The sequence below is a fragment of the Passer montanus genome, unplaced genomic scaffold, assembly GCF_014805655.1.
Source record: "Passer montanus isolate IOZ18808 unplaced genomic scaffold, ASM1480565v1 scaffold26, whole genome shotgun sequence".
Classification (NCBI taxonomy): domain Eukaryota; kingdom Metazoa; phylum Chordata; class Aves; order Passeriformes; family Passeridae; genus Passer; species Passer montanus.
In genome coordinates, this window is record NW_024367261.1 from 5718452 (window position 1) to 5776740 (window position 58289).

The following is a 58289-nucleotide window of genomic DNA, read 5'->3' on the forward strand; positions in this document are numbered from 1 at the left end:
CAAGCAATGGTTTAAAATATGCATTTCTTCCCAAGGTAAAGGAAAAAAAATGCTCTGGAGAAAACATATTTTCCTTTTACAAAAGACAGAGTCTACAAGTTCATCCCCTATTTTAGCATATTCATGTTCTATTGCTTCCTTCAATTATCACTTCATTTTCCATGTTCCAAAGTCTCTAATTTCCAAAAGGACTGCTAGCCTATAGACACAGAAAAATGGTTTTGCACTGTCTCCTGTCAGAACAATTATTACAATTATTACATTATTTAAAATTTGTATTACACATATCTAAAAGGCTGCAATTAAATTAGGTCCCACTGCACTTGCCACTACCCAAATGTGTAACTAATGGCATTTCAGGCCCTCAGGAAAAACATTTAATTCTAAGGTAAACTCCTCAGGGCAGAAATTACCAACATTTTTGTTCTGTGGGAAAACAATGCCTGGTGTTGCTGCAGCCTAGAGGCTGCAACACAATCCTAATAATAATAGTAATGATAATCAATATTGGTATGAAATGTTGTTACCTCAGTTTTATAACAGCTTACTCCTATCTTTTGTTTACATATAATATGATAAGAATGTGTTTCATTCCTTCAGCTGAAGAATTCTTTATGCAAGGTTCTGGTTAAGGATACTTTGCTCTTCTTCCAGGGAACAAATAGGCCAATAGAATTAAGTGGTGGGATGAATGGTGTTCAGAGTGAGGACAAATGGTGAAAGAGAGGGAACACCGCCAAAAGCTGCTCTGCTCCACATGAGTATTACCACTTGTTCAGTGTCCCACAATGAAATCCTTCAGTACACCGAGTTACTGGGAAAAATCCGCTGCACTGAGAAAGACGCACACGTCCCTGCTGAGTCAGAAGATGGCCGTGGTCATATCAGCACACATTCTTTTCAGTGTTTCTTTTTGGGATGTTTATCACCCTACCCCAAAGTAGATGCTTCTTAAAAATTGCTGCCAGAAAGCATTCCAGATGTAGATTTTAAACACATTATCCTTAAGCCAAACTGGGAGATATAGGGACAAAATATCAAAGTGCAAAGGCAAGATAGCTTAGCGTTAAAATGTTACAAACTGCAATTGCTGATTTAGTACTGATTTATTACTGCAATGCAAGGTTTAATATTTGTATGTTTCATTCCCCTCTCCATAAGGGTAGAATTATAGTGACTGCCAAGCAACAACTTGGCATGGTTGCAGTTAGTGCCCTACTCTGTAAATGCTGGTGCAAAAGTTAGGTTCCAAATGACATTTAGCCAGTTGAAAATTCAAGCAGAGTTTAAAAAAAATGCAAAAAAAAACCCCCCAAAAAACAACCACACAGTAAAACACTTTACAAGCACCAGAACAGTGACCTGGCTAAAGCTTTGTCCTAAAGATACAGGTGGTATCCATCTACAAAAATGGCTTATCTCTGTGAGTAAAATATCATTGCAACCTCAATTGGAAAAGTAATCTAGAAGGCATGGATATCTGCACATTGCAAAGACATGCCCAATTGAGTTTTCTTGTAAATCCTTTAAAATATCACCCAATTGTCTCAACTGCCCCTTCTGGAAATTCTATTCTTTACCTTCAGCCTGGAGAGAGAAGTGTTTAAAAGCCTGTGTGTAAAACTGCACTGATGATTAAAAGCCCCAAGGAACACATAAAAGGGTGTCAGTACTCAGGTGTTTTGTATTAGTGAAGACCAGATAGTAAGCATGCCTTTCCTATAATTTTTCTGTCCCTTCCTGCGTTTCAACCTGATAAAAAGCGCTATGAATTTATTTTGAAAGAAAAATGAATAGGCATTATAGCAACAGCATTGCTTTCTTGATATCAAAATAATGACCATTTCTTCAAGCAACATTTTCATTGCTCAGCTTTCTTTTCTAAATGCATCTTAAGTTAAAAAGCATTCTACACTCTTCCAGAATATTTTAGATTATGGAATGCTTTCCAGTTTTGAGAGGGGTTTTGGGTTTTGAGTTTTTTTTTAATTAAATCTATTATGAATATTGACTTTCCATTTGATTAAAAGGATGTGAGCATCCTTTTACATCAGGTAAAATAGGCAGAATTTCTCCTATGCTATGAGATCCAGGATACTGCAGATCTTTCACTTCTCTAATGTTACTCTTTCCTCCTCAAAGCAAGCAAATTCACTGTAAGGTAGAACAAACAATCAAAAAAAAAAATAAGCTCTGCTATGCTCTGACTGTATTTATATTACTTCTTTTTCTTCTTTTTTTAAATTCTTGAATTGGTATTTAGCATGCAAATTAGGTAGACAACTGTGTGGTGAGCTCCTGTCTTTCATACCCAACGTCCTCTCCCCCTCATTTGTGCCACCATTGTCGTTTGGCTGTGTGATGGCCTGCCAGCAGCTCTGCTGTAAGCTGGGCTGCTTTGTGAAGAGCTCCTGTGGGGGTCTTTCTTGTCTTTGGCAAACTCTTCATAAAGAGTATTTTCTGCAGTGTGCCAGCAGCTCTTGGCACAGATTCATCAGCTCACAGTGACTTGCAGTGAGGATACTTAATAGTCATCCCCTGTAGCTTGGCAGTAGCCGAGATGGATAATGCAGCCTCCAAGCTGCTCCTTGCATGTTAGGTTTCTTCTGTGTGGCAAACTCCAAAAAAGTCCAATTTAATCAATATAAACCACAAAAAGAGAAAAGGGGAGATCCGTCTTGCACTTTGATGGATGTTTTATCAACTTTACTACTATTGAGAGAATAAGAATGTTTCAGGCAGAGAAATTAGAAGAGGATAGATCCAACAGGGAGATACTGCTGAGCCTTCAGTGCAGGAGGAGGAAAGGAAGAACGGAGGAACTGCCTCAGCTTTTGTCAGTCACGTCAAGCAGGGAGAAGGATGTGAAGATGGGCATCCCTGACACACCATAGGCTGTTGCTGTAGGAAAACATGCCACTCCCCAGACTCAGGATAACCCTAAATCTCAAACATGTCAGGACACAACGATATCCCCCGCATGCCTGGCTGCTTTACCCTAATCCATTTTCAGTCTTTCCCTCCTCTTCCTTCCAATCACCCATGCTTCCCTTTCTGTTTACTGCACACAGGACAAGTGCTTCAGCTCCTCAACCCTTAGGACCTGCTCCATAGTACTAAGTCCTCTGCACAAAAACCCCATGGTACCCTTGGATCATGAGCTACTGTCCAGAGGGGCTCCAGCAGCAAGTTCCCATGCAAAAGCAGTTCATCCCCTGAGGATGTGGAGCTAAACCACTTTCACAAAATGCAAAACTGTTGTTAAAAATTTGGTCCTGGCTTTGTGGGGTTTTTGTGGTGATGTTCTGGGACCAAACAAGCTGCAAATGCAGTAGGGCAGCAGCGAGAGTGCAGGTGAGCTCCCGTGGTTATTTCATGTCATGGGTGCTCCCTGGGTCCCTGCTGCCCTAGGATCCCTTCTCGGAGTGCGAGCGCACCTCTGCGTGTGTTCTGGGGACAAGTCTCCCTGAGGAGGCGGCAGGGCTGGGACGGGGATGCTCTGAGCCGAGAGACCGCATCCTAGTCCGAGGATGCAGCCGAGGTGAGGGCGGCGAGGCGATCTCCCAACCTCCGGCCGGGCTGGGCGGTGCCGGGGGCCGGCTGCAGGCGGAGGAGGAGGAAAAGGCCAGGATATTCCTGAATGAACGGCTCGCTCCTCACCCCACACCTCCGCCCGGCTCCCGCCTCCCTCCCGCCACTCGCCGGTGTCTCTCCGAGGCGCAGCCAGTTTCTATAGCGACGGCGCTCGCTGAGCCGCGGCTCTTCCGAGTAGTAACAAAGCCGGCCGCCCGCCGCCGCGCCGGGGCTGCGGGGGGCAGCGGCTGCCTCTGCCGAGGACACCCCGACAGGTACGGAGCCAGGGGACGCCCGGCCCGCCCCCGGCGGGCGCGGCTGCGGGAGGGGCAGGGGCTCCCCGCGGGTCCGGCGGCGGCCGCGGGGAAAGGGGACGACGTCCGTCCGTCCGCCCGCCCGTCCGTCCTTCCGTGCAGCCGAGGGACAGCGGGAGGGCTGCGGGAGGGCTGCCGCAGGTGCCGCTTCCCGACGGGCGCCCGGCGCGGCCGCGGGCACCGGGACGGGGCTGCCCCCGCCCGCCGGCTCGGGCGGCTCCCGGTGCGCTCGGCTCGCCCTCTCCGCCGGGGACAGCGCTGCTCCTCGCCCGCACGGGTACCCCCTCAGAGTAATACCAATAATTGCGCTGCTGTTGTTGTTGTTGTTATAAAAAATATGACTCCCTGGAAATTTGGGGGTTACAGAGTTTCGTTTCTTCAGCTTTATGAAGTAATGATGAATAGGGTAATAGCCTTGAATTGCGCTACTGTGTTTAAAAAAACCAAAACATGTAGAGGGTTGGTGTTGTAGAGTAAACAAGACAGTTACTGCTTGTTTTTAGGAGTGAGTGTACGGGAGGGTTTTAGGTAAAACGAGTCTGTAGCTTTCCCAGTCAGAAGGCTAAGATGGTAGAGGTGATAAACGTTTGCTTGTCTCGGGCAGCCAAGGTTAGACAAGAATAAGCCGTCTTCACCTCCTGAGATACGAATGTCAGAGTGGATGGGAAGGTCATTAGCAGGTCATTAGCCTGAGCAATGCTTGTGGTGGCTGTAATCAATAACATCCGAGTGTAGTGGCTCTGCGTGAAGAGACACGGGTTTCTGTAGAAGTTTAAAATTCAAAGGAACTTCCCGATGATGAGAGAAGGCTGACCCCGCATGATGGGGTCCTAGGGAGCAGTCGTTGTTCATTGCTGAGTGATTTAGGAAACAAACGAGATCCTGGGCCAAAGCAAAATTGTGCTGTGACATGTATGCAGCCAGCAGCACGTTCAAGATGGGAATCTTCCTGGCTGTGAACAAGGGGAAAAAGGGAAATAGTACATGGGATGAGGACACTGTGACTGAGGACATAGTTATTGAGTAGGTGGACAAGAACTGACATTTTAAGTAATATGTAATCTAAATATCAGATTATTTGAGATTCAAAACACTATACATCATGTATATCAGGGTATCAAACCTCAAAGGCTAAGCATTGACTGGAAGAAGTTTGAGAAGTATATAAATGAAATGCTGAGTGAAAAGTGAAGCTACCTGTACCATTAAGTAAATTATGTGAAAACAGTGGAAAGACAAAATACAGCTCATCAGCAATCTTGACTACAAGTAGAAAAGAAAATGGAGACAGGCTTCTCTTGCAGGAGATGTATAAATAAAATTAAGTTTTAAATGAGTGTTGATCAAGTTTAAACTTTCCTCAATATAACATTTAAATCAGTATTAGCATAATATGTGGACTGGAATTGTAGGGGCTTTTTTTAGAAACAGCAGTCACAAAAAAAAAAAAAAAAAAAAGTGGAATATCTTAGATATGTTGATTGCAGTGGTTTGCCCAGTGTTTATAAGTGGTTGTCCTTCTCTTCTTTCAAGTGTCACAACAGTTGTTTGCTGACTTATATGAATGACCTTCTGATTGACCTCTGTTTTTCATGCAACACTGGAAAGCAAACTCTTGAGTTCATAAAATGTGTAAAAATGTAGACCTCAGATTAGTTTAGCATGATAGAAAATAGCATTTCAAGACCACACTGTGGACTACCTGAAATTGAATGCACTTGCAGGAAATAAAAGGTCAGCTGTGCATAATAAGGGCCTGGACACTTCTACCCCCATAACTGCATGGCAGAGAATGAGAAGCATCAGAACTCACTATCTTGCCTTAAAAGTGAAAGGGAAAAGCAAAATATTTATGGTTTTGCTGCCTTGTGACATTTCAGTCCCAAATTTGTTCCTTGTGGAACAATTGCAAACTCCACTAGACAAAGTTTATCTGCGGAAAAAATGTAGCAGTGCCAGGAAAGAATGCAGTAGTTCAGTAGAGGTAATACACCCCATAATATAGCCTGACATGCATAAGGGCTTCTAGTGGTCAACAGTTCTAGCAATTAGATTACAGTCCCTCAGGCTGCCATTTCACACCTTTCTGGTGCTCCTCGGTCCAGACTAGGTTTATAGGAAGCCTGTTGTCAAATTTTCTTGAAGAGCATCATCTAAAGCTGTGCACTCTGTGCCTTGAAATAAGGCCACTGCAGGAGTCTGCTTGCCTCTATTCCTCTTGCTGTGTTCAGTCTTAATATTTTTATCTATATCCTAGTTTGATGACTTGGTGTTAAATATTTTTTCTGGAGATGTACATGTGCTTATGGTAGCCAGCAGCTCTTTCAAGTATACAGGGACACTTACCACCTGCTGCCTGGAGGTTGTGATTTCAGTCCTCCCAGCAAGGTTGCTAAGGAGTACCAGGGATCCTTGGAGAGCAAAGCTCAGGAAATTCTCCTGTGACCTTTGCACAAATTGTGTGCTGAAGCAGTGCCTGTCCAATATAAACTACTGTTCTGACAGTAATATAGTATGACCAGATGTGTACCTTATGTATCACACTGTAAGATAAGGTAATTGTGACTTTCTAGTAAAAACAAAATATCTGCAAGTGTGAAAGTGCTGTGATAAGCTGCAAAGAGCTCAGGCTTCTTCAAAATATACCTTAGGTTTAAAATTCATTTGCAAAGGCAAATCAAGAAGTACAAGATGTACAGCTTTCAACCTACTACAGCTCTACACTTTTTAAAACCAAATCCTGTGTGTTTCATTCAGAGTGTTTTTTCCTGCAGAGATGATGCAGCACAGCATTTTAGGCATAATAAATGCCATAATTCAATGCACCTTTCCTTTTCCCATTTTATCTTTTCCAATGAGTGGACACTTCAGTAGAAGTTGAAATAACTCAGCAGCACTTTAAGTTTAATCCAGATAGCATGAAAAGATGAGATGTTCCAGCATCTCTAAAGCATTGAGCAGAGACTTCAAAGCCATTTAGGTTCTGTCTGATCTCTCTTGCTATTTCCAAGAAATTTAGCCAGTGTTACAAAGCTGTAGTTCTCTGAAAGACTCGGGTTCACAAGTGTTTTGTACATATATATTGCATTTTGAAAGTAACATTTATACCACTGGTGGTAGTTCAGAAATTGGAGAAAGAAAAAGGAACAGACTGTCTTACCTCTCAGCATTTCTACGTCAACTTACCCATGTAATTTGCAGAAAGGTGCCCTTGTAGAAAAGAAAGCAGTGTGACAGTCTGGTTTTGAGAATGACTGTAAGGAAACCTGACGGTGTATGGGGCTGTAGTGGGGGAGAAGAGGGGGGCTGATGTGCAGCCCATGATGCAGACTTAGCCCTGCAGACAACGGGCATGGTGGGAGAGTTACCTGGGACTGGTATGAGGAGTCAGGTTGGGACATGACTTGGACTGGGACAGGAAAATCTGGTGCTAGACTGTGTGTATCAGTTCCTCCCAGTGGATGGCCCAGCTCAGGCTTCCCTTAGGCCCCCTTTTGTAAGCCTTCAAGGCTATGTTGGCAATATCCACAGCAGAAGGAGTTGGTCAGGAAACCCAAACCTTTCCATAATAGTCTCAGGGCAGGTGCTGTTCCAAGCAGGGGAACTGATCTTGGCAGGCAGTGCATGGCAAAGAAAGAAAACTCCCATTTCAGATGGATAGCCAGTCTGTACTCAGGCAGGAGATGTTCTCCTGTGAACAGAAAGAAAATATTCCCCCCTTGGTGACTCACAAGCAGTGACCTGATCAGACTCTGCTTGAAAAAGCATCTGACCTTGAAGGTTCTGCTGTGGAATAGCTTTATGTGAAAGTATGGCTTGACTGCTGAGGAGCTACACTGCATGTGTTTACCAAGAACCTGCAGATACCATTTGCCTCTCTATACATGATGGGGAGACCTGGAGTATTTCCACAGTATTCTCTCTTAAAATCCAACATGATCAAAACTCAAGCTGATACTGGCTTTCCACTCTTTAAGCAAGTAACTCTTAAAAAAAGGTTTAAAAGGCTTACCAGTGCTTCTACCAAAATTGAAAGTATTTCGTTTATTTAGCTAGAATTTTGTAAGTATCTTAAGCAGAAATTTTGAGTAGTGTTTGAATCACCAGGTGGATTGTTGTATAATGTGTGTGTAATGAGGGCTTTTATCTTCCTGTATCTTTCAGTTCACTGAATTACACTTCTATGCTGTTAAAGTGACAGCTAAATGAAAGTTAAAAAAATAAACAGTGCTGTGTTTGGTGCTAGGTTCAAATGGTACAATGAGTGAATTGCAGGGCCACAAATTATACAATGAGAATAAACCAAAAAATTTGCTAAATAACTGCAGACCATACTGCAAACTCAGTGAAGCTTCCTGTGGAAGAAAACTATGAGTTATTGTATGACTAAAACTGTATTGTAATATATATATTCTGTGGAATGCTGATGTTTTGTAATGCTCTAGTACTTGGATTTGCTTCCAGTATATTACAGACATTTTACTGTGTCCACTGAATCAAAGAGCACTTTTGTAGCTGATGCTTATTCCTGTAATCAAGTTGCCTCTCATTCTCTGACAAACTAAACAGATTGAGCTCTTTTAAGCTTTCCCTTGAAGGAGATTTATTCAGCTCCTGAATATTTTTTTTTGTGATTGTCTCACTGTTCCTGTGAGAAACTGTCCAAACTGTTCATAATCCTATAAAGATTGTGAACATTGTGACTGTGCAAAATACCTTAGTTTGACTCTCACCACAGCCCAAAAGGTAATGGTATCTCAGCTGCGTTTCCCTCCCATGTTGCTAAATTCATGTTGCAGAGATCTCACACTCAGATCATTTGTCTCTGTGACTTCTCTATGTCTCTGCTCATTACAGGGGGGTTGGACTAGACCTTTAAAGATACATTCCAACCAAAACTGTTCCAATCTATTATTCTGTATTCACAGTGTGAATTAGCTATCCAGCTTACCTGAATAGCCAAACCTTTTTCTACAGTAATCTGACGCACTAAAACAATGCAGCTAGCAAGTACTTAAGTGTTAAATAGAAGAGCTTTTTCTGTGTTCATTCCTCATTTTATTTGTATCACTTGAGCGAAGTTGTTAGGTGGAAGTGCTCTCTGTGCTTTTCAAGATTTTAATGTGTTTCTCCTTTCTTCTCTGCCATCACCATGGCAGACCTAAAGTTGTCTTTTCCTTCTAATAGGCCTCTGAGATAAGTCCCCAATGTTTGTGCTATTAAATTCAAGGTCAACACCTTGAATAACACTTGTTAAGTAAATGGAAATGAAATGTTATCTTACTAGTCAGATCTATCGAAAAAGTCCAAAAAGGGAGAGCATCTTCTGACAATATTTACACTCAAGATGATAGGCATGGATACCTGCTCATTTAAAGATCAGCTAACAATGAAAAATTTAATTTCTGGCCCTCTCTGATTTCTAAAAATTAGGAACAAGTATCTATCCAGTAATATAAAAACTGCCCTCTTTATATTGTAAGTTTTTCTTAGCTTGAAATATCCACCTTAATCTTAAAATGCCATGTCTTCCATAGGACAAAGAGAGAACAGAAAGCATACCAACGATGAATCATCTGTTTTTGTTATCAGTCATTCAGACCCTTTGGTGATGGATGGGTGAATAGATTGAGCCTAGAGCTCTAAGCCAGCTTGGCAGCTGGCAGGTAAGTCCCTGGAAGCTCACCAAAATGCTTTCTGAAGCACCACACTTCTGTTTTAATTGTTGTATTTAGCAAAATCATATCCTAGAAACTAAAGTATCCTCTTAAGACTGTAGGATCACACTTAAGTATACATCTACTATCAGTGGAACTGAAGCATACAGAGATTGTACATGTGCTCTGGTAGAGATCTGAAGGATGTTGTTTTGGTTTTTTTCCCATGGGGAAATCGAGAAACAGCTCTTACAATACTTGGAAAGAGCAAGTCAGAACTGAAAACAAACTGTGTGCAGGTGATATAAAGGTGAAGTAATAATATTGCGTATTGATAAATCCCACAAAAATCCCAAGTGAACTAAGTTTCCGGTAGATTTTGTGTCATTTGTTTCTTAAGGATTAATGAAACTTTCTTACATGATTGCTTCGCCCAACTATGCCACATGACAGGCAAATTGAAAGCATTTTATAAGCCTGGAATGGAGAAGCATCACAGAGTGCAGTGGAATCTCCCTTCCTTCTCCTGGTATACCTCCCAAGACAGCTTGTGCCAAAGTAGTGTGCTGTGCTAATGGCAGCATTTAAGAAGATTCTTTTAATGAATTGTATTGTAACATGGCCAACACATCTGCTTCATGTTGAAGTATGGTTTTTAAACTGTTAGGACAGTTCTGTGTGTTCATCACAGTAAATGTAAGGCTTCAGTAATGCATATTGACACAGATTTATTAAAATATGAATTCTCATTGACTTTGGGACTGAGAGAAGGGAGGAATGGCAACAAAAAAAAGCACATAGAAAGAAACTTTCTGGGGTGGCTCTTTTAAGTGCAATTTTGATATTCGGATATGGCTATGAATAGATTGAACAGGCTTCTGAACTTTATGCCTTTTTAAAAATTAAAATGGCCTACCTATTTTCTGTTTCAGTAAAGTAAAATTATTCATGAAGAGAAATGTCAGTGGTACTAGTCTTATAATTAATTTTCAGTTTTAATAACATTAACAGGATGCTTCACTCACTGTTTGTCATTTATACAGATAGCTCGTATAGTGCATGTGTGTGTATGTGAAATTCTGTAGGTATCTTGAGAAGGTAACAGCTTTTCTCTAGTTCTAGAACACACACAGGTGCGTGCACACGCATTTATATATGGTACAATCTCAAGACAGCTAGAGTGTTTTAAATTATGCATATATATGGACATGTATATTTATATATGCCAGACAGATCAAGGGTATAAATTTACATCATGGATACAGGTGTGGAAATTTTCTACATTCAGTGATGCAGATTACTTTACAAACACGTTCATCCCTGTAACCTTTGGTTTACCTTTTGCTCAAGGAAGAGAAACAATTTCACACAGTATGATCAGTAAAGTGCAGCTGTGGACATAATTCTATGCAGGTGTCCAAACCAGGATTATCTATCCACTGACTGTAAAATAGTAACTTGTAATAAACAATTCTGCTGCATATTTGATGCCTCCCCCTTTTTACTGTATCACTCTGCACTTCTTTCATTAGCAGTGTTATATCTTTGTGTTTAGCTTTTTCCCTCTTTTATTTCACTTACAGTCTTGTCTGTCAGTGTGCAAAAAAGCCAGCCTCATTGAAACAGAGATTTTTTTTAAAAAGTTAAAGATCTCTCTTTTTTTAAAGAGTTACAATCTCTTTTTAAAGAGGTTTTTTAGTTTCAAAGAGTTATCCTGTGTGTTTTATTTTGCTGCTCATGCACTAGCTATGTCAACCAAAATACAGATAGAGAGCAAAAAGACGCATGAAATAAAGCTATGAGAAATAGTAAATACTGGGAAATAAAAAATATAAAATGGTCAGAACGTGGCTGGAAAGTAAGGCTCATATCACTCCATTACTGCTGGCCCAGAGCTCCTTTGATCATGTTTGAAGAGTTGTTTTTGTCTGGGAATGTTCAGAGGGTTGATACTGATCGACTTCAATGAACACTTGCTTTTATGTTTGTATATTCATAAAATTTAAAATTCAAATGTGCATGTGTGTGTTATAGCAATGCACATAGCTGATGGATTAGGTTCACTATTTGCTGTTAAAATATTGACAACAACTTTCGTGAACACGACACAGTACCACAGATTTTGCTGTGCAAAATATAGTGCCTAAAAAGATGACAGTGCAACAAGTAGGGTATGTCAGAAAATTCCAAAGAAGGAGATAATAGCATTTGGCATCAGTTTTGAGTTACAATGGATTGGAGTGGTTTGATGTGTTTTGCGGGGGTTTTTGTTTGTTTTGGCTGGTGCTTTTTTATGGTGGGGAAGATGGACCATAGGAGTCTTTCAGGAAGAAATAATAACAAATGGGATTTCTGCACTGGCATGTGTATGAGAAGAAATTTCTGCTCTGGCAGTGTGCCTGTTAAAATACCTAATTTTGCACTACCAGACACACTGCAATGCTTGTATCAAATTTTCTAGAGAATACACTGAAGGCGTGCAGAGCTCTCAGACAATGGGCAAAGCCTGAAAGGCTTGTAGATAAAAAAAATCAAACTGAACCCATATATTGCAAGATCATATTGTTCTGAGAGAAGAAACAAATCTTAGGAAGGCAATTTCATCAGCATTCATAGCACTAAGCAGTGGCCCAGTTCCTGTGCTGCCAGCTCCAGAACTGACGTCATCTGTCCACCATGACATACTGGACTACTCAGACTGGCACACAAATACTGAGCAGCTGCCTCACACAAATCCAGTTGCATATCTCTAGCAAAAGAAAGACTCTAGTCAGTTATGTGAATGGTTATTCACCCATTTGCAAAAAGAAATGCAGTGTGCTAGGCAGCGAACAGCAAGCATCATACATTCACTGATGAGCAAAGTGATAATGGGGAAACCACAGGAAGTTGTGTTGATAGGAAATGGGTAAATATTGGGGGTCTGTTCTGCTCAACCCACTGGTTCTAGGAAGGACACCTGACAAAGCTCACATCCTGCATACAGCTCCAGATGTCCATGAAACTTGGTTTATTTTTTTTTCTCTGATTTTTCTGTCTGCTGCGAGTCTGAGAGAAAGGGAACGTCCTAGATCTCTGCTCTGCCTCTCCAGAGTGCCAGCTGCACTGGAAAGACTGAAGTTAAGTTGTTGTGTTCCTGCAGCTGGCTTTTAGGATCTGGGATATGACAAGGAAGATATGCACAGGTCACACCAATTTTTGGGTTTCTTTCAGTCACACTGGAATCAAAAAGGGTTATTGTTAAGGAATAGACAGTATAGAAACATATTTGATCCCCTGCCTAGACTGTGTGCATTAGCTAAATGGTGAATATCTCACATTGTGCTATCATTATAGTTCATCATTGTGACGGGCCGGAAAGAGCAAACATAATAATTAATACTCAGCATTGTGATAATGCCATTGTGCCCCAGCTTTAAACTGTTTAAATGAAGCTTCTCTTTTATTTAAGTAACTCCCTGATAAGTCTGTTAAATCTTTCTTTTCTTCAGTCTTGAATCAACTTTTCAATAGAGACATCTTGTATTCAAGTGGGCTTAAAGGCAGAGAATGTCTCTGTTTGTATGTGTGTGTCACTCTTTTCGAGTAGAGGACAGCTATGACTGAATTACCTTCTTCAAATATCACATAAAATTATGCAGCTAAACATTATTGTACACATACATCTTGTATATGTGCAATGTATTGCATATTGTATATATGTAGATTAAAGTATTAATTATTAATTTAATATTTAAAGAAATATATTGAGCTACTTTTCACGGAATCATAGAATGGTTTGGATTGGAGGGGATTTCAGAGATCATCTAGTTCCAACCCTCCTGCCAAGGTCAGGGACATTGTTCACTAGACTAGGTTGTTCAAAGCCCCATCCAATCTGGCTTTGGACCTCCACTCTTTTTTTTTTGCACTTTCAGAAATGAAGTGGTTTATTCCAGTTGAACAACAGTCACTAGCAACAATGTTCTGTCTGATGTGGTTTCTTTTATGAAGAGATACTAGTGCTAATTTTCAATGTGAAAAGTGCAATTTCATCTTTTATCTATGCATTTTCCTGAATATATAGTAATGGATTTATAAGTATGGAAGCATAGTGTGTAAAACAACACACTCCCTCCTTCGTAACACTTGCTGGGTAATGCACTGTGTGTTAGACCTGCTTTTGAAAATCAGAATAATCAAAGACATAATATGTTATAAAGAAAAATGCCTGGAAATGTGAAAGTTCTTGTTAAAATATATACATATAAATATATATATATACATATATATACATATTTTATCTTTATTTGATAGTGCAGTTCATGGGTGGTTGAAATAAAACTACATTCCTCACTAAGTCTCACTGCCTGGGGCTTTGTGAACCCTCCAGCACCAGGAGAGTTCACAATGCTGAAATGGGCAAGGTCCTTCAGACCTGTCTCTACTTTTGCTGAGAATTGTAGTGGGCACCTTGGTGAGAACGGGATTTAATGGGTGTAGAAGCACCAAAGTGACCATGCAGAGAAGAACCCTGAGAGTGGCACCCAGATGAGGTCATCCAGATAGCAGCGCACATCTTCCTGACCTTCCAAGGACACCCACTCCAGGAGACGGTCAGTGAGTAAAGCCCATGACTCACAGAAGTGGGTGGGAAGAATAGATTGTTTGCTGTTGTCTAAGACAACTGAAATGCACATCCAGCAGCTGCACGTGTTTGCCAGCCTAAAAAGAAAGGAGGATGAGGCATGTCCTGTTCACCATGTCATTGCAAGGATCGTATCTCCATTATCAATGCTGAGGAGACTTTTGGTTACCTGTGTCTGGGTGCTTTCTGAGAGCATGGATTGGAGTGTGATCAGCATCCTCCCATTCTGTAAGATCTCACACTGAGCTCTTCTAAGTTCTTGGTACACACTACCACAATATTGTCTTCTCGATTTTTCAGGATGTGAGGTTTAAACCACATGATTTCCAGAGGTCCCTTCCAATGTAAATTGTTCTGTAATTCTGCCACTTGAAAGCAGTAGTATGTTATGTTCCATGAACTTCACTGCACAGGTCATAAGATTAGTATAATATAAGTTTATGGTCATTTCTTAAATCTTACACTTTTATCTTCATTTGTTTGAACTACCCATGTTTTGTTTTTTAAAAATGGTTTTAAGTGACCTAGGTACAAAGGCATTTCTGAGCATAAAATTAGTTTTAAATAATCTTGCACTAGAAAAAATTTCATTCAGTGTATCTTTCTAATCAGAAGGCTGTAAACCTCTGAACTTCAGGGACTTGGGATTGAAATGCCACCTCAGTTGTTGGCTGAGACAGGATCAATCACAAACAATGAGGATTATGTATCCACTTTAAAAAAAATACAGTGCCCAGACTGAACTGTCCAATTTGCAGACCTCATCTTGTCGCATTCTTTATGGCGCTAAGCTGATTGTGTGAGGCTGGAGCCACAAGTAATCTCTCTCATTCAGCTCTGCTGCAATGTTGTTGGACATACAGAATGAAGGCTTGTTACTCAAAATCAGGCACATCTGTCAGCTCTAGTCTGGGCCAGGAGTTGTGCTTTTGGTTTGCTACTCGTCTGACAAATACAGTTTCTTTAAAAACACTGAAGGATCCGTTGTGAACCCCACCAGCCTTTGCCCTTAGCAGAATTCTCTGTAAATGCAGTGATCCTGTTCTCATGGTGGTGGTCTGACACTCAAGGAGTAAATGTACAACTAAATAAAACAGCTTTCTCCTGAACCTTGCTATTTCACTGTAGCTATTTTACTGGTATTTTCAATACCAAGATGAGTGCTACAATTTGATCCCAAATACTTTTGTGTTCTATCAGTCTATTACTATTTATCACCATTCATTCTCATCAGTGTGGTGGGCAGCAGAAGGTATATTTCATTACTATATTTCTTTTCATATAGAGATTACTACGAAATTTTCGTATCATCTATTCTTGTATAGCACACATTTTCTTACCTCCCACCTCTGTCTGTCCCTTAAAACTTTTTAAATTTGATTCCTGTCGCTTGTATACCTTGTAACCTACACTTCCCTAGCTGACTTGACACTTCCATTGCTTCCCTTCCCCCCAGCCACTTTGTGCCTTTTTTTGGCCATCTTCCTGAAGTGCATAATTCTGCTTCCTTGAAATCCCCCACAAATTCACCTTGTGTATTAAACTTGGTTTTATCCCATTCAGTCCTTCTCTCCCTGTACATGCTTCCTGCTGTGTTTCCTTAGCATGCTAATTTAGAAAGCTTTTTCCTAAATTTTCTGCACTTGCACTTAGCCCTCTCTGTGTACTCCCTACAGCAAAGTCTTTCCAAGTCATCGTACTGCTACTCTCTTTTCTCTCATTCACAATTCTCCTCTGTAAGGATCCCAAGACTTTCAGGTACAAATCTTATAAATTTTGTTCTGTGATCAGTTGCACTCAGGCAACAAAAGTAACACAATGGAATTGAGCTCAGTGGCTTTGCACAAGCATAAGAGAGCAAAGATAGTGAGCATTTGCTTTGAAGATCCTTTTTTGCTCCATTTAGATCTTGTGCTTAATGTGGTTATGAAGGTGTTGTTGTAAGATGACTTATAGGCTTTAAAGGCTAATGTGTAGTGTTTTAGTTCATTTCTCCTGAGTAGCTGAGTTAAAAATCTTACCTTGTGAAATAGTTAAGGGTTGCTATGGATGGTGAGTGGGATCTCCAGTTCTTTCATAACCACTGGTGTAATAAGCCAGTGGTTCCACCTGGTATGGTCACAGAAAATGAGACACATCTGAGGCTGCAGTGTCTCATTTGGACGTGATGCTGAGTCTGTGTGAGTGTATCAAATACTTCATTCACATAATGTTCAATCAGTAAGTCCTTCAGACTTGATATCCTGCCAATGGGGCTGCCACAATTCGTGTATTCATAAACAGTGTCCTTGAGATCTTGTCTGCTCCTTTCTGCATAACCCAGTGTATTAAAAGAACTTTATCTTTTTGGGGAAGGGAACAGTATCCTGTGGTTTTTATGAATGACTAGATGCCATCATAGTTGTTTACTGATGATGTTCCCTGGTTGAAGTTATATATTATGAAGCACAGTTGTTTCCAAGATTTAATAATGTGACAATTAAATTTATTTTCTTTTTTGGTAGCAGAGCCAAGGAGAAATTGATGGTTGCTTGTGTCAGTTTTTTAGTCAATTCAGTATGACTTTTGCTTTAGCAGGGATTACAGATTTAGGAACTGAATATATGAGGCAGTAACAAATATTAGAAATGTCAAAAAGGTATCCTATGAAATAGCAAAGCATACAGTAGTAGTTTAATTCTACCAGCTTTCTCCCTGTACCCAATAAATAAGCATTTTGCCTGAGAAAGACCTGCATGTGCACCCTAAGAAAATGTTTGTGTCCAAGATTTAATTCCTGCTGTCATTTTACAAGGTAAACTCAGTGACAAGTTTTGACAAACAAATCCCTCAAGTAAAGTTTTTCTTAGCACATCTTTAGAGTTACAGGCTACCATAAGGAAAGCAAGAGGAAAACCACTTTTTATCTCAAACAAAAGGATTTTTAAGAGAAGCCATTGTGATTTGTTGGCATATTTGTAAGCATTGTAACTTGTTTGGTTGAATCACTCTTGATTTACACAAGAGGATTTTTGTCTAATGAATTATCCATATGCTGTGTTGCCATTTTTCTTACCAAAAGACTTGTGACCATGCTGACAAAAAAGGAGAGAATGCTTTTATTGCTGTATGATACCATAAATGCATCTCTGAAAATGCTGTGCAGAGCTTTTGATTTTTTACAGAATTCAGTGGGATCCTTGAAAGCTAGAGATGTGGGCATAGACAGCATGATATACTATCACCTTTTGCTGTGGACAAAGAATGCTTCATTAATAAGACAAAATGGGCACTAGGGCTGTCTAGTGAATCTACTTAGCATAAAATTCACTATTGAGGCAGCTGCTTCTCCCCAAATCCACCTCTGTCTTATGATCTATCTATATAGCAGTGTTCTGTGAAGCCCACTCAGAAGAAGGATTAAAAAAATAATGAAACTCAGAAAAATAATTTTCATAATTTTTCTCTCTGTTTTTCAGGGAGAAAAATAATGAAGATTTAGTTTCTCAAACCTTCTACTGCAAGTGTTGTCACTTCATATACACAAGGTGTTTATATGCAGGAAAAAACTTTGGAAGGCATCTGTATGGAGGAGCACTGACAGACATTGTGTGAATAGCATCATTTGCATAAACTTTTTAGTAAGTAAGGATTAAAGTCTCCATTTTCCATGGTTACTGATCCTCAGATATCCAGTTCAAACAGACATATCTGGGAATGAAAGGTACAACTTTTGCTGTCTTTTAGGGTATCTCCTATCACATTTCAAAGTGCAGTCTTCTGTAGCTTAACACTCTACAGTGATGGATTACAGATAGGCAAGGTATGTTGGCACAAGTTGTAGACAAAGCTCAGCATATTAGCACAGGATGATAGTGTGGGAAATGGTACATAAGGCTGGCTGATCCTCCTGTAAGCCAGATTAATTTATCTCATCCAGAAGTACGTGTTATTATGGCTAGGTTGGTTCCACTATGAATCCCTCTCAGTTCTATCAACTCTGCGCTGCAGTTTAAAGTGTAGATGTACTCACTGTTGCAAAATATATCCACCACAATTACTGAGAAATGCTCCTCAGGGTGCACTTTCTTTGGGTGCACTCACTGAAAGAGTCCTCCAGAAGCAGAGAAGGACAAATATGAGCTCAGAAGCTCTCAAGTAATATTGCAATCATTTGACTCTGGAGCAGAATTGGATTTTAATCAATTTCACGGAGAGTTCTTTCTGTCAAGAAACCAAGCCCAAGGAAAAAAGTGTATTTTAACTTGCTGCAAATTATGTGGTTGGTGTTTGCAGAGATGTGAAAAAGTCAGATTCACAGTGGATGCTGCCTTTTGCACTGATTATTAGTATAGTACTTGTTAACTTTCATAAACTTTGGTTTAGTAGGCTGACAAACAGCAGTGTGCTATCCTGGTGCTTCAAACATGGAGCTTTCCATGAAAAAGTAATAGCATAAATAAAGGATAATGCGTCTTAACTTTTGAATAGATAATACATCTACATAGGATTTTTTTCCTAGATCTTCAGTCTTTGAAGATTATATGCGTTCAGCACACCGGAAATGAAAAACAGTGAAATATGTGTTATCCCCTAATGTCTAGTTAATAAGTTCACTTCCTAGCGTGTCTTCCTAGTATCACTTTTTTGGAAAGGAGACTTACACAGTGGAACATTCAGAAGCCTTATATTCACTTGCTTAAGTGAAAGTGGAGCAGAGGAGATTCATTATTTAAAATAGTTTAAAGAAAGCTGTCATTTAAAACATCTGGTGTTTCAAAATGTTTCTGGTTATGTTTCTATCAAAAAAATATTTTCTTACTTAGTGGAAGGCAAGAAATGTTTTTAATTTCCTACTTTACTCCATAAGCCTTAGCCAAGCTGCTCATTTGTGATATTGTATAGAAAACCTGATATCCTTGGGAATACTTGCTGAAGAGCTACTGTGATGATGTTGGAATTTTTATTACACTAAGTGACATTCATAACCTGTTAGTGCTCTTTTTTCTAGTCTTGTAGTACATGTTGCAAAACACTTAAAACTAAAATCGCCATTGATTATTACCAGTTTAAAAATACCAATGCTTGGTCTCAGTTATTAATTTACACTAAACTAAATTTATGGGTTAATAGGGAAGTGCAATGGCTCTCTGTGGACTGTGTTGCTTTTTAAACTTTTAGAATTCCATTTTAGGTACTTTCTCTCTGTTTCCTGTGTTGGTTGGGGTTTGGTTTTTTAAAATTAGTTTAATATACAAGCTGTGCTTCTGAATGTGACTTGAATTCCAAAATTTCTGAAGTGATGCTTTCCTCTCATGTATTTTGTATTTTAAATATGCTTGACTGGCAGACTTCAAACACGTTTGTTTCGTTTAACCTTTCAACCACTGTAGTTGCAAATGACATCAAAATGTAGGTCTGCTCAAAGAAAAGACAGTGTCATACCCTTCATTGAGTTTGTGAGACTTAACCAGTGTAACTCTTCTGAATGATGGAAAATTTGTAAAGTCCAGGCTGCCCTTGACCCAGAACAGAATTATGGAGCTCTTTCTGAAACACATTTCCTAAGTGCAGATTTTCTGATTTTTTGCAAGTTCGTATTGATCTGATTTAGACCTGATTGGATTATCTGCTGCTGTGGCAGTATATTTCTGTCACAAACACATGGGAGGGAGATACACTGCATTCTTAACTGGATTCTGATACATCTTATGAATAAATTGCAGCTTCTTTCTGCTCCTCTTATCCAGTCCAAAGGGCACTGTATATAGAGTCTCAGCTCATAAGGGTTCTGCCCTTTGCTTGAAATATTCCATCTAGTGGCACTTCAACTCTTGCACTGACAGTTCAACATTTTACTGCTAAATAACATGTTAAAGCTGAGCAATTCATATCAGTCCCCTGAAATTTAATTACTTCACAAGCTTCAATCTGAGCTAAGCCAGTCACACCAGCAGAACACTCCAGTGATTCTGACATTAGTAGTGTAGCAATTTATGGAGCTCTGACCGTCCCAGATCATCCCCAGTAGCTACAAAGATACTACCAGACTAGTACTTAAAGCTGCTCTTGTTTCACATGATTCCTGTATTCCTTAAAGGAATAAAATAAAAGCTCTGCATATCATTTGACACAAATTAATTTCCCTCCTCCCATTTGTTTTCTCAGTGCCTGCAATTTTATTTCGCATACCTGTGTCTAGAATGGTGGGAGCGCATGCAATAACTGCATATTGTGTACAATTTTGCATATTGTGTACAAATGAATTTTTCTACAAACCTGTTGTAAGAGGGCAGTACGTGTTGCTGTCAGAGTTAGTGTCTCCTCACTGACACTCGTCTGTTAGGATTGTTCATTTCCCAGGAACACAGTTGAAGACATACAACTTTACTGCATTTCAACCAGATCTACTAATATTGTACTTTTTATAGCACTTGAGGGGTTTGTGTTTGCTCTTTTTTAAATACATCAATAAGATTTAAAAAAAAATTCTTAGTTACATTGAAATTCTAGTGATGATAATGATGTAATATAATAACAACAACAATAATAATAATAATAGATATAATAAAAATGTCGATTGAAGAGGGGTTATATGCCAACTTTGCTGTATTGTTAAATAAGAATAATTTTTATCCCAGAAATAAGTATTTTTAGGTGTGTGCTTTAGGGGAACTAAATGCATATTAAAATTACACTTTACTGAATCCAGGTTAGAGTATTGTTTCCTCAGACCCCTCACTTTTCAAGCTATTGGGACTATTTGCAGTATCAGCTGGATCAGACTTTAGTTGCCAGTGTTTCAAATAGGACACAATGATAGAAGACCAGGTCTGAAAAAATGTTGTTTGTGAGTGGAAATCTGTATTGGATTTGGACTATTTTGATGTAGAGTTTTCAAATATTCCTCTGAAGGAACTGCAGTTGTTTTTTACCATTTCCTTTCTGCACAGGATCAGATGCAAATTCTGAGCAGTAGTTAAAGCAGAAAACCTTTTTACCAAAAATAGGTAAAGAATACATAAAATCCACTATCAGTACTGCCCTGTATAATGTCCACCCTTTTTATTTCCTGTTTGCACTATCAACATCAAACAGACAATATAGTAAAATCTTTGTATATAGTCATATCCTCAAAAATGCCTGGAATAGAATATACTAAGTTAAACATACTTGTATTAGGTGGATTTTTCTTAATGACGGTAGAAAAAGCAAGAAGTACAACTTCTTTTCTAGCCTGTTCTGCAATTGTTTTCAGCTCCATTAGGGCAAAGCTAATGCCACACTTTCTATTAAATCTTATTTTGAAGGTTAATTGGAACTTATTATAATGCATTAAAATTATTCCCTTGTGTGAAGAGGAATTTCTTACTGAATGATGTAATCAAGATAAATTGTCTGTCATTTTGTCTCACCTGGTCTCTCCCAAATTGTATAACAGAAAATATGTCCAAAGAGAGAGAATTCTGTTATATTTTGGGGATGTTACATTTTGAGTCTGTCACTTAATATCTTCTATTAGAAGTCATTTTTTATTTGAAAAGCAGAAGTTATTTTCTTGCATTTCTGGACCTATTTTAATTACTTACATTCAAGCATACAGTACATCCTTGCAAGCAGAGATGTAAAATTCCATGGTGCTCTCATCATGTGTTCTGAAACCTAATACAAAATCGTATTGTCTTTTAATAGTGTCTAATATAAAGATAAATGCTAGACATATCTGTAGGCCATACGATTAAATATTTATGCCTATATTAAGAAATACTTGGAAGCTTTTTATTTATTTATAATTTTGTGTCTTTTCAAGTCATATTCTGGAACCAATGTCCTACTGTCTGTTCAACTCTCAGAAGAGCTCCTAAAGGGCACAAGCACTAAAGCAGAGAAGCAGAACTCTATCTAACAATTTGATAAAGCTACCAAAACCCACCCCTACTACCAAAGAGGAGAATGTCTAACCTTTCCCTGAAATAGTAGTAAGGTCATGAGTTCTGTTGTGAAGTATATATTAACTGGAGTAGGTCACTTATTGGTTTCAGAGTCCTAAAGGAAAAGCCACTGGCAGTGAGAAAATTGTGCAAGAGAAAATGCCTAATCAGCCCAAGTAAGAAGGCTGTGAAAGAATTAAAAACAATTTTAAAGGAATTAATTCTGTTTAACTAGCATATTTCCTAAATTAAATGTTACTATTTTAGTCACAAACTTCAAGCCATGTCTTTTTACTTATCTATTTAATCTAATTGAGCTAGTTTAAATCAAGACAGCTAATAGAAGCTCAGATCCTTCGTCCTTTATTAGTTTTATTCTTAAACAGCTACAAAGCAACCCACAACCATATGTCACATTGAGTAGTCATATTACTACATAAATAGAGAGGCATATTACTACATAAATAGCTCATGAATTCTATATGAGGGAAAATTTCTTCTTAAGAAATATTGGAAGAGGTTTTGTTTTTGCCTACAAACCTAAATAATAAAACATTTTTTTCTACACCACGGTTGCAGGGTCCATATAAATACTGTAGTAGCCTGTAGCTAGAAAGTAAGTAATTGAGAATAGTAGGGTTTCAATAAGGAATTTATTGTGTATTCATACCATTTTCCACTACTAACTGACACATACTGTGAGTTATTGGAATAACAAAAAAGTATTGCAAATTATATTGTTAATAGGAAATTGAGTCAATGACATAGAATATGTACAGGCAAAGGAGGTAAAAAGTACCCTAAGAGCCTGTGTCAAACACTGAATTAAGTGAACCCTGTTACATTAAAACATGGGGAAGAAGAATAATAATTTTTTAAAAGGACTGTTTATTTTTTTTTCTTTTAGAACAAGATGGCACATTAATATTACATGACTTCCCATACTAAATAATTAGAGACCCATGAATTCCAATACAAATATGAAAAACTATAATTTTCTTTGTTTTGCATTTTTGTGGCATTATTGTAGAGGATTGAGAGAGATCAAGCAAAGACTCTAAACATGGTAACAATAACTTCTGATAAGAATGTTTCTCCTTTATATTAGTCTCAGCAGTCAATAATACACAACTTTTTTGCTGTATGTGTTGAGGGGTTTCTCTTTCACACATAGGTATTGGAGGAATAACCTCATGACCTATGCTGCTGAAAACTAAGCTTTTGTGAAAAGAATGGAGGCATTTTTCATAGCAGTTTACACAGCTGACCATAAGCCAAGCATGGATCAGTACATCACATTCTGTAAGTCCTGTGCAAATTCTCGCATTGATTGGAGTTGACAGGGAAATGCCCATTGTTAAAACCCATCCACTGTTAGCAAAAATGTGGCATGAAACAGGTTGAACATGTGATAGCTGCTGGCACTTTGAACGTTGTCTATTCAAATGTCAGATTAGTAAAGCAGTTTGGGGTGGGGTTTCTTTGCATTGTGCTTAGCACAGGCTGGAAAAATCTAATGCGATGGTCATTTCCTGCTGAGTCAGAATGCAGCAAAGCTCCTCCATGCAACATGAATGCAGTGGCTGACAGGAGATGGTTGCTTTCTGGTCTGTGCTGGAGAAGACACTGCACTGTGTTTGGAAAAGTAGAAATTATCAGAGAGCTTCCGTGACATTTGTGAAGGAAAGTATTTCAATATGTTTTTACAACTCTTCTTTCAGAGCACAGTTTATCTCCTCGGATGCTCTGCCTTTACATTGGGGTTTTTTTTAGTGAATTGCTAACATTTGTGAATATGTGGTTGCTAGAAGAGATAGCACTTCAGAGTGTTTAGCACATAATATTGAAAGAGGCTTAAAATCAACAACAGATCTGTAAAGATAACTGGATTATGTTACAGAAATAATTTTAGTAAATGAGATTTACCCAATATATTTCTCTAAACAGAAATCTCAACATATGGCTGTTTCTATCCAAACTAGAGAAGTTGGACTCCTTCCTCCCTTTCAGAGAAAATAGACTGAAAACTCTCCCAGCTGTATTCCTGCTCTACTAATTTTGTTTCACTCCTTTCTACCAGTTTTTGCCCAGGTGGAGGAGAAAAGGCATTTCTTGTGTTCTCCGCTACTGAACCTTTCCAAGAAGTTCTTTCTCGTGGAAAGTAAGTTTCTCTGTATTTATTTATCTATCTATATTTTTTTCATTCTCCTCTTTCCTAAATATGCTCAGCTTTTATTTAAAGGAAACTTTAAAAACCTTTGAAAATATCACATATTGAGTAGGTCCATGGATAATGTTTTATGGGAGTTGCTGAGCTCATACATTCATTTTAGGTTTTGTGTGAAATACTGGCAAATTCCCTCATAGAAATGAAAAAAAAAAGTGTGAGAGATGAATGATAAAACATTGGTTTGATGAACTGGGCAAAGATGATCTTCCATTAGGGAAGAAAGGCACAAGTATCCCATCTACTTTGCCCTGTCAGCATGACTGAGCTCCAATATTGAGAGTTTCATCTACAAGTAATTGCTTCTGGCCTCTCATAAGAACACTTTGTCTACACAGTGTTTGATAGATGAGTGCAAAGAAGGACCATAACATGTTGCACAGCCCATTCTCCTTTCTTTCCATGTCTGGGAAGAAAGTCTGTCCATGTGTGGGGTCATACATAAGAGCTTGCTGTTATTGATTCAGTCTGCTCCTGTGGGTCACCTCCTCTCGCCTGCCAGGGAGGTTATTCCCCCTGATTCCAGCAGTCACAGGGAGCACTGTATAACCTGCTTGTGTCTTCTACCATGCAGAAGATACCTCTCTGTCTTCAGCTTTTCTCACTTTTTAGTAAAAGTTTTAAGTAGAGGAGTTTGTAACATACAGGATGTGTGGCACAGGGATGGAAAGAGAGGGAGTCAGAGCTTTAGCAGCAACAGGAATGATGGATTCACTCGTGCAGTGCTTAGTCAGGACTCTTACAAAAGGCAACTGCTTGTCATAGGATAACAGATGTGCTTGTTCTTGAATAAACTGCAGAGGATACTGTCATCATTGGACGTGTTGAGTAGTTTATAGTGGTGTCTAGTAGTTTATATTTTGTTCAGAAAGCTGCTGTGTGCTACATAATACTCACGGGAATGAAATGTTCTGCAATTGAATTGTGTTGACCCCATCAGATAGATTCTGTGGAAGGCTAGCAGAGGGACTCTAGGTTTTGTAAAAATTAATTAATATGTTAAATGAAAGAATTATTATCTAGGAGAGCTGTTTATCTACATAAACAATTGCCAGACCAATTCTTTATTCACTAAGAGATAAAGCTTTTCAAACACATGACATAGAGTGAATTCAGGACAGCAAAACATTGAATCACAGAATAATTTGTTTTAGAAAGAATCTCCAGGAAAATCCAGTTCCCTTTGCTCAAAGCAGGGCTCAGTTCCAAGGCAGAGTGGCCTGATCAGAGTTGTATCCAGTCAAGGATATCTGTATGGTTGCAGATTTCATTTACATCTGTCTTGACAAGTGTTCAGCGTTTGAATACCTTGTGTACTGTTTTTTTTTTTCTAATCTGTAATTGAAATTTCCCTAATTACAACTTGTGTCTCTTGGTATCAAACAAACAGATGAGACAAGTCTAGGTTCAGGTGAAAAGCTGGACAAAAGAAGCAGTTTAAAATCACTACAAATAACAGAGTTAATAAAAATACACACAGGGCTTTAAAATTAGGCATGGGGCTTCACAAATTTCGTACTTGATGTGAAAGAGGTTACATTTATCATGACTGCCCCTGGATTTCAAGGTCAGAAAGAACATGCATATTGCAGCTCAATAGTCAAAATAGCCCAAACATTAATGGAGCACATGATAGGGACATACCTCCTTGTGGCTTCATGTCTCAAAGAGGAGGATAAAACATGATCATATAGACACTATCTCTTTTTTTTTCCCCATGCACAATATTGCTTTTAACACTCAACAAGTAGAAGTATGTGAATTGTGGCATTTTGGAGAGGGAGCAGGATTCAGAGGGGCAGTAGTTGACCTATTCCTTTCTTTAATTCCTTATCCCGCCTGCTTCCAGGGAAGCATACTAAAGACCAGCTAGAAAATCTTTGATATAGAGCAGAATTTGCTTGAAGGAGTAGCTAGACATATTTCTCAAGAAATAGGAATTATTTGAAGCCAAATTTCTTTAAAAGCCTCAGTTTCCATATATTTTTAATAAGTCTCTGCTTAGAGAACTTTCTAGTGTATGTGATGTATATAATAGTAGGGCAGGATTAATTAAACCCAAAAAGGTGGCAGTTCCCAGGAGAGAAAAAGAAAGACCAGGAAAGTGGATATTGAGAAGGAAAAATTTCCATAAGAAATCAGGAAAGCAAAAATGAGAGAGGAAGAATCTAAAACCCCCATAGAGCTGAGAGGGTAAAAAATGCATGAAAAGCATTAATAGGAACTAATTATTAAATTTTAATTTTCAAAGGAAAAGATGTATAAATAACGAATAGTAATAAGCAGTATTCATACTAAAACATGTAAGAAGGAATCCAACATCTAAAGTTAGCCAAAGAAAAAATAGTCAATAATGTTTCATTACAGACTTTTTTTTTTAGAGACTCTGTGAAGTGAGAAAGACGATGAAAGCCACTCTTTCTTGTACAGTACATTATATTTAAAAAAGAGTTTGAAAAAATTGTAGAATAGCTCATGACACAAACTACAATAGGAGGATCACTGTGCTCTGGAAATTGAGCTAATGATTCTAGTTTAGCAGCTGGGACATTGCTAGTCTCAGAGACTTGTTATTCCTTGTATTAATGTCAAAATTTAGGACTTAAAGGTAATAAAATCATAAAACACATTCAGTTTGAAAACTGTTTCAGGGAGAGGTGATTCATGTCCAAATAGAATTGGTTGGAAAGTGGATTGGATTTTGTGAAAAGCCTGGAAATATTAATTAGAAGGATAAACACTAAAATATCAAGGTTTTTTGAGTTGGAAGTTTTGCAAGAAAGGTCAGAATTTTCCATGAGAAGCAAACACATATTTTAGAAGATTTTTGGTTAATCAGGAATCTAGTTTTATGTTGTAGGACAATGTTTGCCAGCAGATCACTAACAGTACCTTGTTAGCAATCCTGATTCCCCACAAGTACAGAATGTAAATGATACCCAAGATGAGAAAGTCCAAAACCATCGTTATTTTGTTTGGCTTCTTAATTTTACAGCAGTTCTTTGCCTTCCGGTAGGCTGGCATTTCACTTTTTTTTGGTCCATTTCGTGGTTTGTTTATCCTTTGGAAAGTTAGCATCTCGTGACATTTATATCTACCTAAAAGTCATCTAGAAGATGATATTTGGAATAAAATAAAAGGAGTAGTAGAAATTAATAAGGAAGCACACAGTGTAACAAAGGATAAAGGATAAATTTTAAGTTCTGGAAAATATGTTCTTTTTGTGTCTTAGAAGATGTCTAGCTTGTACACTTTGAAAATTGTGGATGGTCTAATGTTTGCTTTGTCTGATGCAACATGCCACAGTTGCAAATATATCCTCAGTACAAATAATAAAAACAACAGTAAGGCAGAGATGAAAACCTTTAGAGCATTAAAGACAAAAATTGGAAGAGGCAGGAAAGGAGTTATTGAAGCAATTGAATAGGAGGGAGGCCATGTCTGTAACAATTTTTAGAGAAAGATGTATGTTTTTTTCACTATGTTGTCATGTTTTTTTCATTACTGCATTGTCTGATGTTTACATCTTTGGTTTAAAATCCTGGAGGTGAGTTTTACAAATTATATTGTTTATAGAAGTTATATATCCGCCTCTCTCATATCTCTCCATCTTCTGCTGGATATACAGAAATGGAAAATACTTAAAGCACAGTAAGAACAAGAGGCGCATGAAAGACACTTCTGTGATGGTTGGCAGGTAAAATGTATTGACAGAAGGAGCACATTGCTTAAAAGAGTTGCTTCCTGCCTTGTCCTCAAAAAAAAAAAAGAAAAAAAATCTGAATTCTAGGAGTGAGTAATAACTTCCTAATGGAAAGAAATCACATATTTGCTAAAACAAATAGTCAAGAAATAAGTTTCATGAAATAGGCCACTTTTTCATATTCAGTGTGACTGATACTTATTGATAATGCAAGAGGCAGCTGGACAAGTGCTGACTTTGCCCACCATTTGACTGTGGCCAATTCCTTGCTAGTCTAGCAATGAAGGGATGAGTTTGAAAACATACAAAATGCAGTTCTACCCTCATTTCTTTGAGCAAGCATGTGCCTGAATCTGGATGAAGTTGTTATCTTCTGGCAGATAAGAGCTGGTTTTGTAAATGCTGGTGATTATTGATCCCCAGAGCTCATACTCCTTGTTAATGTCTTGTTTATAATACATGCACTGTTTCCTGAAGTCATGTTGCAAAATATGATATTTGTTTAAGTGAGGCAGATGTGTCTGGTGGCAAAACTGCTGCACAGAGTGGCAGTGCAGCAGGGCAAGCACGCCATGGACCTCTCCTTAGCTCAGCTAAGGTGTGAAACAGCTGTCACAGCCATGACACCCTTGAAAACCAGAGCATCTGGTGAATGCCCTTGGAAGACACATTAGCCTCCATCCCAGCAGCCACATATTGAAGGTGATGTTTGTTGCAAGCTAAAGAACACTTATTTTTGTAATTGTATGTCCAGCATCTGGGTGGAGAAAGTAAAGGGGCTGCTCCACAAATAGAAAAATTAACAAAGCCTAATCCAGATTTGACCTAGGTCCCCACATAACTCTTTGAAATAACGCTGGACCTCTTTCCTACCCATTCCACTCCCCCAAACTTTTATTTCCTCAGAGTATCAGCAGCTTCCCCGTGGTAGCTCAGCTCTGGCTGAGCTACAGGCAACATGCTGCCATTCAGAGCAGAGGTTGGGGTGTGCTGACCACCACTGCCCTCCAGGATAAATGGTACTAATTGTAAATATCTCTCCTCTATCCAATTGCCAGTGCTCATTTCTTTTTAGCAACTTAATTATCTTCAGTACTGTGGCCCCTCTGCTGATTTGTTTGAAATCGGACTGCAAGTTCATAAGTTACCAGGAAAGACCAAAAGCTCCAAGTGTCAAGTCTCATTTCCTTGGGAAACCAGAGTTTAAATAAATGGTCACAGATCAAGGATTAGATTGCAGCTTCTGCTGAGAACTTCATGGGCTGAACAACTCAGAGCTTCAACTCTAAAATAAATCCATGCAGTATGATGCTGTTTCATCATCATGACTGTTATGTAGACTTCATATGCCACAGAAGAAAGCTACCTTAGAGGTAGATTTAGCAAAGAAAGCTGAGCTTATATAAAGTAGAACTTGTGTATTTCATTTGCTAAAGCTTTCCCTCTCCGTTTTCATCTCTCCCCTTCCCTTTACTTTTCCCCTTCCCCTTCCCCTTTCCTTTCCTGTTTTTGCCTTTGCTTTCAACAAAAATTCCTCTTTGGCTTTTTCAGATGGACGCCTGGCTCAGAGTAAAGGGCATGCAGTGCACAATCCCTAGGAGAAGCTGAAAATGGATGACGTCTACTGATGCTTTTCAGTGATGTCATCTCCTCTTTTTCTGTTTGAGATGGGTGATAGGAAAATGTTCTAAAATAAGACTGAGTGACCTCTTCATCTCTTGACTTCTCTTTCCACGAGTCTGAAAACCATCTGAAGAAATGACCACTCAGCTACCCGAGGAGTCTGTGGAGACCCAGAGCTCAGATGAGCTTGAGTGCAAGATCTGCTACAACCGCTACAACCTGCGGCAGAGAAAACCCAAAGTGCTGGAGTGCTGTCACAGAGTGTGTGCCAAATGCCTTTGCAAGATCATAGACTTCGGTGATTCCCCACAAGGAGTCATAGTGTGCCCGTTCTGCAGGTTTGAAACGTGCCTGCCAGACGATGAGGTTAGTAGTCTTCCTGATGACAACAACATCCTTCTGAATTTAGCCTGTGGGGGAAAGGGAAAGAAGTGCCTACCAGACAACCCAACAGAACTGTTGTTGACTCCCAAAAGGCTGGCATCTCTGGTTAGCCCTTCTCACACCTCTTCTAATTGCCTGGTTATAACAATCATGGAAGTACAAAGAGAAAGTCCCCAGACTCTGAACTCAACCCCCGTGGTGGAATTTTACAGGCCTACAAGTTTTGACTCTGTTGCAACTGTGTCCCACAACTGGACAGTGTGGAACTGCACATCTTTGCTCTTCCAGACCTCGATTCGGGTGCTAGTGTGGTTGCTAGGGCTGCTGTACTTTAGCTCCTTGCCTTTAGGGATTTATTTACTGGTATCCAAGAAAGTCACCCTTGGGGTTGTCTTTGTAAGCCTTGTTCCTTCGAGCCTTGTTATTCTCATGATTTATGGCTTTTGCCAGTGTGTTTGCCATGAAGTTCTAGACTGCATGTCATCTTGATAACAAATACAGTAAAAAAAGATGTATTACCAGATGTCTAGCATAGTTGATTTATCCTGTTTTTATATTCTTTGTATTCTTATTTATTCTTATTGTCCATCCCACTAAATGGAAGCAGTGGCCCTAGTTACATGGTCCCTTTTTTTCCAACTGAATTTGAAACCCCTCACCCCAAGCATTTTTTGAGCTAAGAACTGGAAATAAAAATTACATGTTGATTTTGAAGGGCTGAATTTTAGAAAGGGATAAAGCAAATCGCCAAACCTGGTGCCTGCTGCTGCTGCCACTGTTTAAATGAGTAGGACTTTGCTTTGTATTGGACTGATCAGATCAGTTCATGCTGTAGGATTCACCCAGGAAGAAATTACTGTAGCAGACACCTTCCAGATGCAAATACTGCATCTCTTCACCCAAAGCATATCATGCTCTGAAATACCTGTTATTTATAATCCATCATCATTTATAGCAAAATAAATCACTCTATTGTTAATGTTATAAGAATAAAACAAACTACTAATTTCTTTCATTCTTGTTACAGCAAAAATACTTGTGGGAGGCCAATATTTTTTTTTAATGTTAAAAACTTGTCTCCAGAACACTTTCCCCAAAGAGAAGCCCATTTTTCCTTGTCATACAGTTGCAGCTCACTGTGAAATATTCCTGCTAATGAGTACTTCTGGGGACGCAGCCATGTGTTTGCTGTTCTCCAGGTGCACTTATTTCAGTGTACACACCTTAGGCTTCCCTTTGAGAGTTCAGAGCTATGCAGATTTCTCTAGCTATGTTCTGTTATGCTTACCCTACCTCCCAGCATTTCCACCACCACCAGTGACATTTCCAAGCCACCAGTCCTTCCTAATGGATGACCAACCTTATGCACATGTACTCTGTGGCAGCTGTGCTGGAGAATTTGACTTATGTGACTTTAGCTCTCAAGATAGACTTTTATTCTGAACCATTAGGTAACAGATCTTCAATCAGTAACACAAATTTGAGGAAAAAAATCTGAAATGGTTAACTGGGGTTTTGTTTGGTTGATTTTTTGGGTTTGTGAGTTTGTTTGTTTGTCTGTTTGTTTTTGTTCTGAGTTCACAGAATGAGTACTGTAAGAAGATAATATGACTTTTGGAAGATTTCTGTTTAAGGCTTAGTCCTTCAAAATGTTTTAATACTCTGAACTCCCCCTGTCACCACTGTGAGTAGATGGCAATCTAGATATGGCAATTAGCATGTCTCCATTAGTGGAGCTCAGAGGAATTATTGACACTTTACCATTCCACAAATAGAACCAGGCCCTGTAAGGCTTGCTTGTATGTTGCATGGTTTAGGCTATTTTTTGAACTACTGGAAGAACACAAAAATAAGTAATATTTAATGTTTTTGTGTATAACTAGGTCTAGCAACACCACAGCTGCAAAATGGTTTTTTTGTGCATAGCAGAGTGGAGTTGAGCAGTGCAAGCCTGGTTTTTGGGTCTGGCACAAGACTTAGTCATTTCAGGGCAGTGTAAAAGGGAGAGGGGTTTGTTGCATGAAAATTGAATGTATGGCCTAACAATATACTCTTAGAGCAAACAGACTTTGGTAAGAATGAAAAAATGACAGTGGGAAAAGCAGAGCCTGTCATGAGGATTTGAAGTTAAGCTGGTTCCATTTTTGTAGATGGCACAGGTGGTATCTGCAGTTTTATTCCTACTGCAAACAGAGAAAATGTGGAAATGTAAAGGTCCTGCTTTTCTTGACCCTCATTTTATAATAGTGCATATATATGTGTGTGTATGTACATATAGACACATATGTGAGAAGAAAACTTACAGCAAAATTATAGTTTTCAAGTGTATGGAGTTATGGAGCTATGTATTGAATGATTAAAGGAAATGTTTCAGACTTTTCTGTAATGACAATAATTATACCTAAAATATTTTCAGAATTCCTAGAAAATGCTGTTCCTAAGTAGTTGTTTTTAATGTTTGTGGTAAAGCACATGTAGTTAGAAGAGGAATCATCTCCAGTCAAGGTTTGACTCATCTATGAACTCATAAATTTTAAGTATCCAACAACAATCATGTCAAAAAAAAGAAAAATAGAAACCTATGTGCTTTTACAGAACTTCATAACTTTTGGAAAGATGTATTTGTAGTGTTAGGGGTTTATATGTTTTAGGACTTGTTCAATTTGTCTGAATATAGTGTCTCAAATAAAGGGCTGACTAACAGAAGATATAGGTTTTGCAAATGTGTGATATATATGAATTACTTCTGCACAACATGCTCTACAGTGCAACCTGTTGTCTTTTCCTTTTGATTTTCAGCTGATTATCTTAGCTCCAGCACCAGGTATTTTGTACTCTGTTTTAAAACAAAGCCTAATTGTAGCAAAATTACAGTGGTATCAGTTACACATCGTAGCACAAATTAATACGCCTGTTGTTATACTTTTCTATTTTTCAGACTGCCAGCCCATTAAATTTATGCTGTTATTTCAGGCTGTACTGCATTTCTAACCCACTCAAAGATGCAAGTGTGCAAAGGCATATTGATTGTACAGCTATGCTTCCACTCAGCCAGACCATGCTATTGTAACTTTGGGGTCATAAAATACCTATATGACTTACAATATGGCCATTGAGAATTGCTGGGAGATAAATCTCAATTATTTGTGGAGAAGAATTTTTGCTGTGTGACTGAGACTAGAACTTCAGATATTACTCTTTCCTTATTTTTATTCTCTGCCATCCTTTAGACTTTGAACTGAAAGCTCTTGTGTCCTCTGCAGTGGAATAACTGTGCTGAAATCAATGTAAATGGGGCTAAAATCAAGACTGGCATACTTCTCTGCCTGGTTTTCCTTCCTTTCCTCTGACTGTTTTTCTCTCCTTGGAAAGTAATGGCTCCCAGGGTTGCAAAATACTGCCTGCACACCAAGGCAATTCCCTTTCAGTGGGATTTATTCCATGCCCAGACATGACTCAACCAAGTACAAAGTGCTAGAAATTCATTACTACAGGATTAATTTAGTCCAAATGAGAATTTTTTTTGTTTTGTTTTTAATTCCTGCTTATCCTATGGATGCAGACTCTCTCCTCGCCAGCTGCCCATTTACAGTATGATATTGTGGGATCCCCTGAGGGCTGGGGCAGGATGATGCAGGAGCAGCTGCTGGGCACAGTTTAGGAAGGATGCGCTGAGCTGGGCCGTCCTGTGAGCAGGACTTGGTGAGGGATGAAGCTTTGCAGGTGTGGCTTGAGCCCAGAGCCCAAAGGGCAATTAACAGAGCGTGAGTTAATGGGGTCTGTGGGCTCTTACATAGGATGTGGGGCTGGGGCTGGGCTGACTGAGAAGATGAGCAGAGCAGAGAGGGGGATTTTGTCTATGCCTGGGACAAAGAGGCTGTTTTGAATAAATGTTTTGGGGTAGAGCTGCTGCAAACAGTTTAATGTTTTCCATACTGTCACTTTTGGGGTTTAAAATTCATTTGGTAATTAAATTAATTCAGTACTGTTATTACAGTTGAGTACATTTACTTTCCAAATGGCAAAGCATTGAACTTCATTCTAATTTAAATGGATCCTTAGATTTGGGCATACTCCCACTGTTATGTTAACTATTCAAAGCTACAGGACTGGCCAAATTAAGGACTGATGTCTTTAATTTAGCTGCATTGTGAGCTTTGGTAGGTCCTGCTATATTGATTATAGGCCACAAAACTGCATATGCTAATATAAGACACTTAAAATAGGCAAACTCTTGTCCTGATAACATTATTGGCAAACTTCAGGGCCACCAGTATTTAACAATGTACCCAAAAATAGACTTCCAAACAGACTTGATAACCTGAAGACACAGATAAATTGGTCAGAGCATGATGCTGATAACACCAAGGTCATGGCTTCTACCTCTGTATTCACTTGAAAGCTGGACTCCGTGATCCTTGTGGGTGCCTTCCAACTCGGAGAATTCTCTGGTTCTGTGGAGCCCAGCAGCACACGGCCAGATAGACAAGCACAGAACAGGAAAACACAGCTTTCCACCTAAGTGGCTACACTTTAACCTGAGGAAGAGGAACTGAGAAGGTTCACAAGAAGGTAGATGATGTTTTTGAGGGAGTTCCTTGTTATTGAGTACAGGGCCATTGTTTTTCTTAATTTTAACCAGTTGTAGTGGTAGATTCAACTCACTATTCCTCTTACTGAAAATATGGCAAATTGCAGCCAGGATACAAGAGTGAACAGGATGCAAAGGGTAAATGGCAGCATGTTGTTGAAACAGTTTTAATGTCAAAGCAAGGAAAACATGGGGCTATATCCTGCCTTGTCTTGGCTGGTTCAAAATTACTGAGAGGCTGTCCCAAGGCTGAGCACTACCATGGCTCAACACCCACCCCTGCATTGCCTCTGGGACAGTTCACTTCAGCTGTGCATCTTGATTTCTTGTACAGGAGTTCTACATCATGATTTCATCTTCCTGCATGGATGGTGGGTGGAGTGAAAGATCCACAGAGTTACGCTTTTAAACATTTTGACTATCCTAAGGTTTCTCAGGGCAGGGGTTTTTTCCATTTCTTCATATTTATTTCTACAAAGCAAGACAGTGCACTTTATTTTAAATGGAGTAGTGCCTTCAAGGATTTAAGAAAAAAAAAAAAACAAAGAAAAAGAAAAAAATGTGGGGAAGAAGAACTGAGAATTTTGAAATAATTTTAAGGTCATTTAAAGTGATAGAAAGAGACTGAGAGTCTTTTTACTTTCATACTAGCAGACTAGATATTATCCTTTGAGTGTAATCAGTAAATATTTAGTGCTGGAGATTCTCAAGGGAGTTGATAAGTCTGCCAGACCTTAGGCACAGACCCCAAACTCCACTACTTTTCTGAAAAGCAGCATTCTTCTTTTGCATCAGCCACCTCTGTCAAAGTTGAAACATCACAGTTCACAAAGAGTTCTAGCACAAAGAATAAATCCCCAGTCTAGGGACAGTAAATCATCTTTTTAGAGACACATGTGACAGTACCAAAGCTTTTCAGCGTTAGACCTTAAACAAAGAGAAGTCATCTTGCAGTCTGAATTGCTAGCATAAATTTATTTTTAAATCAAGTTTCATTGTGCTGGGCAACACTTCAACTAGAAAATGGTTTTTTTGTTTTTCTGCTTTTTGCTATACAAATGTCGTTTGCATTTTAAAAAATGTATTAAATTGTAGAAATCAGAGATGGATAGGAAGAAGCCTAATAAGTAATTTTATCCATTTCCTTCGCCCCTGTAGAGATGAATGCTTTGTCTAGTCTGGTTTAAATATCTAAAGTGATGAGGCCTCCACCTCTTCCCACAAGGGACTTCTCAGCCATTTAACAGGCCTCTTTGTTAGGAAATACTTGCCTCATACTGATCCTATTTTTTTGTCTTCTGCATAATGTAGTCCCTTTCTTCTGTGCCCACTATTTTAACTTTTATGAAATCTGGGAAATGTATCATATTTATCCATTTCATACTGTAGCTGAATAATTCATAATCCTTGTTATTCAAGTAACAAAAGAGATAAGCAACCAGTAGCTGAGCAGCTAATACTTCACTGAGATGGTGTACCACGTACCAGTGGGTACATTTCCTGGCAAGTCCTGGCTGGCACTGCTTTCTGCATTAGGGAGTGAAAAATGTCAAGAATGTCAAGTGAAACTGAAGAAATGCATCTTCCCAAGTGCATGCATGGCAATATTACTGAAATTTCAAGAGGTGCTGAAGCAAACAACCTACTTCCTTGGATAGAGCTCTTCTTTCTAAAAGTGGATGATTTTATTAAAAGTATGCTTTCAAAAAGCATTTGAATTTTCTTTTCATAAGAAAACCTCTAGATGAGAACCACACTATGTCAAAACTCTTTAACTTGTTGAGAGACAAGGCTGGATTGATTGCCACTCACTGCTAAGCAGTTTTTGCTGACAGCTTAGCTCAGAAGAAAAAATTATTCCAGTGTTATAGAGTTTGAAAATATGCCTTTGCAACTGTGTCACTGGAATCAGATCTGTGCATGAAAAAATGACTCATGTTTTGACAACAGTAACTGCATTTCTGATTTAATTACAACATATTAGATAATCCTCTGCCTCACTCAAAGGAAAAGAAGGAGCAGTGTGACTAAGGAAATCCTAGGTGGGCAGCTAGATTTTATGTGGTTTTGCATTCAAAAGCTACTTACTTTTAAAAAGCAGAGCTACGCTTTATGCTGAGCCTGGGCCAGGTGGGAGGTCTGCTGGGTCTCTGACCTCAGAGCTGTGGTGGATGTACACAAAAAAGGTATATGAAAAGCCCACATGGATGTAGAGCTCCTCATATACCTCCTAATATATGGAAATCCGCAGTTTGGAGATCGCTTGAGATGGAGGTTATGTCTGTGGGGTTCATCCTTGCCTATGGACTTCTTTGGATGCCTTTAAATGTTGTGTTTAACTCACTTATAGCCTTGGCACCTATAAATTCCCACAGCATAAGGTCCCACAATTTATTTCTATGGTTGGAAAGGTCTGCTTGCCTTAAAAACCCCTGAGATACTTGTTACATCTGCCCTACTTATTCCAACAAGGAAAGCCATTCTGAGGTATGATGGCACATTGTTTCTTCTACACTCCTCAGAACTTCATCTGTCCTTGGAGATGTTAACATCAGGGTTTTATCCCTCATACTTCTCCTCAGCTGCCTCTTGTCCAAGCTGAACATCCCACTCTATTTGATCTCTCCTTAGGCAGAGGCTTTCCATGCTCACCACCAGCCACTGCACTTGCCTGAACCTTTTCTACTGCTTCCTCTTTTTTACTTTGAGGTGAGATGAAGCATTTAGAAATACATTCTAATTAGTACCATTTGTTGATAAGCCATATGAGCACAAAAGATACGTGTACTCCTACAGCCATGGAAATCACTTTGCCATTTTTATTGGTCCTGACAGCACATCTGAGGTGTTACACTTGATTATTGTTAGTTCATATGTTATATGGATGTGCATTGATAAACTCACTAACGTGAATTTATCCTGTGCATTCTAATATCCCTGTTTAACTTGTCTGGTTCACGTGGGTGCAGGAGACAGTAGATTCCAGAGAATATTTAATTTAATCTTGGCATGGACTGTATGGATTTTAGCTCTATTAAGCGCATGGCCTGACACTGCTGGACTGAGCATCCACTCATCATCATCTCTCTCTGCCATAGTGGTGGCACCTACCTCACCCACTTGCTGCAGCCATCCCAAACTACAGCCTAGAGCTTTTTTTATTGCAAGAATACATTTTTCTTTTAAACACCTTTTACTGAATCTTTTATTTCCTTAAGACCTGTGGCCTTTTTCATGTCCTTCTTTCTTCATTCCAAGAAAAAGAGGTGCTCTCAGATAAAATTATTAATAATTATGCTCTTTAGACAAGAAGCTCATTACCTTGGATTCTTCATATTGCCTAGTAGGGCAAAGGTTTGGGGTCTCTTCCTTCAGATGTCCTACCACATATAAGCAGGGACCTCAGCATTTTGATGTCCTGGGCCTCACAGAAGGCTCCTTGCAGCCCCTGGGGGTCTTCACGCTGATGCTCTTTACATGAGTGTCCCATATTTTAGTCAGAAAAACTAAGGAAACATTAATATTGGTTTAAAACTAGGTAGAGATTATTTTCTTTCAGCAAAGAATGAAATTATGAGGCTGAAACTTTTTGGGGCACTTCCAGGGTCAGCTGCAAATCTCTAACAACTTTTTTGTTTTAGTAATTAAACACAATAATAAAACCATGTCAGTGAGGCTGCATGAATCATGCAGATAATCAATGAAGTTTCACAAGTGGGTGCTTAAAATGCTGGGGGTGGGGGAGGGCATTTTAAAAAAAGAAAATGGAGGAAAATACTTGATCACCCAATAGGACTTGGGAGGTGAGGGCAAACAGCTGTAGATCTACAAGAGACTGCAGAAATAATGCACAAAGACAATGTGAAGAATGTGTCTGTATGCTCCAGTGAATTATGGACACATTGTAGGTTGCAGAAATAAAGCACAAAGACAGGTAGAATGTGAAGAATGTGTCTGTATGCTCCAGTGAATTATGGACACATTGTAGGGTGAAATTCTTAATCCAACGACTTGAAAAAAGGAAGTTTTAATCATATATTGCTTTAGTTTTTACTTTGCCACAAAAAATCCATAGGTTTTAAATTCCAGATCAAGTTGAGGCTTACCAAATGTAACATGAGTTTTATGAGAGGAGTTTGGCTGCTGTAACTTTGCTTTCTATAACTGTCTTTTTTAGATTTATGAAGAAAAGTCAGAATGTGGGACCTTCTTTTTGCTTTTTGTTTATTTCATGAGTGGAATGATGAAATCTACATGAAATCTGCAGTAATTGCAGACAAGGAAATTATGACATGGAAGCAAATGGCAAAAATATAACCATTTCTATCTGAAATAATGAAGTACTAATGTAAAAGCAATTGTTTCACTCAATAAAACTTTAATTTTTCAGTAAGGATTTGTCATGATAAGCATATTTCTTAATGTCTGGGTTTGAAGGTCTTTCAGATTTTTTTTCCTGTTATTCATTAGAACAGTTTAAAAAATAGACTGAAGGGGAGTATGTGATAGTATTTCACAGTGTTTTAACCAAATAGACAAGATTTTTTTTTACTGCACAAGTATGCAAAGTGTTTTGTACAAAGGACGACTGCAAGAAAACTAAATTAAAGCTAGACAAATTTCTGGATGATCACTCAACCATGTATTTTTAAAATAAAATGATGGCATGTATGAGGGAGCATTTCAGGTAGCAGCCAAAAAGTAATTTGCAGCATGTATTTTGCATTGGAGTCCTACATTTTCTGTCTTTGCCAACTGGTTATTAAAAACACAGGGCTGATTCCTGGTTTAGAGAAGGATGTTCTTGCCTGGAAACCCTTAGTGCAGGCCACTCTAAAGCCTGAGTCCACGAGTGTTTGCTGCTTTTGGAGGTAGCCAGCTGCAGGTTGGCTTGTCCCTTGCGTTGTCGGAGGGGTGTCGATGGAGCCTGATCGCAGGGGACACGGATGTGACTTGCACACACGTGCACAGGGAAATGGAGCTGCTCAGCAAACACACACTACCCTGGCATGAATTATTCCTTCTTTTAGCAGGACTGCAAGGAGTAAGAGTGTTGTATAACTCTGCTGGCTTCAGGTGTATCTAGACCACAAAAGAGTGCAGCTTACCGGGGTGCAGTACGTGATCTTGTAGAAGGGGGTAGAATAGGAAAATTTATTCACATTAGCCAGTATGTGGCCACTGGTGTAATTTGCATTTTGAATGGATGAGACTTTGGGTTAGTGATGGCTAGATATAAAACTCCTGCAGTTCTTCTTTATTTTTTTAATTGCAAAACCTTCCCTGCCATGCTTTGCTTCCTTCTTCTCTGTTAAGCTGGGATGGCCCAGAACTGATCAGGTTTCTGATATCCAGGTCTCATGAGCCTCTAAGCTTGCAGATCTTTGAACCCTGGATTGTATTCTGAGCTGAAAGCAACCCATCCTTGGAAAAAGGTGGATGTGTGTGGTAATCACATATCCTCCGAACAGAGAGACACAGCTCTCCTAGGATTTTCCTGGGAAGCTGTGAGAAGCTGTGAGAAAGCTCAGAGAAATAATTAAAACAATTACTATCTCAATCTCTGCACCTGGCAGCCAATCTCTGTTTGTGAAAGATGTTTACAAGAAGGAGCTGTCCCTTCTTGACCAATAGGTGAGAGGAGATTCCTAAAGGCCAATCAGGTCTTAGGTCCACCACTGTTTCTATAAGAACTGTAGATTTCTAATAATAAAGTGCCTTTTTCCTGTTTGCTGATGATAGAGTCTCTGTATCACCTTTGTCTGTCCCTGATACCCCTTGGTGATAGATGTGTACTGTCTAACCCTCTTTCTAGTGTAGAAATAAAAGCTCAGATTAAAATGTAGGCATTTGTTTTGTTCTGTAGTAAGTTCAACCATAAAGTTTCTTTTCAACTTCATTTTTACTACCTCAGAATTTCATATATTTCTCCTGACAAAACTGTCCTGACAAAACTTTATGCATAGCTTTAGAAAATCAAGTGCAGTACATAAACAAATGAGAGGGAATGTGATCTCCACTTGCAAGTTCTTTGTTTCTTTGCTAACAGTACTCACAAAAGCAGCATAAAAATAAATTGGGAAAATAGGCAGCACTGGTAGATATCCAGACTGAACTTTTAGCACTTAGCCATCATTACTGGAACCTCCAGAGAGGAAAACAAATGAAGTTTAGGCCAATATTCTTTATATGTTGAGGCTAAAAGTCAGCTCTCTCCCTTTTCAAACACAGAAAATATCTGTTGCTGCTTATGCATTGCAAGGGGAATGTAAACCTGCCCCTCTTACCATTGACACATTGTTTGAAAGGCGAATTATCTGATTGCTAGTTTGGCTGGAGGCATTGGTGTTTTGACCTGGGACTAAGCCCCTGGCAGGAGCAGGGGAATGCACCTCAACACCACCTGGCTGTCCGTCCCTATGGCAACAAGGTGTGGGGAGGGCTGGAACGGCTGTGACTCCCAGACCTTGAACAATGAGGGCATTTAGAGATGCTTCTTGAAGGATGTTACCTGCCAGCTGTGCCTGCTTGTCTGAAATGTGAATCACGGCTGCCTCCTTGACCAAGGAGACACAGCTGAACCATGTGGTGCCAGACATCTCTGGGAAATCCTACACAGCAAACCGAGTGGGCTTCAAAGGGAGAACTGGGAGGAAGAGCCTTGTTGGTATCTTCCCAGGGCAGCAAGGGAAGCGGCCGTGTCTTCCCGTTAACAAGGAGAGAGATGTTGCATTTCACTCCCAGCATGGCGTGGGATTACCTGCTACACGTGGCTTGTGTTGCATGAAGCATTCTGCCCTGCTGAAGTGCCCTGCACTGCTGGTGCAGTGCTGGTGTTGCATAAGCTTTTCATTAGTACTGGTCACTGTTGACATCAAAATCACTAAGTAAATTTAACACAATACACTAATGGGCAAATAGAATCCTTCTTAATGAGTCTTTGGGGGATTTTTTAGATCATCCTTTTTTTGCCCCCTTAAGACTACAGCAGCAATACAAAGCATCACATCTTTACTTTACACAAGTGCTGCCTGCCTTCGTGCATTCTTCAGCCCTCTGCTGTGTTTCCACAGCAGCAGCAATTTCACAGTTCACATAATAAAATGATGAAGCAAACTGTCATAATATTATGGTAAGATAAATCTATCTACCTGGCCACAGTTCATTTGCATTTTACAAATCATTGACAAATTTTATATGGAACATGTGAAAACAAAATGCTTTTGATCAGAGATGGTGCATTTCACTCCCAGCATTGTGTGTGATTACCTGCTACACATGACTTGTGTTGCATGAAGCATTCTGCCCCACTGCAGCGCCCTGCACTGCTGGTGCAGCACGGACTTGCATTGCCTGCACAGCTTTATCCCCTTCCACTCTGCACAGCCATTAAAGCTGTTGGGCAGTTGCACCTGGGCATTGGCAAAGCAAGGACCCCTTCCCATCCCGTCCCCAAGGCCTGCACACATCTGGCACTGAGCACACACAGCCCCTCCTTTCCCAGCAGCCAGCACTGTCACCCAGATTTTAAAAGATTTTCTAAGCCTTCTGATGTTTACATTCTTGTTACGAACTTTCTGACATACTTTATGTAAATAACTTATTGTTTTGCATTCTTTTATGGAGGAGAAAATTGATGGACCGTTAGTTCGTCCAGTGTCATTGGAGAGGTGGCACTTTCACCCTCCAATCACTATCACTTTTGGAAACCTATAAATGTTGGAGTCAGAAAATAAAAAGCCTTTTTTACCTCGCAAAGAGCAGCAAGTCCGCATCGTGTTGTTTTGTGTCCTGTAGTGACACAGCACCATAACTCTCCTTGCCTGTCCCTCTCCCAGCTCTCTGCTGCCCCTGCCTGCCTCGCTGCTGGGTGTCCTTAAGGTTGTATAGGATTGGAGCGAATTTATCTGAAATGAGAATTATTATTCTTGGAGAGAAAAAAAATCTTTGCAATTTTGACACATATGGAGGCTTCAGGTTTTTGGACATCGTAAAGTGAGAAGAGTAAGGTGTATGTCCCATGCTATCTCTGCAGGTGACTGTCCCAGTAGCCTGTGCCACACTTGCTGCTTTTCCTTGTGAGCACACCCTCAGACCACAGGAAAAACTCCCTCAGAGCTCCTTGTGTGTTGATCAGTGGTGGTTTCCATACCCAGACAGAATAAACAGAGTAAGGTGGATGCCAGCACTTTGCTACTTGGAAAGCGTAGGGCAGCATCCATGGGAAAGCAAAGGGAAGTGGGAGAGCAGGAGTGGGGGCCCCCAGAGGGGACAGTCATGTGTAATGAGTAGGGAAGGCCGTGTGGTGGGGAGGTGAAACCGGGAGGTGGAGGCTGATGAAAACTCAAGCCCCATCCTGAACTGAAAAGCCTTCTGTAAAGACTCTTTTTGCATCAGTATTCCTTAAGGAAAATTTGTCTCTGAGCAAATGGCCCATAAAATTAATACCAGTGACAGGTAAAATTGGGCAAGAAAAAGTGAGACCATCACTGGTTAGCTTGGAGGATCTCCAGTTAGGCATGTCAGATGAGTTTTTCCTACGCTAAAGACCCTGCTAAAGCTGTCTCAGACCTACCAGTGGTCGTCTTCAAAAATTCAGGAAGGATAGAAGAAATATCAGGAGGAAGGGAAAAGGCATGTATGTTTATATTTTTCAAAGAGGAGTGGGTAGGAGCAGGCAAATAGTGACTGGTCAGCTCTCTGCAGCTCTTTGTTCCCCTGATCAAGCCACTCTCACACTTGAAGGCAGATGCAGGACTACCCATTGCTCCTGCTATGATTGTGCCTCTGAATGATTGAAAAATTCCATATTTGTTATGGTAAAGGAAAAATCCAAGGTGAAAGTAAAAGCATAAAGGGAAAAATCTACTCTAAAAAATACACTGTAGGAGTTGCATGCCTCTGAATCACCTAGGATTCATTTAATAACCAATTGTTTCAGTAAAACTGCAGGAAAAGAAATTTTCTATTGATATGGATTTACTTCAACAGCTGCCAAGCACAAACCAAGGAATGTTTACTTTGGTGCCTTTGTCTGACAGAGAAGGATTGTTTCTGGCAAGCACTTTATATTGTATTAAGATATCAGTCAAAACAAACAAGAATGTGAAAATTGCATTTCAGAAGTAATCTCAAGCCACCATGCAGAGTCTCAAACATTAAAGGACACAGTGAGGGTAGGTGTGTTGGTATATTCAAAGAATGGCAATATATTTGCCTCTTTTAAGTTCTTGATGAGAGTGAAACTCTTAATGATCCATGAATCAATTCTTTTAGCATCGAGAATAGTACTCAGACTTTACAATGGCAATGACTGTTTCTCCCTGCACACAGATATCCCAACCACCAATGTGTTTGTGCAAAAAATTTGGATAGGTAATTTAGCTGCAAGCAAGTCAGCAATACAAGTATCCCCTGTATTTCCACCATCAGATACCAAAAGGGTTAGAGAATAGGGAATACAGCAGATCAAAGCAGTGTCATTAATATATTTAAAATCCTTTCCAGTTAACAATTTATATGCTGAATATAGCAAATAGCAAGTTAAAAATACTGCAGGTATGTAATTTCTTCTTTCAGCTTTACATGGTTTCCTTAAGACATGACTGTTGAAAGAGATTTCATGAGTGGGGGTTTTTTTTCCAGTTGCTTTGCTGTACAACTTCACCTTTAAATTCTTCAAGCTGCCAAACCTTCGGTAGCTCAGTGTACCAGAAGCTCCTGCTGTTAGTCCCACTACAGCATCTTAATTGCAAACCAGAGATGATAGCTCATGCTCAAAGAGCACAGACAGAGGTGGGACCAGTGATCTATCTGAGCTCTGTTACAGCGTGAAGTCTTTCTGGGAATGCTGCAGGCTAACAGAGAGAGAACAAAAATTTTAAATTACGTATCAAGGGTGCTCCCCAAACCAAGGGAGGGCTGTACAGCTTCCTCAGGTGTGAAAAGCTGTACACTGCATCTATAGGCACAGCACCACACCAAAATGTGCTTGTATGTGAAGTGCCTGTTGTTACTGAAGTCACTGATGGGGTTTTCTCCTTTCTTTTCTGTGGGTAGGGGAATGAGTATATAGGAAGACTCCTACATCTAGTGGATGACAATAAAACCCACTGGCATGCTTTAAAAACATAAACATATATGATTGTCATCATGTTAAAGGTGACACAGTCAAACAAATGCATCTTGCAGCTGCAGCAGCAAGGGGTGAAGAATGAAGATGGAGAATGGCAAAGTGTGTTCCCAGAGCAGCTTGTTAGATCCTGGCAGGTGCAAGGGAAGCTCTGCCTGCCACACAGGTGAGTCCTGCTCCTACCTGAAACTTCCATGGTGCTGGGAAAGGAACCTCCACAAAATGGTCTTGGGTAAACTTCCAGTTACCATAAACCATGGGGTGCATGAATGGTGAACCTAGAAATCCAACACTCAGGAAAGTATCTTAGAGCAGGCAGCAGAGAGGTAATTTAAATCTGCTGAGGGGACCTGTTGTTCTAGCATGATGACCTAAGGAGGTTTCCCAGCCTGAAAATCTCTAATGTCTGCCTCCCCACCTGTATCAGGCAGCTACAACTCAATGGACACTGGGATGATTGGCTGAAGCTATGTCATTGTTCACCAGAATGGGGTCATCTTTGAGGAAGCACAAAAGCTGCAGCATGATGCAGCAACACACCCATACAAATGCTGCATTGCTAAGTGATACAATTTAGGATCAGAGACTTGTACTGTACAAGCTGAGGCAGTAAATCAGTGAGGGCAGCACAGTAACAGCATGATCTCCCCTGGAATCTTCCCACTGCAGTTTCATGGGATACATCTGACACAGGTATTCCTCTTTCCTCATCCAGTCCCACAGATAAGAGCTGGACCTTACTGATAATGGGGATCCTTGAGCCTATGCTGCCCAACCAGCTCACCAGGGAACTGCAAAGAGAAATGGAAAGGAGGTGGAGACAAATTTGGGTCTTCATGGAGACAGATCTGAGCCCTGTAAGTCTTCACAGTGAGTCCTCCTGCAATGAGGATGGTCCCTGTGAAGCACTGAAGTTTTTTTACTTTTCTAAGTTACTTTGCTAAATAGGTCCACATGCCCTGCCACTTCCCTCAGGCAAATAGTGTCCTGCATTGGTCAACAGTAATGAAGGTCCACAGCAGAATCTACAAAGGTGTCAGGGTTAGCATTTCCCTGTGGAGTATTGGTTGAATTTGGGGTTTGCACAGTCTACTACATTAGCTAATCCTGCCATTGGCTTCCTGCTGTCTTTACTTTGATCAGCTCCTCTTATGCTTCTAATTTGATATAATCACTAACTTCCTGTTAAGATTGGTATCCCTTACCATCTTTCCAAAATACAATTAGAAGGTCCATAAAAGGCGGGGAATTCACAATTTTATAGAATCATATCAGGCCTGAATCTTCACATTAGTCTCTCCATAGGACCTGACTACACATGAATAAAACTAGCCTCCTTTTATTGAATTTGTTTTGGAGAGAAGTGTGGTTTACCTTATAAATTCCTGTTAGTGAGATGACTCTCAATTCTGATTTGCCTCACTCAGAACGGGTTTAAAATGAAGATGGTATCCTTGTGGCTCTAAGTCAGGAAAATATTCATGTGTGTGCTGCTGTAAGACATGGCGTCTTAGCACACTCTATTGCCAAGGAAATTTATTTTTAGACAGAGGTGAATTTAAACAGCATGTTAAAACCTATCTTGAACTGGAACACAGTAGATAGCATTAACCTGGCTAGATTTCCCTACTGGCATTCCATTTACCTAAGCCATTTGAACCACTAGCAAAAGGAAAAAAACCGTACGGTATCAAAACTTTGCTAGCAATGGTGTTTGTGTATACTGTAAATGTGCCTTTTGATAGTGTTTGTAACACTGAACTGTTAATTACAGTCTTGTGTTGTCTTGAATTAGTAATGATAGTTTAGTGTAATCTAACTCCTTAATTTTTTTTTTTAATTTGCATTTTTATTTTACTAAATTCACTGGTGTTGCGTAAGCTTTTCATTAGTACTGGTCACTGTTGACATCAAAATCACTAAGTAAATTTAACACAATACACTAATGGGCAAATAGAATCCTTCTTAATGAGTCTTTGGAGGATTTTTTAGATCATCCCTTTTTTACACCCTTAAGACTACAGCAGCAATACAAAGCATCACATCTTTACTTTACACAAGTGCTGCCTGCCTTCGTGCATTCTTCAGCCCTCTGCTGTGTTTCCACAGCAGCAGCAATTTCACAGTTCACATAATAAAATGATGAAGCAAACTGTCATAATATTATGGTAAGATAAATCTATCTACCTGGCCACAGTTCATTTGCATTTTACAAATCATTGACAAATTTTATATGGAACATGTGAAAACAAAATGCTTTTGACAGGAGATGGAGACGACTTTGGAGTTCTTTATTAGTGTGGATGATGGTAATAGAAGATATGTAAATCACTTATATACTCCTGCTCATTATGGAGATCTTTAAATATAGTAATATACACATTTTAAGCACTTAGCATTGTTTAAATCAGCTCAAATAGAAACCAACCCATAGATTTCTGTGACATTTTGTCTTAGGTGCTTAGAATAAAAATGATAGAGGATGAGGAGCTGAACAAAAGGTGGTTACCTAACCTCTTTGAGTCCTCAAAGCCTGTAGATTGCTGGTTATTACAGTGCCTAAATGATAGGAATATTTTTGATAAAAACTTTCTTCTACCTCACTGAAAAGCCACAGATCAAAAAGCAATGCTGGAGCATAGGAGATCAAAGCCAGTTTAGGCTGGCTGCTTTGTTTATTTTTATGTCGTTGCATTTTCAAAATGGGTTCTAATTGTTTCTTGAGATGCTCCTGCCTTTAGCTCTATACTTCTGAATTCAGTTTCTTTTAAGAATTTGGTGTCCTTCATTTATCAGCAAACTCCCAGTTAAAAACAATGCAGGATGCACTGTTTTGCAGGATGCAGTGGCTCTTTATTTCTAGAACATATAATGAATACAATTCTTAGAGAAAGGAGAAAAATGTATTTTTCTAACAAAAATGAGAGAATTATAAACAGGAAAGCACCAAGCTAAAGGTGAATAAGTTTGACCTGGGTGTTATTCTGTGTTTGCAGCTCCCTCAGGAGTGAAAAGGAGGAGATTCATGTTACCAAACAGCAGGGTCTGGTCCCATTTGAACACAACATTTATAGCAGTTATTACAAAGACCAGTCTTGTGTATGTGTTCAATGATAAAATAGAGGATTCTAAGGTATGGGATCTACTGAAATAAATCGGAGCTTGTCTGAACTACATTTCACATATCATTTGAAATTACTGACTGCAAGATTCCAGTCACTAGCAAGTTTCTGTGCTCTGTGGCATCTTTGGAGTTCCATTGGTGTAACTGAGGTGAGCTTACAGTTCCTTTTCAGCACTAGGCAGAAAGCCATTGCCGTCACTACCTTCATGTTATTCCATCAGTACCCATTTCTTTGCGTCACCAACATTCCTGACCCCCAGACCACTTTCTCAGAAGCTGGACCAATCCTTCCTGCTAGCAGAACACACACATAGGGCTTCAGAGCTGTCAATTATTCAGTGTGAACTGCCTGATGAAAAATCTTGTATCAATTCACCCCTTAAGAAGTCGGTACATTGAAGTGGTTTGAACCAACCCAGACACTCTTCCAAGATGGATTAACTTGGAGGCAACTTCATCTTGAATTTCAGATTCCCGGATCTACCTTAATTTTCTGTTTAAATTACTGTTTTTAAAAAATCTTACTGAAAAAATTATATCACAGAGAATCCAAAGTCAAGAGAAACTTCTGCAAAAACAGAGCTAGGACTTGCAGGAGCACCTACATTGCAGGGAGAGGCAGTATATGATGACAGAGCTGGAACAGAAACTGGGGTTGTAATCTTGCATTACTGTGTAAGAAGATGGAATCAAACTCACATAAACACCTGATGGAAAAAACAACAACAAACAGAAAGAAGATGCTAATGACAGGCATGAATTTGAACCATGGTTATCTGCAGAGCTAACAAAAGCCTCATTTCTTAAATGGGTAACAGGAAATACTTCACATAAAGACCACTGAAAAATCTGTGCAATTAGCTTCTCAGCACAGATGTTACTCTATTGAATTCAAATTAGGGAGTAACGACTCCTAAGCTTGCTAAGATTCATCTGAATTTGAAGTATAAGATTCAAATGTAGCTGATCAAACAACAGCGTGATTTATCTGTTAGATGTGTCAAAAGAACTGAGCCTGGGGTTTGAATGCATGCAGGGCTTTAAGCCACTTTGTGCAGCTTGGTATTTCTGCTCTCTCTGATCATTTCTTCATCTTTTTTTTTCTTTTTTTTTTAGATTTCTTTTTGTGTCATGAACAAAGTACACTGCTCATTCATAAGGGGATTGCTCAAATCTCAAGTTCTTCTTTATTTCTGATTTCATTTGCATGAACATTTTACTCAACTCTTTTCCATTCTGAAGAAAGAGAAGCCATGTGGAGACTCCTGCTGTCTACTCCAGCTGGCCCTGGATCAGCCATGAGCCAAGCCTTGAACTCTCCCCTCCTGCTCTGTTCTCAACTTGCCACCCTCAGAAATGGCCAAGCATCTTCCACAAGGATGTGAGCCACTTTGATTCCTACCAATTTGACAGCACAACTTCTTCTCCCAAGATTTTGCTTTGACATAATTCTGTGTACAGAGGCCATTAGGAATGCATTGGTGTTGCAAAGTGTTCTTCCTGTGACATCTGTGGAAAGTACTTTTTAAACATATAAGGCTGTATTTCTGAATTGTAGAAAAGAAGTGTGTTTTCCCCTAAATATTTTATTATCTGTGTGAAAAAATGCTGCTTCTCTTCTTTAGTGTCTTAAGGGACAAATGCCTTTCCTTATGGTAATTATTTATTATAAACAGAACTTCCCAGAGCATTAGAGAAGATGAGAAAACAAACTTGGACCAGATGTTAGTCACACTATTCAATGCATTATTGGGAGGTACTCAGATCTTGTGATGATGGCTGTCGTATAAAAAGCTATGCAGAACAGAAACTAGCAAGCAAGAAGCTTTCAAGCCAAAATGAAAATAGAATTAAATTGTCCAGCTGTGCAGCTCTGGTATTCCACTTTGTTGTACGTAGCCTGATAGGCTTTGCTCTGTTCTCCAGAACACTTAATTGGGCTAAATTTGTTTATGTGTAACTCCATTGACCTTAATGCACTCATAGAAGAGTTTAGTTTGGTCTGTTGGATGTTGGGTGTTTTGTGCATGCAGCATCATTCCCAGGAAAAGATTACTTAAAGATAAAAATGTTACCTACATATGAAGACATGATCCATCTTCCACTTGAGACCCAAGAGAGAAAAATAAAAATGTCGACAAATTAAGAGTTGGCATTGTCCAGGAAAATGAGTTAAAATGCTTTTCAAATTTCCATAGTTCCTTGAGAAACATTTCTATAATGTTGGAAAGAAAGATGTTTTGTGTGAGGGTTTTGTTTATTCTATATTTAATTAATTTCTATCTTCATGATTTAAGCCTTAAGTCAGCTACAGAAACTAATTAGGCAATGCTATAACAAGGATTACTGAACTGTAATTATTATTTATTCAAATCAGTGGAAGAATTACCAGGGCTTATGTTAAAGACAATAGAAGCTAATGAATGAAGAAGCAAAGGAGGCCAGTAGTGATTTTAACTGAATATTGTAATAATATAACTGCCTATTGTCAGCCACCCAGCAGTGCAAAAGTAGCCATCTAACTGACACCCTGAAATAAGGGTCTGCTGATGTTGGCTTGTGAGTTATTTATTTCAACCATAATTTTTTTTAATGATTGCTTTTTAAAGAAAAATCATTTGGAAAAAAATTATATGGAGAGTACGAACACTAGTATGACTAGCTGGTTGATGAAATAAAGTGCCAGGAAAAAGCTGCAGAGATATATTTGCCTGGTATTTTCTCTGTATTTAAAATGTGTGATTTTTTTGCTCATTCTCTGAAAGACTCCAGACTGCTTAATTGCTGCAAGTGCCCACGGCTTTTCATCTGCAGTTTTAACCCACCAGTTACTTCCCAGCTGCACTTCTAGCATTCAAAAAGCCAATTCCAGCTGCATATTAATTTCACGGAAAAGTTTCAACACTCCCCAAAGGGAATAGTGCCCAGCTGAACTGGCCAAGGGTATCCTTCCCCTCATGCCTTTCCCTCCAAACACACTCCAGCTTCCTTGTCAGGGCTGGTGCAGTCTCCATATGGATTGCAGTATAGTACCAGGGTTTAATCTAGGCAAAGATCCTGATCTAGAGATAGACTAGCTGATGCAGAACATCAATATTGGCAGCCCAGGTATGTTCTCCTCTGATCTAGCATGAAATACTTTGGTTCAGTGGAACAAAAGCGTTCTCATTCTGGTCAACCCAAAAATATTTCCATTTTACCCAATCAAGTAAAAATTGAGATTTTGTGTAAACTGTCTTGCATTTAGTTCTACTTTCTGGAAATGGGGCCCAGTGTCACTAAGGACTCTAGGTGCTAGTAATGAAAAGACAAGAGGAGCCATTTAAAGCTGCATTTCTCTTTCTAGTTCTTCCTTACTCTCAAGTTTCCCAGATCCCAGATTAATTCCTCTGCCTCTCTGTTAATGTTAGTCCCCCGAAGTCATAGGAAATGAAGAAAGCAGGATGTGTGTGTGTAATTTCAACATGTGCTTCTTGCCAAAGGAAAATCAATATGCAAAATCACCTTATAAGATATTATTTTTCCACTTGATAAAGAAGAGATATTCTTGCTTTCCTCCCATGTAGCCTCAGGTCATGTGCATTTCTCTAACTTCATGTGCATACACAAAGAAGGGCACATGGCAGGGCACAATCACAGCCTGGAAGGGTATCACAAAAGACCTGAGATGCAGAAATGGCCAGGGCATGACTGCATGCAGGAAAGTTCAGTGCATAGGACCCTGAAGCGTCCTGCACTCCTGAAAATCTGGGCACTGTCAGTTGCCACAGGGATCCAAGAGCTAAAATCCTTTTCTCTCAATGAAAGAACAGCTTTCAGACTAGTGAAACCTTGGGGCTCCTTAGGGAAACCATAACCATGGGATCTGAGAGATGAGTCTGCTTGCCTTTACCTCCACAAATATATGTTCTCACTGTCCATTTACTGGAACTAGGTGGTGTCTTCAGCACTAGCCTAACAATTCACAATGATTTCCTTGCTCCTGGTAGTGTGCCTCCTTCAGTTCAATCCTGAAGACACAGGTGATAAAAGTTAATGTCCAGATGGATTATATGTATTGAAAACACAATTTTATATTGTTAGTTTCATATAATGTGTCTGATTTTTTGTGTCTGAGCTCCAAAATGCTACAACAAAGATGTGGTTTTGCTACATAATCTTCCTATTTGTTTTTTAAATCTTTCATTCAGATTTATGCAGATGTTCAGTCTGCAGCTATGCAAAATTTCAGATGGTTGTAGACATAGAAAACAAGATCACAAGTGTGTACATAAGCAAAATGCCTCAGCAATGCTGACTTGAAAACCTGAGCTGACTGTCCCCACTTCATCTCTGCATAGCTGGCTGATTAGCATTTGGTTTTTAACTTACCTCTTCAAAGTACAGCGAGTGTACAGCTTGGTTCTTCTGAAGCATTTACATATGAGTTTTTATACGGCATCTGAAATGGAACTTCAGATGTCATCACACCTACCCCATCTGTCCTCGAGCCGACGTAAAAAGAAACTGCTGACACACACTTCCACACTCAGAGAAATGTTCCTGGGTCTTACTGACAGACATTGCTCTGTTTCAACCACTGCTGTTACAAAAGCCCCTTGGAACAAAGACATCCTTTTCATTTTGTGTGGTACTTAGCATTGCAATGTCCCAGTCTGTGACTGAGATGCAATGGGAATAGAAATAATGTTGTAATACAGGCACTTGGAAATCTGCTCAGCTGGCTCTCATGCGAGAATTTGGCTTTGCTCTTGATGAGGTCATGTGAAAGGAGCATTTATTTATTTATTCATTATTTTTGCATATGTACAAAAAGGTTCTGGAAGTGCATCCTCAGCACCTTTTACACAGCTACAAATTATCTTTATAAAAATATCACTAAAGCAAAGTGCAGAGCAGCCACTCAAAAATAAATAGTTAAAAATACACTTGGCAAATTAAAAGCTGGAATCACATTTCTGTATCAGTGAGATTCTTCCCCAACCACAGTCCTGTCCAGAGAAAAATGAGGGTCTGTATACTGAACCCATAGAGTCAACAGATAGGATGTCTTTCAGAGTTTGAGACCTCAATGAGTTCCAGAGCCTAAAGGCCAGATGTGAAGTCCCTGGAAGGCCTTCAGATTTCAAGAGACTTTCTTGACACAGCAAAGATGGGTGGCATCAGTGTGTGTGAGACACCCTTGATTTTCTGTGTTTCTATCAATTGAGAAATTACATCTATTCCTCCAGCTATCCATGTCTTCAATATTATATCAAAATAAGAAGAACAAGACTCACAGTGGATAGAAAATATTGAGATCTTTTTCCCATCAAAAGCTGGAGGAAAGTAAAGATATAAAAAAAATGTTGGGTCCTTAATAGGTTAGGGTCTCTCCTAAAACAGAAATTCGGGCTATCAGCTTCTGTTGCATTTCAAAGTGTTTATTTGTATTAGAGTTATTAAAAAAAAAATCTAAATACTTCATGGAAATACTTCTGCTGAAAGTTTTAAATCACCTTCTGGGTGATGTTGTGAACACAGCACTGTAATCTGGAAAGATGTAATGATTTAGTCATTTGGGCCAATTAGTTTTGTCAGACACTGCCAACTGAGTGATCTTCCTTAGAAGCAGTATTTAGGCCTTCTTTGTTTTAAACACAAATTCTGTTTGTTAAAATATAGAGTAACTTTCTACCTTGTTTTGTTAAAAAAATGCACATACATCATTTGCCATTCCTGCAGGAGAAAAGCATATAAAGAAAAAAATGTCAAACTTTTTCAGACATTCACAGTAACCTTAATAATACTGAGATATCTTAAATGTATAATGAGTTTCTACTTGTCCTACTGAATTGTAGGGGCTTTTCCTTGTGGATGAAAATATATGAAAAAAAAAGTCAGCAACAATAATTTAGGGGCTTTACTTCTGCAACACAGGAATTATAATAATATTGCTATTTCTCACAGCGGTTCCAAAAAGGATATTCATTAGTGTTAAGCAGGCAGAGTACATATCTACATAATACTCTCAATGAAAAAATGTGAAATGAAAGTCTGCTGTGTGTATAAACTCATAAAAAGCTCTTCCAAAAGCCAGAGCACCTTGATTATTCAGATGGCCAAGTCATAACTGAAGTAATTTCATCTTTTTAAAATCTGGGCTTTTTTTCATTTTGGCACTTCAGCAGCATTTTACATCAATTAGGTACCCATTTCAGCAGCTGTACCTTACCTAAATGTATTTAGATGAATTCAAAGACTATTTCTGTCACTTTTTACAAAATCAACCAGCTTAAACCTTACACCAACAGCACGGATATTCTGTAGGGTTTCTGCCAATTCTGGAAAAGGTATTTTCTGCTGACAAGCAATCAGCTTTCTGCTGTTATTAAAAATTATTCAATGGCATTTTTACCATCTGTTATGATGTGTACTCTTTTTTAAGGTAATGAAATTTAACACTTAAGTGCAGAGTAGAAAACTTTCTACACAAGCAAGATCTTTCTCAAAACAACTAGGCACTCAGAACTGTAATCTCTTTTCACATATTGCCAAAAATGTTTCACGCACACTTATGTCCCCAAATGACCTTACTGAAATGCAAAATCTTTTATTGGACTGCTTTCTTTCATCTGGAAATGCTGCAAAATGTTATAACCTAGACCATCGGTCAGTAATGAAAGGAATATGTTACTTCTTTCAGTCACAGTATTAATCCATAATACCTTGTAGTTAAGGGGTGAAGTTTTATTTTCTGAGTGATCTGCATTTTATTTTAAAAGGAATTGTGATCTAGCAGAATCCTAAAGAAATGGGGATTAACTCTTAGTTGACAATTTCCTTTCTCTTTCTAAATAGTTAAGCAGTTCTCTATCACAAGTTTAATATGTCTTCTTCCAGGTCTTTTGGCCCCACATGTTTATTTTTTGAAAGCTCTAGGTGATGTTGACATTTTAATGTTTTTTTTCCAAATACACGGGCATTTATTTTATGCAATTTTTATGGTTATAAAGCTAATTGTATCTCAATCCTCCTGTGAGTCAATCCTCAATCCTCCAAGGACACCCCAGCAGAGATCACTCTTCATGTGAGGTGTAGAGGGGAACATTCCCTATTTTTAGATGAGTCTACAGTGCCCTGTAGAGCAACCAGTCTCAGCCCAGACACACAGTCAGCTTCTGTCATTTATGTCACCTCCCCAGGGAGTCTATGACCAGGTTTCATATTTAAGTCATGATTAGAAGAAACAAAGAATTAGATAACATCTAGGGTATTTTAAGTAACTTATACTTGCGTCTGTCTTGTCATCTGTCTTGCTTATGCACAGACTGTCTTCTCTAAGCCCTCACCAAGTCTGTGTGACTTCTACAAAGGCAACTGACATTTCAGAAAGTACATCATGGACCTCATTGGTGTTTCTCGGAGTTTGTAGAGTCATTGGTCATTCCTAAACAAATAATGCTTCCAGGCTCAGAAGGAGTTTGATTACATGTCCTCAAGGACATTGGGTTGGCCACGTCTTTATGGGTCTTCAGTGTCACTTAACAAGCATCTGTCTAGAAGCTGAAGTTTTCTGAACTGAAACATTGCAGTTGTCCAAAAAATGCTTCCATAACCAGTTCAGTCAATCTACAGTTCCTGTGGAATATTACACAAAAGAGAAACTCTTCCTCTCCGGACTACAGAGTTTGCATTTTTCCATGGAGGCAAAAAGAATCATTTGTATCCAACAAGAGAGTACATTTAATAGTATCTTGCAATATATTTATAATTATCAACCACAGAGTCTTGGGTCCAGAGCCAGCTTCTAGTCCAGATGTACTAAGGACATCTGCAAATACTGGAGGCTGCTAGGAGGCAGGTCAAAATTAAGAAAAGCAATTTCTTAAAGTGCAACTACAGACAAAGGTATTGCTTGTTGCCAAAGGATAAAATAAAACCACTCAGGAGTTACATGAAAGGCAACATGGTTGTTTATTCCCCTTTGTCCATGTTTTTGTAAACAAGATCACGAGTTTTTCTTCTGATTAATGTTGCCAAAATTTCCACCCTCTATCCACTGCTTAAAAACTCTTTGAACACTGATCAGTGTTGCCAAAGAACAACAATGTAACCTAAAATGTCAGTCATTGCTATAACTCAGACTGATGGCAGACATTTAGGACTTCTGCATCTTTGTCTTCAGGTATATACATGATTTTTAGTTTTAAGCACCTTAAAACATTATTGGGGATAAGAAACAAAGAAGGTTTAACACTAACATAGCATTAAACCCATAACATGAAATTAAATTCAGCCAAACAAACTCCATAGTTCTAATAGAAGATAATTCTAGGATGGGATGTTTGGAAAGAAAGCAGCAGTGAAAGAAACAAACTAATGGTGTTGAAAGCCCATTTGGAAAGCAAACACCCGTTTCAGCCATTTTGCACAGAGCATGCCACAGGTTTGCCCTGCTCCCTAAAACTGACCTTCTAGCTGAAATGAAAATGAGGAAAAGTCTGCAGGAACCTTAAAAAAGACCTAGAGGCCCGATGAAAACTATATATGTAGATGCAAAGACCAATAAAAAGCATCTGTGTGAATAACTGATTAATATTGATTCCAGTTCTCATACCTTAAAGGAAAAAAAAGAGGAAATGTTTAGTTGTAACTGGCAGCTTTGCCCCAGCTCATTCCTCCAAAATAAAGAAACAATACAAGCAGCAGACTAATGCAGCTGAAATTGCATCTCTTGCTTTTATAATTTCTGCATACTTTCCACACAGAAAATATTTTCTATTCCTGTGTATACTGTACCTGCATAGTGCCCACTTGCATGGCTGGGTGCTTACAAAGCAGTGCTAACTTCAGCAGCCCTGACCCTCAGCATAAAGGTCTTGTCACATCACCTTAGAGATAATCCTGTGCAATTAATACCAATTGCACGTGTAGGATTTGATTGTGATGTGCTGCTCCAAAATCATGACAGAAAGCCACAGACAGAAGCAACTACCAAGAGCTGAAGCTAACATTATCTATTTCAGATGAAAATAGGAGCTTACAGTTCAGCCATAACTCCAATAGGAGTTTCTGTTCAGCCATTTTTAACATGGCTCAACAGAAATAGGGTGGCATCATATCCAGCCACATCTGTCTGCATCTGCTTCAGCAGATCCCATTTTCCTTTAAACTTACTTTTATGTATTTTCCTATTTCACATATTTCTTTAGTATGCTTTTTAACAGTATTGTCTAATGTATTAAGAAGTTTCTGTTACTAGTTTCACAATACTTTTGCTAAAAACATATGAATAGCTATTACCATATTTATACTACTATCATCAGAACATACCATATAACTTATCTCTCTAACCAACAAATACAACATTAAACCTTGTTGGAAAAAAAACAATAATTGCTTCAATTGAACCTATATCTGAATTGCTTGTGTGAAAAACATGTTTTAGAAACCAACAGATACAACATTAAACCTTGTTGGAAAAAACAATAATTCCTTCAATTGAACCTATATCTGAATTGCTTGTGTGAAAAACATGTTTTAGACATGAACAATCTGCCCTTGCACTGCAGCGTTAGCCAAAGGGGAGGCTATAGATTTGGTTACTTATAGACAGACAGACCTCTTCACTATTACTCTTCTGAGCTATAGTGAGAAATAGCGACCTTAAGCTTGGTGGGGCAGGGGAACAGGAGCAGCAAGAATAGCTTTTGCCAGCTATCTTAAGAATACAACTAGACTTGGAACAGATAATAGCTGGAAGAATCTAGTATAGCATTTCTTCTCAGCTGGATCCAGAAGTCAAGCCAGTCTATGACAGGATTAGATGGAAGTGTTGTCTAGGTAAAGGGCTTGAGTGCTTAACTGGTAAAACACATTGTTCTCTCAAAGATGTTACAGATTCCTTTCTCTCTTGCAGGGTTTTTGGTGTTTAGCTTATTTAGCTTTTGGTTTTGGGGTTGGTTGTTTTTTTTGTTTGTTTGGTTGGTTTTTTTAAAGAAAAAATTATACAGCATATTATGTCCATATTGTATTTGCAGGGCACCCTGGATGACGGAAGGAATGATGAATCTGACTCCATCTTCTCAGGAGGTTAATTTATTATTTTATTATAATATATTATATTAAAGAATACTAAATTATACTACACTAAAGAATAGAGAAAGGATACTTACTGAATGCTAAGAAGATAATAATGAAACTCGTGACTCTCTCCAGAGTCTCGACACAGCTTGGCACTGACTGGCCAATGAGCTAAAGTAACTCACAGCAGAAAAAAATGAAACAATCACCTGTGGGTAAACAATCTCCAAACACATTCCAAAGCAGCAAAACACAGGAGAAGCAAATGAGATAATAATTGTTTTCTTTTTCCTGAGGCTTATCAGCTTCCCAGGAGAAAAATTCTGGGCAAAGAGATTTTTCAGGAAATGTGAATGTGA

At 39.1% G+C, this 58289-nt stretch overlaps 1 protein-coding gene across 1 annotated transcript; it reads left to right on the top strand.

Moving 5' to 3' along the window:
* Positions 1–3711: 3711 nt before the first annotated feature.
* Positions 3712–32703, top strand: RNF182 (ring finger protein 182). The gene is made up of 3 exons (XM_039712088.1): positions 3712–3848; positions 24162–24242; positions 29563–32703. Exon 3 carries the CDS (start codon positions 29770–29772, stop codon positions 30505–30507), a length of 738 nt encoding a protein of 245 aa, XP_039568022.1. The 5' UTR covers positions 3712–3848; positions 24162–24242; positions 29563–29769; the 3' UTR covers positions 30508–32703.
* The last annotated feature ends 25586 nt before the right edge of the window (positions 32704–58289 follow it).

What these genes read in the sequence shown, in the direction of transcription:
- RNF182 (XM_039712088.1), top strand. Translation starts at nt 29,770, where the DNA reads ATGACCACTCAGCTACCCGAGGAGTCTGTGGAGACCCAGAGCTCAGAT.